Source organism: Crotalus tigris, unplaced genomic scaffold (genome assembly GCF_016545835.1).
Source record: "Crotalus tigris isolate CLP2741 ecotype Arizona unplaced genomic scaffold, ASM1654583v1 scf7180000021196.354758, whole genome shotgun sequence".
Classification (NCBI taxonomy): domain Eukaryota; kingdom Metazoa; phylum Chordata; class Lepidosauria; order Squamata; family Viperidae; genus Crotalus; species Crotalus tigris.
Genome location: NW_024098392.1, coordinates 3,800 through 65,512, shown reverse-complemented (window position 1 = coordinate 65,512; position 61,713 = coordinate 3,800). Strand labels below are relative to the sequence as shown.

Here is a 61,713-nt window from a genome sequence, read left to right as displayed (position 1 = left end):
CCCTTTACTTTTTTCACCACTGAATTTCATTTTGTTAGATAGTGCCCACTGTTCAAGTCTGTCCAGATCCTCCTGTATCAGCCTGTCTTCTGGAGTATTGGCTATTCCTGCCAGCTTGGTGTTGTCCATCTATCCCCTTTTCCAGATCATTGATGAAGATGTTGAACAGCACTGGGCCCACAACAGAGCCCTGGGGCACCCCACTACACACTTCGCTCCATGTAGATGCGGTGACCACCGGGATGATGCAACTATTGTCATGTGTGAAAAACGGTTGTAAGTCGCTTCAGTGCTGTTGTAACTTTGGAAGGTCAGTAAATGAACTGTTGTAAGTCAAGGACGTTAATTTTTCTAATCTGGTTCTCCATCGGGCAGAGAACATCCTTCTGCAAGGTAAGGAAGGAAATAAATGTGGCAAAGGTTTCATGTGCGTGGGTTGCTTCTTTTTTTAGTAAAGACTAAGTGGTGTCTGGGTGTGTAAAAGCCCTACCTCTCCTTACACAATTCTCTCTACAGAGTGCACGGAATGGCCTTTCACCCATCACCGCTGGACGTCTTCGGATTGGGAAACCAGGAAACCTGGAACATTCCCTCGTGGCAGAAAGACACACCGGATGGAAAAATATCGGCTTCAGCGTTTCTGCCGTCCCCCTAATAAGGCAGGCTCTCAAACCAGCATTCAAATATTTTAAATTATTTAAGGATTCTGACCATATGGCGGGAAGAAGCATTGGAAAAACGGGAGAGCCGACTCTGCAAAAGACTCTAACCCAGGAATGGCTCCTTAAATGGGTGACGCATCCCAGCAGGGCATAAGAGTCTGGTCTAGTGGTTAAGGGGCTGGTCTAGAAATTGGGACACAGAGTTTTAGTCCTGCCTTAGGCATGGAAGCCTGCTGGGTGACTTTGTCCAGTCACCAGAAGGTGAGTTCTAGTCCTGCCTTAGGAGATATGAAAGCCAATTGGGAGACTTTGAGCTAGTCCTTCTGTCTCCCAGCTTATCCCACCTCACAGGGTCGTTGTTATCTGGGGGGGGGAAAGGAAGAAGGAATATTACACATGTTGCCACTTTGTATTACTTATAAACTAATAAAGCTGGGTTAAAAAACAATCTCATAAACCCACGCAGAGGGGTGCAGCGTGCTTTCCAATGCTCCATTGGCGTCTTTCCCAAAAGGAGAAGGTGCACCAGAAGGAAGATGGGTCCCTTCCAACTTCTCTTGAACATTTCTGCTGCTTTTGGGTGAGGTGGCTGAGACGTAACAGAGAAGCAAGAATTTATGACCCAGCCCTACACACTGAACGGGTCTAGAGTGCCAAAAGGGGCTGAGTTTCCTCCAGATTTCCACATTAATTACTGTAATTCCACCCAGCACCGTGTTCCTCCTGGGCCGGCAGAGGCCACAGACTTTGCCCCTTTCTCCCACAACCAGCACCACAACGTTCGGCCAGCATCTTCAGTCCGAAGAGGGTGGAACGGGCTCGGCTGCTAGGATGAAGATTGAATTCGCTCCTCTCCACATCCCGTGGGAGAGACGGCTTCAGACGGCTTCCGTGCTTCAATGGTTCTTCTGTTTTTTTTGCATGGGTAAAAAAAAAAGATGGTTATTCCTAATTAAGGGGACGTTTTGAAGGATATGGAGGTCACTGGGGGGGGGGAGGAAGGGAGAGGGCTGTCTTTTAAGGCAGAGGTCCCCAACCTTTTGGGCACCAGGGACCGGTTCCATGGAGAGAGGTTTTTCCATGGAAAGGTTGTATGGTTTTGTGTGCTGCTTGTATCCCGCGGATGGGGCTTTGCTTGTTTGTGCGGACCTGTTGGTCGCATGCCATGGCCTGGTACCGGTCCATGGATTGGGGGTTGGGGACCCCTGTTTTAAAGGGTTGCCAGAAAAATCTCCACCGGTGGCTGCATTGCGCATCAAAACCGAGGGGTACATTTTGCAGAAATAAGACTCTGAGATGGACAGGGATCTGTTTTGCAAGCTCCTTCAGGCAGGGATTTGCCTTTCTTTTTTGTTGGCCTCGACTTACAACAATTCATTTAGCGACCAACGTCACAAGGGCACTGGAAAAAAGTGTCATGACTGTTTTTTCAAGCTGATAAGCGTCGCAGCACTCCCACGGTCAGCTGATCAAAATTCAGACACTTGGCAACTGGTTCATATTTATGACGGTCGCAGCCTCCGGGGGGGGGGTGTCACGTGATCCCCTTTTGCGATCTTCTGACAAGCAAAGTCAATTTGGGAAGCTGGATTCACTTAACAACCATGTTACTAACTTAACTGCAGTAGTTCATTTGTGGCAAGAAAGGAATAAAACAGGGCAAAATTCACTTCATAGCACTCTCACTTAACGACAGGAATTTTGAGTTCAATTGGGTTCGTAAGCCAAGGACTACCTTTATAACATATCCTGGATGAAACAATCAAGGAGAGAAGCAATTTGGAACTAAGGAGAAATTTCCTGACAGTGAGAACAATTAATCAGCGGAATGACTTTTCTCTGGAAATTTGCCCCTTCATGACTTGCAGACTTCAACTCCCAGAACTCCTCAGCCAACATGGGGGAACTATGGCCTTTTTATGACTCGGGGACTTCAACTCCCACAATTCCTGAGCCAGCTTGGGGAACTATGATCCCTTCATGCCTCGTGGACTAACTCCCAGAACTCCTCAGCCAACATGGGGGAACTATGGCCCCTTCCTGACTTGTGGACTTCAACTTCATCTTAAACAATCCTAAAGCAACACCTCCTCCCTCCCCCTTACTCTAATGGCAAGTTGGAACGAAGAGGCCTGTAGCTGCCAAAGTTTCATTCTTGACACACAGCTAAGGGGAAATCCTGTCCTTGGGAAAGTCATGCCCTTGTCACCTCATGTCTGGACTACTGCAACGCGCTCTACATGGGGCTACCCTTGAAAAGTATTCGGAGACTACAGTTGGTCCAGAATGCAGCCGCGCGAGTGATAGTGGGTGCTCCTCGATACACCCACGTTACACCTATCCTCCGTGAGCTGCACTGGTTGCCTATTGGTCTCCGCGTCCAATTCAAGGTGTTGGTTATTACCTTTAAAGCTCTATATTGCTCAGGGCCAGGCTATTTGCGAGACCGCCTACTACCTCATAGTTCCCTTCGTCCGGTTAGATCCCACAGGCTGGGCCTCCTTCAGGTCCCATCGGCCAAGCAGTGCCATTTGGCAGGGCCGCGGAGAAGGGCCTTCTCTGTGATGGCGCCCACGTCTTGGAACCAGCTCCCCCCCCCCGGAGATTAGGACTGCTTCCACCCTGTTGGTTTTCCATAAGCTGCTTAAGACCTGGCTTTTCCGGCAGGTCTGGGGTTTATAAAACCTGACCCCTGGATGACTGTTATTGTACTGTTTGTTTTGTTATGTTTAATGGTGTTTTTATTGTTAGCCGCCCAGAGTCCTCCGGGAGTGGGGCGGCTTATAAATTTTAAAAATGAAAATAAAAAAAAAATAAAAAAATAAAGTGTACAAATTTCTCTTCCAGGAACACCGTGGAGAATTTTGATAGGTTACCATGCTGCTTTTATTTTGAAATAGAGCACTGAAATATTTTTCCATCGGAAAATGAACAGGGATCAGTTTGGAAGCGTAGATCAAGTGGGCACTTCTTGTCCCCAAATCTCTGCTATCTGTTGTGGAGGGATTTTCTCCGTCCTCCAGGTCATCACTGTCCCAAAGGTGCTTTTTCAAGAGGCAGCTGGACTTTCTTGTTTTTCCTGTGAAGACGTTTCACTTCTCCTCCAAGAAGCTTCTTCAGCTCTGACTGGATGGTGGGGAATGGAAGGATTTATACACCTTGAAGAAAAACTGGTCATTTGCATCCTTTTTTAGAGAGTCGTTGAGGCCACTTGGAGGTTTATCTGTGTCCTCAGGGTCACCTGAGTGGTGCAAATGAGTGGGGAGCCTTCTTGGAACTGCTGAAAGGACTGTGTTGTAGACTGGAGAGAGATAGAATCCCACCACTGGTTCCCCTGTTCAAGCAGGGGGCTGGACTAGAAGACCTCCAAGGTCCCTTCCAGCTCTGTTATTCCCGATTAGGGAACCGAACGTGTTAACATGAAAGACCCCTAACAATCCTCCTTTTTCCTCCTCCAGCTCAGTGCTCCATTGCCCTCTTCATCCTCCTCCTCTTCACACGCTTCTGGCTAATGAGCGCCCTCTATGCTGTCTGGTGGGCGTTCGACTGGGACACCCCGAGCAAAGGTGGGCGGAGCTCCCACCGGGTGCAGAATTCGGTCGTCTGGCGATACGCGAAAGATTATTTCCCGATCTCGGTACGTGTCCCCCTAGAGGGAAGGAGTATAATGGCATGGGAGGAAGACCTTGGGAGACGGGGACGAAGAGATGCTGCTTAGGGAACGAGAGGATAAGAGGCAGCAGAGCCTCCAGCTGCATAATGGGTGGAGAAAGAGGCTGTCAAGGAGATGACGGGAGATTTATACAAGCAGTCCTTGACTTACAACCATTCAGTTAGTGACTGTTTGAGGTTACAACGGGCCTGAAAAAAGTGACTGATGAGTGCTTTTCACAAAGGCTGCAGCATCCCTGAGCTGATCAGATTGAAATTCAGATGCTTGGCAACTGGCATGTACTTAGGACGGTTGCAGCGTTTCCTTTTGCAACCTTCTGACAAGCAACGTCCATGGGGAAGCCAGATTCACTTAACAACCACGTTACTAAATTAACAGCTGCAGGGATTCACCTAATCTCTGTGGCAAGAAAGGTCACAAAATGGGGTAAAACTCACTGAATTACTGTCATTTAACGGATAAATGATGATTGTATTTTAGGATTACGATCATGATTTATCGCTTGTTGCTTACATGTGCACTGAGAGATGATGCAGCAGAGACAAATTCCTTGTGTTTCCCATCACACTTGGCCGATAAAGAATTCTCTTCTCTTCTCTTCTTTTCTCTTCCCCTTCTCCTTCTCCTTCTCCTCCTCCATCTCCTCTTCCCTTCCCTTCGCTCCCATGCCATGCCATGCCATTTCATTCTTTCCCATTATTCTGCATTCTATTCAATTCTGCTCCGTTCTGTTCTGTTCCAACACTGGAAGTTTTAAGAAAAGACTGGACAGCCATTTGTCTGAAAGGGTATAGGGTTTCCTGCCTGAGCAGGGGGTTGGACTAGATGACCTCCAAGGTCCCTTCCAGCTCTATTATTCTATTCTATTCTATTCTATTCTATTCTATTCTATTCTATTCTATTCTATTCCCATCACCATCCTCATATATTCTATTCTATTCTATTCTATTCTATTCTATTCTATTCTATTCTATTCTATTCTATTCTATTCTATTCCCATCACCATCCTCATATATTCTATTCTATTCTATTCTATTCTATTCTATTCTATTCTATTCTATTCTATTCCCATCACCATCCTCATATATTCTATTCTATTCTATTCTATTCTATTCTATTCTATTCTATTCTATTCTATTCTATTCTATTCCCATCACCATCCTCATATATTCTATTCTATTCTATTCTATTCTATTCTATTCTATTCTATTCTATTCTATTCTATTCTATTCTTATTCTTATTCTTATTCTTGCTTAGCAGTGGAAATTTTGGGCTCAACTGTGGTGTATCACAATTTCATGTAGATATTTCCTCAGCCCTCCTTCTGACCCCCACAATATACAGGCCTCTGATGGGAGGTAGGCTGGTTGCAATGTTTTTTCCCTGCAGTCCTAACTATCTGACCGAGTCTGTACCTGCCCGGTTTGACTGTTGTACCAAACTGGGCATACGGTATCTATGGAGATTCTCAGTCATCCAGGTCATAGTTATCCCAAAGATGGTTTTTTTTTCATGAGGCAAGTGGACTTTCTTGTTTTTCTTTGACGACAGAGCTGAAGAAGCTTCTTGGATGAGAAGCAAAACATCTTCAAAGAAAAACTAATCAGTCAAATGGCCTTGTGGGGGGGGGGGGAAAGAATCTTTTGGACAGATGATAATTTTATGTCAAGACATTGATATAAAATTTGCCAAATTTCCCTTCTGTGGGAGTCATGCATCCTGGATTTTGGACACATTATGTCACTTAGCCTATTTGGAGTATCTTGGTTCAGAAACAGTAGCCCATTTCGCCCCAGTTGCAGGTTACATAGACAGACAAGCAGGATGTTTTTAGTCGTATATAGATGCAGAAGATGCATTAAATCATCTTTTCCACACAAAGTAACAGAGTCCTTAAATCCGTGCCCAACAGATAAGATAAATAAGCCACAAGAGATTGGTCTCTAAATAGATGAAACTCTACCCTTAAATCAGGGGCCCTTTTATGACTTGTGGACTTCAACTCCCAGAATTCCTCAGCCAGCATGGGGGAACTATGGCCCCTTCATGACTGGTGGACTTCAACTCCCAGAATTCCTCAGTCAGCATGGGGGAATTATGGCCCCTTCATGACTTGGGGACTTTAACTCCCAGAATTCCTCAGTCAGCATGGGGGAATTATGGCCCCTTCATGACTTGTGGACTTCAACTCCCAGAATTGCTGGGTCAGCATAGGGGAACTATGACCCCTTCATCACTTGTGGACTTCAGCTCCCAGAATTCCTCAGCCAGCATTCCTGGCTGAGGAATTCTGGGAGTTGAAGTCCATAAGTCATAAAAGGGCCAAGTTAGAAGACCCCTGCCATAAAAAAAGCACTGGTTGGTGATACCAGCCCTGATCTCAATTGGCTATCCAGGATTTGCCGGAGTCTCCCCTTAATGCAGGCGATGTTGCTGCAGAAAAAGTTTCTGATAGCACGTTGAGCCGCGTGTTGAATTGTGTGCTCACAGGATGGCCGGAAACGTGTCCTGGCCCTAACTTCCAGAGTTTCTGGAAAAGGAAGCATGAGTTATCCACCTTTAAGGGTTTATTTTATGGGGCAGCAGGGTAGTCATCCTGACTTCACTGAGGACTAGAGTCCTTGATTCTCTGCATGAAGGACATCCAGGCATAGTCCGGATGAAGGCGCTCGTGCGTAGTTACCTCTGGTGGCTTGGGCTCGATAAAGAATTGAGGCCCAGGTCCACAGGTGCCTCATTTGCCAGCAGTCAAGGCCAGAAATGCCACATGCTCCTGTGCATAGATGGGAGACCCCACAAGCCCCTCAGTCGAGGATCCATATTGATTTTGCTGACCCCTTTCAGGGGCAACTCTTCCTCATTGTTGTGGACAGTCACTCCAAGTTGCTACAGGTCGTTCCAGTGTCCACTCTGACTACTGCCAGGACCATCCAGGTTCTGCACAGCACCTTTGCAACACATGGGCTCCCAGATGTCATAGTCTCAGACAATGGGGCTCAATTTACTTCTGCAGAATTTCAGTCCTTTTTAAGGGCAAATATGATTAGACATGCCACTTCAGCTCCCTTCCACCCAGCCTCTAACGGCCAAGCGGAACGCATGGTCAGACCCACCAAGGAATGCTTGAAGAGGATCACCCATGGCACCACAGGCTGGCTTTCCTACTCTGCCAACGCACAGCACCCTTCACTTCTACTGGCAAGAGCCCAGCTGAATTAAGAGGGGGGCGCCGTCTGATCACAAAGCTGGATCGCCTACATCCAGACAGGGTTGCTTCACAAGTGCCGCAGCCTAAGACACCGAGGCACTTGGTTTGGGCACACAACTATGGACTAGGGAGAATGTGGGTGGTAGCTGTGGTTTGCAAGGTGTCAGGGCCGCTCTCATACAAAGTGGCCCTGGAAGATGGTTGTGTGCTCCAGAGGCACATTGACCGGCTGCGTTGGAGGTTACCACGCCACTTTTCCGCTCCTGACTCTGCTCTGGGGAGGGGGTGGAGGAGGAACACGATTGCAATAATAATAATAATAGTAGTAAAGTTGGAAGGGACCTTGGAGGTCATCTAGTCCAACCCCCTGCTCGGGCAGGAAACCCTACACCATTTCGGACAAGTGGCTGTCCAGTCTCTTCTTAAAAACTTCCAGTGTTGGAGCATTTACTGCTTCTGGAGGCAAGCTGTTCCACTGATTAATTGTTCTCACTGTCAGGAAGTTTCTCCTTAGTTCTAGGTTGCTTCTCTCCTTGATTAGTTTCCACCCGTTGCTTCTTGTCCTGCCTTCAGGTGCTTTGGAAAATAGCTTAATTCCCTCTTCTTTATGGCAGCCCCTGAGATATTGGAACACTGCTATCATGTCCCCCCTTGTCCTTCTCTTCGTTAAACTAGACAGACCCAATTCCAGCAACCGTTCCTTATATGTTTTAGCCTCCAGTCCCCTAATCATCTTTATTGCTCTTCTCTGTACTCTTTCTAGAGTCTCAACATCTTTTTTACATCGTGGTGACCAAAACTGGATGCAGTATTCCAAGTGTGGCACCTGAGTATTCCAAGATTGTGCACCTGAGTCTGTCAGTGAAAGCGGGACATTGCGATCGCTGAACAGGGGCTTTGCCAACGAGGCTGCTCCTAACTCAGGCACTGCGCCCACGGGACATGGCTCTCAATGGGCTTTTCACGCCGCTCCTGCTTCAGGCATTGCGCCCACGGGACATTGTTCTCCATCGGCTTTTCACGCTGCTCCTGCTTTAGGCATTGCACCCATGGGACATTGCTCTCAATGGGCTTTTCACGTTGCTCCTGCTTCAGGCATTGCGCCCACGGGACATTGCTCTCCATCGGCTTTTCACGCCCATCCGGTGGATTCTACTCCACCACCGCAGGACTCTGGCTCAAGCTTACCGGAATAGGCCAGCCACAGGGCAATGGACAAAGGCTCGGGTCTACCGGAACAGGCCAGCCTGCTATTGTGCCTTTTGAATGTGTGTGATCTTTGAACCACAAACAATGCTTTGTAGTGTCAAAGAACCAGGGGGGAGGGGTGTAATGTATTGAGTTAAATTTATGAAGCAGGTAGCTGGAATCTGTGCAGGAACGGTTAGCAGACCACGTGACCTGCTAGCTAGACTTGCTGTCTACAAGGCTGATTATTATGCATTTGAGCGGGAGAATGCTGTACTCTCATTGGCTGACATCGCCCAGAGCTGAATATATAAATAGGGGTGGAGTAACACTTGTCAGTTTTTTTTTTACTTCAATAAAGAAGTACTTGTTTCTATCGCTGCCTCTTCAATGCTGAACCAAGCAGAAAGCAGAACAGTTATGTCCTGTGTTGGATTTTTGGGTGAGGAGTTGCTGGTTCTAGGGGTCTTTTTCTAATCCCATAAGCTCCAAGCTTCCTAGCTCCGATCTTTCTGAAAGGATTATCAAATCTGCATTTCTACAGAGCTGGTTTCTGCTTGGGGCAGAGAGACTGGGGGCGGGGGGGGGAGTTGTTTCTGCCTACGATTTTCTCCGTTATTCCTTTGGGGAAGTATAATATTCTGCCTTTTTAATATTCCCCAAAATATTTCTTTCTCTGGGTGACTTTGGGCCTCTCTCTCTTTCCCTCCCTCCCTCCCTCCCTCCCTCCCTCTCCTTCCCTCCCTCTCCCTCCCTCCCTCCCTTCCTCCCTCCTTCCCTTCCTTCCTCCTTCCCTCCATCCCTCTCCCTCTCTCTCCCTCCCTCCTTCTCTCTCTCCATCCCTCTCTCTCTTCCTCCCTACCTCCTTCCCTCCCTCCCTCTCTCTCCCTCCCTCTCTCTTTCTGCCTCCCTCCCTCTCTCTCCCCCCCTCTCTCTTTCGCTCTCAGGGTGCTGTTGGGGGGAAAATAGAAGGAGGAAAGTGGGGTTGGATATGTTCACCACCTTGGACTTGGATTGGATTGGATTGGATTGAGCTGAATCTTTTATTTGGCCAAGTGTGATTAGACACACAAGGAAATTGTCTCCGGTGCAGAAGCGCTCAGTGTACATGCAAAGCAACATAATCCTTATCGTCATCATAACACCAGTAAAAGTGGGCGGGAGTAATTAATCCTGGATATAAATAAAATAAATAAATAAGAAATGGACAAGTATGCTAAATGCCTTTGATCTTCCAGCTGGTGAAGACGGCCGATTTGGATCCATCCAAGAACTATGTCTTCGGCTGTCATCCTCACGGCATCTTGCCGGCTGGTAGCTTCATTAATTTCTGCACCGAAGCCACCGGCTTTTCCAAACACTTCCCAGGCCTGAAGCCTCACCCGACGATGTTGAGTATGTTGTTTCGAGCCCCTTTTTTCCGGGATTACGTGATGAGTTTAGGTAAGCCGACTTGGAAGGGATTTCTGATTCATTGGGAAACTTTTGGAAGAGCAAAATCAATCAGTCAATCAGAATAGAGCTGGAAGGGACCTTGGAGGTCTTCTAGTCCAGCCCCCTGCTCAAGCAAGAGACCCTATATCAGGGGTAGGTAACCTTGGGTCTTTTATGACTCGTGGACTTCAACTCCCAGAATTCCTCAGCCAGCCATGTTGGGATTTGAAGTCCACAAGTCATAAAAGAGCCAAGGTTGCCTACTCCTGCCCTATACCATTTCAGACAAATGACTGTCCATTCTTTAAAATCTCCAGTGATGAAGCACCTACAATTTCTGGAGGCAACTCGTTCCACTGGTTGATTGTTCTAACTATCAGGAAGTTTCTCCTTAATTCCAGGTTGCTTCTCTCCTTGATTAGTTTCCATCCGTTGCTTTTTGTCTTGTCTTCTGGTGCTTTGGAAAATAAATTGATCCTCTCCTCCTTGTAGCAGCCCCTCAAATACTGGAATGCTGCTATCATGCCCCCCCCAGTCCTTCTTTCCTCTAGACCAGGGGTAACCAACCCAAAACACTCAAAGAGCCACGTGGACCTGTTTCCCACCGAAAACAAAACACTGGGAGACGCAAAACCCTTTTGATATCTAAAATGAAGATAATGCAGCGTTATTTTCATTTTAGATGTCCAAAGGGTCTCTCTCTGTGTGTGTCTCTGTCTCTCTCTCCCTCCCTCCCTCTCTCACTTTCTGCCCTTGGTCTGCTAGTCCTCTTCCCCCCTCTCCCTCCCCCTCTCTCTCCCTCTCTCCAATCTTCTGCTCACGTGGCAAGCTGGCTTCAAGCTGTTCTCCAACAAGCTCAGGGGTAGGCAACCTTGGCTCTTTTATGACTCATGGACTTCAACTCCCAGAATTCCTGAGTCAGCATAGGTGGGCTAGCTAGCTCTCTCCTGCCCTTCCTGCTTCCTGCTTCCTGCTTCCTGCTTCCTGCAGAGATGCAGCCAAGGCAGGAGCCCCGCCCAGTAAGCTCTTTTTTTTCAACACACACACACACACACATGGGGGGGGGAAGCGTAAGTGCCTCTCTCTGTCTCTGTCTCTCTCTATAAATGGCAGAGGAGGCTGGGAGCTGCAGGGGAAGGCTCAAAAAGCCACATGCAGCTCTGGAGCCGCAGGTTGCCGACCTGTGCCCTAGACTGGCCATACCCAAGTCCTGCATCTGTTCTTCATATGTTTTTGTATCCAGGCCTTTAGGTGATCGTCCACTAGAACTTCAAGGACTCCGAGCTTCTTGAAAGCTTTTTCCCTTTTAGGGAATGCTGGAGATCCTTTGGGAATTTGGCCAGATTTTGCTCTGGCGGAAAGGTGGGAAAAAGTCTTCTTGGAGAAAATTGGATTTCATCCCATTTACAGATTGTCCTTGACTCCTTATGATTCATTTAGTGACTGTTCAAAGATACAACAGCACTGAAAAAAGGGACTTAAGACCTGCTTTTTACACAGCATTTCCGTGGGTCACGTGATCAAAATTCGGACACTTGGAAACTGACTCTTATTTACGACGGTTGCAGTGTCCCAGGGTCATGTGATCCCCTTTTGCAACCTCTTGCAGCCAAGCCAAGTCAAAGGGGGAAGCCAAATTGGAGCACTTTAGAACTGCAGTGATTCGCTTAACAAATGTGGCAAAAATGGGGCTCAGTTGAGGTCGTAAGTTGATGACTCTCTGTATTGGTGACCTGAATGGACAAGAAGGAGGAAATTGTGTGTCTTCTCTCCAGAAGTTGCGGGTGCTCCAATACTGGAGGTTTTCAAGAAGAGACTGGACAGTCATTTGTCTGAAATAGTAGGGTCCCCCGCTTGAGCAGGGGGCTGGACTAGAAGACCTCCAAGGTGCCTTCCAGCTCTGTTATTCCCTGTTAAGGCTATTTAGTGTGTGTGTGTTTGTGTGTGTGTGTGTTGTATGGGGCTTTAATGTTCTTCTTTTTCCTGCTTTGCTTCACCCAGGTTTAATTCCCTCGGACAAGGAATCTGTTTCCTATGTCTTGAGGAAAAAGGAAGGTGGGAATATTGTAATCCTATCTGTGGGAGGGGCTAAGGAAGCCCTACACGCCCATCCCGGAGCTTACACCCTGGTGTTAGAGAACCGCAAGGGCTTCGTTCGGCTGGCCATAGAGAACAGGTAAGTAGGAACAGTTTCTGGCGGGTCCTGATCTTCTTGTACAATGTACATCACATGCAGTAGTGGGATTCACCTGGTTTGCACTACTTCGGCAGAACCGGTCGCTAATTTTTTGTTGCCCAGGCCCAAAATGGACTTCCGGAAGCGGCATCCACACAGAGAACTGGCTGTTCACCTATTTGAATCCCACCACTGATCACATGAAGTATTACCATGTTTCCCTTCAATATTCAAAGCTTGAGAAAGAGTGCTCAAATCCATTATTTGCAGCCATCCAGCCTTCCTCGGTTACCTCAACCTGATTGATTCCATCTCTCCTTCTGGTTCCTCTCGGTTCCTAGCACACCGCTCGTCCCCGTGTTCTCTTTCGGAGAGAATGAACTGTATGATCAGATCAAAAACCCCAAAGGATCCTGGGTGAGGTGGACACAAGACCATTTGCAGAAGATCATGGGATTCTCCCTGCCTCTCTTCTATGCCAGAGGGATCTTCCAGTACACCTTTGGGTTTCTTCCATACCGGAAGCCAATCTTTACCGTGGGTAAGTCCATGTTTCTTCTGTGGCATCCAGAAATGAGAGGGAAGTAAAACAAGGAAGGCGAGTTGGCAAAGAAAGAAAGCTAGAATAAGGCTGAAGAAAATTGGGGTTTTGACTTATCAGTGAGAATTAAAATAGAACATACTCAAATAGACAAGATGTGTACTTTGAATACTAGATTTTGTCATGAGCTGAGATAAATAAAGCTTTGGTCATTTAAAATTTGGAAGTATAAATATTAAAATTTAAATTTGAACATTGGTTTGCTTATAAAGGTTGAATATAAAAGTAATTAAGATATATGTAAGCTAAAACTCTGTTGATAAATGTAATAAAAATGTTTTTACTTAGCTGCTATAGTAAAAATTACTAGCTTAAATATGAGATAGTAGACACCAAGAGAAAAAGAGAGGAAGTATTTAATGTTGACATAAGAGAAATTTTGATTACTAAATTTAAAACATTTGGAAATTAATAGAAAATAAGAATGTTATACTGTATTATTAATTAGTTGATGTAAGATGGTGAGAAATAAAATATATTCAAATGGATAAGACGTGTATCCTGAACATTAGCTTTTGGGATGAATTGGGATAAAGGGAACTGTGGTTATTTAAAACTTGGAAAGTATAAACATTAAATGCTAAATTTAAATATTAATGGGAAACTAAAAATTGGGAAAAACTAATTAGGACATTGATAGTCTATAAAGATTGAATGTTAAAATAACTAGGATAGGTATAAACTAAAAATTATTGATAAATGTAAGAAAGTTATTTTTATTTACTTGATATAATAAGAATTGTATTAGTTTAAATATGAGACAGTAAACACAAAGGGAAAAAGAGAGGAAATATTTAATGTAATAGTTTGAGACGTGTACTAAAGATATTTGTGTGTTATTGAATTATCGATTAATTCAGCCGCCATGTTGCTTTTTAAATATTTAAATGCAAAACTAGAAAATCAATAAAACTTAAAAAAAAAAAAAACAAAGGATCTGCTGGATGCATTCTTCCTTCTTTGAGGATTGTTTGAGGTTTCCTCTTATTAGCCTTCCAAGAGAGGAAACACAACCGGATATGCTAATGCAACGTTACAGAAAGTCCTCGACTTATGACAATTGGGCCCGACATTTCTGTCGCTGGGACATTTGTTCAGTGAGTGTTAGCCCATTTTACAACATTTCTTACCACCCTCTTTAAGTGGATCACTGCAATTGTTAAGTTAAATCTCACGGTTGTTAAGTGGATCTGGCTTCCCCCTTGACTCTGCGTGTCAAAAGGTTGCAAAAAAAGGGATCACGTGTCATCCCGGGACGCTGCAACTGTTGTAAGTACATGCCAGTTGCCAAGCCTCTGAACGTGGACCATGTGACCGTGTGGAGGCTGCAACGGTCATACGTGTGAAAATTGGTCTAAGTCTCTTTTTTCAGTGCCATTGTAACTTTGAATGGTCACTAAACGAACTGTTGCAAGTCAAGGACTATGTGTAGTGCATTTTAAACAATGTCTATAAATTGCCTAAAGTCACCTTTGGTGAAATGGGTGGCACACAAGTTTAAATAAAATAAAATAATAAAATGAAGTAATAAAATAAAATAAAGTCAAGTCAAATAAAATAAAGAATAGAGTAGAATAGAATAGAATAAAATAAAATCAAGTCAAATAAAGGAATAGAATAGAATAATAATAGAATAATAATATAATACAATAGAATAGAATAATAATAGAATAGAATAGATAAATTAAATTAAATTAAATTAAATTATTAAACTATTATTTCTCCTGTTTGATCCCTCCAGTGGGAAAACCCATTCAGGTGGAGAAGAAACACAATCCCAGCCAAGATGAAGTTGATGAGCTCCATAAGAGATACCTGGAGGCGCTCTGCATACTGTTTGAGGAGCATAAATTGAAGTACAACGTGTCAGAAGACACGCATCTCTCTTTCGTATGAGACACGAAAAACCACAAACTTTGACACTGGCGACAAAGATCTGAAAACATCGAAGCCGCAAGAGACAAGCAAATCTTCCATGGAGATATATTCCTTTTGGGGCCAATGGACAAATCGTTGGAAAAAATAAAACCTCACAGGTTGAAACGAGGGTCTTTGGCGCTCTCTGAGCTTGGTGGTTTTCTTGCAAATATTTCATTACCCAACTAGGGAACATCGTCAGTGCCAATAGTGGGTGGGGCTGATGATATTACCTAGTTTGGTAATGAAACATCTGGAAGAAAACCACTAAGCTTTCAAAGCACCAAGCAATCCACAATTTAAGCTTGAGCTATAGATATTCTCGTCTATCAGTTACCAAATTATCTCAATGCACACATAACAACACTAGACCCAGCATGAGTAACAAGGTTATTGTAACCAGAGCTGATAAGGATTTGGTGTGCTGGAGAACGGGAGGGGAAGCCCATGCTTCAAACTAATTGGGGAATGTGATTTATGATGGCTAATTGGAGGAGGGAATTGTGCTTGGATACTATGCACTCAGGGGAGGGGAATTTAGGTTTTGGCTTCAATTATGTTAGTGCCGATGCAATGCTATTCAAAATAAAGATTTGTTAAGGTAAACTATGCCTCGAAGTTTTTGAAGAGTTTCATCTGTCGGAACCATGACAAAAAGATGGTGGAATCAATGGAATTGGCAGAGATGGGGAAAATTGGTAGTTTTGGTTTTATGAGGGTGAGCAATGTGGCCCCTTTACGACCTGTGGACTTCAACTCCCAGAATTCCCGAGCCAGCCAGGAAATTCTGGCTCAGGAATTCTGGGAGTTGAAGTCTACAGGTCGTAAAGGGGCTAGAGTTGACCCACCCCTGGATTAGAGAAAAGATTCATTTTAATGCTGATTGGACTTTCTGCGTGAAACAGGGGGGGAAATGAAATTACGAAATATGCATTTGATGATTAGATAGAATAGAAAACAAAAATGAAAGCTATGTTGTAAATTTAGATTAAATTTACGTATGTGTTTTGGAAAAAAAGTTGGATTTTTGGGGGGGGTATATTTCTGTATAGTTCTGCACTTTTGTCTTTGTAATCTCTTTCGTTCTTTGCTCCCCCACCCGCTTTTCTCTCTTAATTATTGGTTCCTGTTAATTTTTATCTCGCTCATTTAAAACAGGGGTCTTCAAACTTGGCCCTTTTATAACTTGTGGACTTCAACTCCCAGAATTCCTCAGCCAGTGTGCCTCAAGATGTATGGACTTCAGGTCCCAGAATTCCATGTGGTATCGCTTCAAGAATATTGGGAGTTGAAGTCCACATATCTTCAAGTTACCAGGTTGAAAAACACCGGTCTAATTGTTTGAAGATCATGGCTTCTACCTTTGTAATATTTGATTACAGGATCAATAATTTGGATTATTAATTAATTTAATTTAGAATATTGCAGACTTTTAAAATGAATGAACTAGTTATGTGGTAACCGCTAAAGGAAGCAAGGTTATTATCCATTGATAGGATTAAGTGAATGGTCCTAACTTAATGAATATTGATTCCCAAGGTCCCTTTTTTTCTCCTGCCTTGCGTGAAGAAGGAAATTTGGCTGGAAACACGATTCCATCTTTCTATAGAAGGGGTCGACCTATTTTTCCACAGCACCTGAAGGCAGGACAAGAAGCAACGAATGAAAACCCATCAAGGAGAGAAGCAATCTGGAACTCAGGAGAAATTTCCTGACAGGGAGAAGAATTAACCGGAAGAGATTGGACAATTACATCATCATCATCATCATCATCATCATTATCATCATCATCGAAGAAAGAGACCGAGGGACTAATTCTGGCTGCACAAGACCAAGCCTTAAGGACAAATGCATACAAAGTCAAAATTGAGAAGACAGCAACAGACAGTAAGTGCCGCCTATGCAAAGAAGCTGAAGAAACAGTGGACCACTTGGTAAGCTGTTGCAAGAAGATCGCACAGACTGACTACAAGCAGCGGCATGACAAAGTAGCAACAATAGTGCATTGCAAGATCTGCAAGAAATATCATTTGCTTGTAAGCAAGAACTGATGGGATCATAAAATAGAGAAAGTGATAGAAAATGATAAAATTAAACTGCTCTGGGACTTCAGAATTCAAACAGACAAGCACCTGCAGCATAACACCCCGGACTTAACAATTGTCGATAAGAAAGACAAAAAAGTCTGGATAGTGGACGTGGCAGTGCCTGGAGACAGCAGAATAGACAAGAAAGAACTGGAGAAGATAACAAAATACAAAGACCTACAAATAGAAATAGAAAGAGTGTGGCAAAGGCAAACAAGAGTAGTTCCAATAGTAATAGGCAACTTGGGTGCAATTCCAAAACAACTGGAGCACCACCGGAACACCATTGGCATTGACAAATTCGCCATTAGTCAATTGCAAAAGGCAGCCTTACTAGGAACTGCTTCCATCCTGCGACGATATCTGCAATAACATCAAACATCCACATCTGCCTATCCCAGGTCCTAGGTAAGGACTTGATAGGTAGACAAAATGCCAAATCCAGTCTGAACATCTGGCTGACTGTGCGATGACCCATTATAATAATAAAGTTGGAAGGGACATTGGAGGTCATCTAGTCCAACCCCTGCTCAGACAGGAAACCCTATAACAGTGGTGGTGAACCTTTTAGAGACCGAGTGCCCCAAAACTTTTTGGGCAGTTGCAACATTACTGCTGGCTCATCTTTAAGTGATTGTCCACTAGGACTCCTAGATCCCTCTCACAGTTCCTACTGTAGAGCAAGGTATCTCCTATACTATACCCCTGCACATTTGGTTTATGTTACCTAAATGTAGAACCTTACTTTTTTCACCATTGATATTTCATTTTGTTAGATAGCGCCCAGTGTTCAAGTCTGTCCAGATCCTCCTGTATCCTAAGCCTGTCTTCTGGAGTGTTGGCTATTCCGGCCAGCTTCGTGTCGTCTGCAAATTTGATCCGTTCCCCATCTATCCCCTCGTCCAGATCGTTGATGAAGATGTTGAAGAGCACTGGGCCCAGAACAGAGCCCTGGGGCACCTCACTACACACTTCCCTCCATGTAGATGCGGTGACCACGGGGATGATGCAACTATTGTCATGTGTGAAAAACGGTCATAAGTCGCTTCGGTGCTGTTGTAACTTTGGATGGTCAGTAAACGAACTGCTGTAAGTCAAGGACATTAATTTTTCTAGTCTGGTTCTCCATCGGGCAGAGAACATCCTTCTGCAAGGTAAGGAAGGAAATAAACGTGGCAAAGGTTTCATGTGGGTGGCTTTTTTTTTTTAGTTAGGACTAAGTGGTGTCTGGGTGTGTAAAAGCCCTGCCTCTCCTTGCACAATTCTGCAGAGTGCAAGTAATGGCCTTTCACCCATCACTGCTGGATGTCTTCAGATTGGGAAATCAGGCAATCTGGAACATTCTCTCGTGGAAGAAAGATACGCCAGATGGAAAAAATCGGCTTCAGAGTTTCTGCCGTCCCCCTAATAAGGCAGGCTCTCAAACCAGCATTCAAATATTTTAAATTATTTGAGGATTCTGACCATACGGCGGGAAGAAGCATTGGAAAAACGGGAGAGCCAGCACAGCAGAAGACTCTAACCCAGAAATGGCTCCTTAAATGGGTGACGGATCCCAGCAGGCCATAGTGGTTAATGGGCTGGTCTAGTGGTTAAGGGGCTGGTCTAGAAACTGGGAGTCAGGGAGTTCTAGTCCTGACTTAGGAATGAAAGCTGGCTGGGTGACTTTGGCCAGTCACCAGGAGAAGGTGAGGTCTAGTCCTGCCTGAGGAGATATGAAAGCCAATTGGGAGACTTTGAGCTAGTCCTTCTATCTCCCAGCCTATCCCACCTCACAGGATTGTTGTTATCGGGGGGGGGGGGAGAAAGAAGGAATATTATGCATGTTTGCCACTTTGTATTACATATAAACTAATAAAGGTGGGTTAAAAAACAATCTCATAAACCCACGAAGAGGGGTGCAGCATGCTTTCCAATGCTCCATTGGCTCTTTCCCAAGAGGAGGAGGTGCACCAGAAGGAAGATGGGTCCCTTCCAACTTCTCTTGAACGTTTCTACTGCTTTTGGGTGAGGTGGCTGAGACGTAACAGAGAAGCAAGAATTTATGACCCAGCCCTACACACTGAACCGGTCCAGAGTGCCAAAAGGGGCCGGGTTTCCTACAGATTTCCACATTAATTATTGTAATTACACCCAGCACCGTGTTCCTCCTGGGCGGGCAGAGGCTACAGACTTTTCCCCTTCCTCCCACAACCAGCACCACAACGTTGGGTCAGCGTCTTCAGTCCGAAGAGGGTGGAAACGGGCTCGGCTGCTAGGATGAAGATTGAATTTGCTCCTCTCCACATCCCGTGGGAGAGACGGCTTCAGACGGCTTCCGTGCTTCAATGGCTCATCAGTTTTTTGTGCATGGGTAAAAAAAAAAAGGTTATTCCTAATTAAGGGGACGTTTTGAAGGATATGGATGTTGCTGGGGGGGGGGGGAAGGAAGGGAGGGGGCTGTCTTTTAAGGCAGAGGTCCCCAACCTTTTGAGCACCAGGGACCAGTTCCATGGAGAGAGGTTTTTCCGTGGACCGGAGGGTGTGTGTTCTTGTGTGCTGCCTACATTCCACATATGGGGCTTTGCTTGTTTGTGCGGACCTGTTGCTGGAATGCCACGGTCTGGTACCGGAACACGGACCGGGGATTAGGGACCCCTGTTTTAAGGGGTTGCCAGGAAAATCTCCACCGGTGGCTGCATTGCGCATCAAAACAGAGAACATTTTGCAGAAATAAGACTCTGAGATGGACAGGGATCCGTTTTGCAAGCTCCTTCAGGCAGGGATCTACCTTTCTTTTTTGTTGGCCTCGACTTACAACAATTCATTTAGTGACCAACGTCACAAGGGCACTGGAAAAAGTGTCTTATGACTATTTTTTCAAGCTGACAACCGTCGCAGCAGTCCCACGGTCAGCTGATCAAAATTCGGACGTTTGGCAACTGGTTCATATTTATGATGGTCGCAGCATCCTGGGGGAATCACGTGATCCCCTTTTGTGACCTTCTGACAAGCAAAGTCAATTTGGGAAGCCGGATTCACTATACAACCATGTGGCTCTCCTTGATTAGTTTCCTGGATGAAACTAATCAAGGAGGGAAGCAATCTGGAACTAACGAGAAATTTCCTGACAGTGAGAACAATTATTCACCAGAATGACTTTTCTCCATAAATCGTAGGTGGTCCATCCCTGGAAGTTTTGAAGGAGGGATTGGACAGTGTTTCTCTGGAATGGGATAAGGTCTCCTGCCTGAGTAGGGGGTAGGACTAGAAGACCTCCAAGGTCCCTTCCAACTCTCTGTTATTCTGTATTCTAAATTGAATCATGGGAGGCAAGAAAAAAAAATCTGCATTTCTACTCACCACCAGCACTTATTTGATTTACCAAAAGAGAAATTCTGCGCAAAAGTTTTTTTCAGGGGCTAGGACAGAGGTAGGCAACCTTGGCTCTTTTATGACATGTGGACTTCAACTCCCAGAATTCCTCAGCCAGTATGAGGGAACTATGGCCCCTTCATGACTCGTGGACTTTAACTCCCAGAATTCCTCAGCCAGCATGGGGGAACTATGGCTCCTTTATGACTCGTGGACTTCAACTCCCAGAATTCCTCAGCCAGCGTGGCTCAGCTTGGAAACCTCCCCCTTTCCCCTCAGGATGGCTGGCTCAGGAATTCTGGGAGTTGAAGTCCACGAGCCATAAAAGAGCCAAGGTTGCCTACCCCTGGACTGGACAGTCACTTGTCTGAAATAGAATAGGGCAGTGATGGCAAACCTTTTAGAGACCAAGTGCCAAAAACTGGCCCCGCCCCACTCCATCCCCTGCTGTGCCCCACTCCACCTCTGCCCCACCCAATTCTCCCACTGCCCTGCCCCCACTCCGCCCCACCCTGCCTGCCTGCAAGGCCACTCACCGCCTCCAGGGCCCGTTGCAAATCGCCCAGGCAGCCCAGCAGTGCCATTGCAGCCATGCCCTCTGCCCGCGCCCCGCAACATCAACTGTGCATGTTGGGGCGTGAGGGCAGAGTCTTGTATACACTGCCTGGCTGCCATGTCCTTGGCTGCAACTCTCCTCCAAGGGGATTCCTGGTGAGGAGGGGATCATGGAGGGAGGCAAGGCGGGGCAACGGAACGTGTGCCCACAGACAGGGCTCCGAATGCCGCCTCTGGCGCCTGTGCCATAGGTTCGCCACCGCTGGAATAGGGAGCAGGGGGCTGGACTAGAAGACCTCCAAGGTCCCTTCCAGCTCTGTTATTCCTGATTAGGGAAACGAACGCGTTAACGTGAAAGACCCCTAACAATTCTCCCTTTTCTTCCTCCAGCTCAGTGCTCCATTGCCCTCTTCATCCTCCTCCTCTTCACACGCTTCTGGCTGATCAGCGCCCTCTATGCTGTCTGGTGGGCGTTCGACTGGGACACCCCGAGCAAAGGTGGGCGGCGCTCCCACCGGGTGCGGAATTCGGTCGTCTGGCGATACGTGAAAGATTATTTCCCGATCACGGTACGTGTCCCCCTAGAGGGAAGGAGTATAATGGCATGGGAGAAAGACCTTGGGAGACGGGGACGAAGAGATGCTGCTTAGGGAACGAGCGGATAAGAGGCAGCAGAGCCTCCAGCTGCATAACGGGTGGAGAAAGAGGCTGTCAAGGGGATGACGGGAGATTTATACAAACCATCCTTGACTTACAACCATTCAGTTAGTGACCGTTTGAGGTTACAGCGGACCTGAAAAAAGTGATTTTGGGGTAAAAAATCAATGGGGTAAAACTCAATCACTGTCATTTAACGGATAAATGATGATTGTATTTTATGATTATGATCATGATTTATCGCTTGTTGCTTGCATGTGCACTGAGAGATGATGCAGCAGAGACAAATTCCTTGTGTTTCCCATCACACTTGGCCAATAAAAAATTCTCTTCTCCTCTCCTCTCCTCTCCTCTCCTCCTCCTCCTCCTCCTCCTCCTCCTCCTCCTCCTCCTCCTCCTCCTCCTCCTCCTCCTCCTCCTCCTCCTCCTCCTCCTCTTCCCTTCCCTTCGCTCCCATGCCATGCCATGCCATTCCATTCTTTCCCATTATTCTGTATTCTATTCTATTCTCTTCTGTTCTGTTCAGCCATTTGTCTGAAATGGTACAGGGTTTTCTGCCTGAGCAGGGGGTTGGACTAGATGACCTCCAAGGTCCCTTCCAGCTCTATTACTCTATTCTATTCTGTTCTGTTGTGTTATGTTCTGTTGTGTTCCGTTCTGTTCTGTTCTGTTCTACTCTGTTCCGTTCCATTCTGTTCTATTTCTATTCCATTCAGTAGTGGGATTCAAATATGTGAACAACTGGTTCTCTGTGTAGATGCCACTTCTGGAACTCCATTCTGGGCCTGGGCAACAAAAAATTAGCTACGGTTCTGCCAAAGTGGTGTGAACTGGCTGAATCCCCCCACTGATTCCATTCCATATTTTCTTTTCTTTTCTATTCTGTTCTGTTCTATTCTGTTCTGTTCTGTTCTATCCCATCCCATCCCATCCCATCCCACCTTCTATTCTATTCTATTCTATTCTATTCTATTCTATTCTATTCTATTCTATTCCATTCTATTCTATTCTATTCTTAGCAATGGAAATTTTGGGCTCAATTGTGGTGTATCACAATTTCATGTAGATATTTCCTCAGCCCTCCTTCTGACCCCCACAATATACAGGCCTCTGATGGGAGGTAGGCTGGTTGCAATGTTTTTTTTCCTGCAGTCCTATCTATCTGACGGAGTCTGTGCCTGCCTGGTTTGACTGTTGTACCAAACTGTACCAATCTATGGAGATTCTCAGTCATCCAGGTCATAGTTATCCCAAAGATGTTTTATTTTTTTTCATGAGGCAAGTGGACTTTCTTGTTTTTCTTTGACGACAAAGCTGAAGAAGCTTCTTGGATGAGTAGCGAAACGTCTTCAAAGAAAAACCAGTATGTCGAATGGCCTTGTGGAAAAAAAAAAAGAATCTTTCAGACAGATGATAATTTTACGTCAAGACATTGATATAAAATTTGCCAAATTGAAGAGGATCACCCATGGCACCACAGGCTGGCAGATTTCCTACTCTGCCAATGCACAGCGCCCTGCACTTCTACTGGAGATGGGGGCGCCGTCTGATCACAAAGCTGGATTGCCTACATCCAGACAGGGTTGCTTCACAAGTGCCGCAGCCTAAGAAACCGAGGCACTTGCAAGTGAGTAATCCGGTTTGGGCACGCAACTATGGACCAGGGGCACTGTGGGTGGTAGCTGTGGTTTGCAAGGTGTCAGAGCCGCTCTCATACAAAGTGGCCCTGGAAGATGGTCGTGTGCTCTGCAGGCACATTGACCGGCTGCATTAGATGTTACCACGCCACTTTTCCACTCCTGACTCTGCTCTGGGGAGGGGGTGGAGGAGGAACACGATTGCGATTGTGCATCTGAGTCTGTCAGTGAAAGCGGGACATTGCGATCGCTGAACAGGGGCTTTGCCAACGAGGCTGCTCCTAACTCAGGCACTGCGCCCACGGGACATGGCTCTCAATGGGCTTTTCACGCTGCTCCTGCTTCAGGCATTGCGCCCACGGGACATTGTTCTCCATCGGCTTTTCACGCCGATCCGGTGGATTCTAATCCACCACCGCAGGACTCTGGCTCAGGCTTACCGGAATAGGCCAGCCACAAGGCAATGGACAAAGGCTCGGGTCTACCGGAACAGGCCAGCCTGCTATTGTGCCTTTTGAATGTGTGTGATCTTTGAACCACAAACAATGCTTTGTAGTGTCAAAGAACCAGGGGGGAGGGGTGTAATGTATTGAGTTAAATTTATGAAGCAGGTGGCTGGAATCTGTGCAGGAACGGTTAGCAGACCACGTGGCCTGCTAGCTAGACTTGCTGTCTACAAGGCTGATTATTATGCATTTGAACCGGAGAATGCTGTACTCTCATTGGCTGATATCGCCCAGAGCTGAATATATAAATAGGGGTGGAGTAAAGCTTGTCAGTTTTTTTTTTTTACCAATAAAGAAGTACTTGTTTCTATTTCTGCCTCTTCAATGCTGAACCAAGCAGAAAACAGAACAGTTATGTCCTGTGTTGGATTTTTGGGTGAGGAGTTGCTGGTTCTAGGGGTCTTTTTCTAATCCCATAAGCTCCAAGCTTCCTAGCTCCGATCTTTCTGAAAGGATTATCAAATCTGCATTTCTACAGAGCTGGTTTCTGCTTGGGGCAGAGAGACTGGGGGCGGGGGGGGGAGTTGTTTCTGCCTAAGATTTTCTCCGTTATTCCTTTGGGGAAGTATAATATTCTGCCTTTTTAATATTCCCCAAAATATTTCTTTCTCTGGGTGACTTTGGGCCTCTCTCTCTTTCCCTCCCTCCCTCCCTCCCTCCCTCCCTCTCCTTCCCTCCCTCTCCCTCCCTCCCTCTCTTCCTCCCTCCTTCCCTTCCTTCCTCCTTCCCTCCATCCCTCTCCCTCTCTCTCCCTCCCTCCTTCTCTCTCTCCATCCCTCTCTCTCTTCCTCCCTACCTCCTTCCCTCCCTCCCTCTCTCTCCCTCCCTCTCTCTTTCTGCCTCCCTCCCTCTCTCTCCCTCCCTCTCTCTCCCCCCCCTCTCTTTCGCTCTCAGGGTGCTGTTGGGGGGAAAATAGAAGGAGGAAAGTGGGGTTGGATATGTTCACCACCTTGGAATTGGATTGGATTTGAATTGAGCTGAATCCTTTATTTGGCCATGTGTGATTAGACACACAAGGAAATTGTCCCCAGTGCAGAAGCACTCAGTGTACATGCAAAGCAACAGATTCCTTATCATCATAACACCAGTAAAAGGGGGGGAGTAATTAATTCTGGATATAAATAAAATAAATAAATAAGAATGGACAAGTATGCTAAATGCCTTTGGTCTTCCAGCTGGTGAAGACGGCAGATTTGGATCCATCCAAGAACTACATCTTCGGCTGTCATCCTCATGGCGTCATGTCGATTGGCGGCATCATTAATTTCACCACGGAAGCCACCGGCTTTTCCAAACATTTCCCAGGCCTGAAGCCTCACCTGATGACGTTGAGTGTGCTTTTCCGAGCCCCCTTTTTCCGGGATTACGTGATGAGTTTAGGTAAGCCGACTTGGAAGGGATTTCTGATTCATTGGGAAACTTTTGGAAGAGCAAAATCAATCAGTCAATCAGAATAGAGCTGGAAGGGACCTTGGAGGTCTTCTAGTCCAGCCCCCTGCTCAAGCAGGAGACCCTATATCAGGGGTAGGCAACCTTGGGTCTTTTATGACTCGTAGACTTCAACTCCCAGAATTCCTGAGCCAGCCATGTTGGCTCAGGAATTCTGGGAGCTGAAGTCCACAAGTCATAACAGAGCCAAGGTTGCCTACCCCTGGCCTATACCTTTTCAGACAAATGGCTGTCCAGTCCATTCTTAAAAACTTCCAGTGATGAAGCACCCACAATTTCTGTAGGCACCTCGTTCCACTGGTTGATTGTTCTCACTGTCAGGAAGTTTCTCCTTAATTCCAGGTTGCTTCTCTCCTTGATTAGTTTCCATCCGTTGCTTTTTGTCTTGTCTTCTGGTGCTTTAGAAAATAAATTGATCCTCTCCTCCTTGTAGCAGCCCCTCAAATACTGGAATGCTGCTATCATGCCCCCCCCCCCAGTCCTTTTCTCTAGACCAGGGGTAGGCAACCCAAAACACTCAAAGAGCCACTTGGACCTGTTTTCCACCAAAAACAAAACACTGGGAGCCGCAAAACCCTTTTGATATCTAAAATGAAGATAACACTGCATATATCCTTTTTTTACCTTTAATATATATATTTTAAAGGTAAAAAAAGGATATATGCAGTGTTATCTTCATTTTAGATGTCAAAAGGGTCTCTCTCTCTGTCTCTCCTTCCCTCCCTCCCTCTTTCTTTCTGCCCTTGGTCTGCCAGACCTCTTCCCTCTCTCTCCCTCTCCTTCTCTCTCTCTCTTCCCCCCTCTCTCCAATCTGCTGCTCACCTGGCAAGTTGGCTTCAAGCTGTTCTCCAATAAGCTCAGGGGTAGGCAACCTCGGCTTTTTTATGGAGTTCAACTCCCAGAATTCCTGAGTCAGCATAGCTGGGCTAGCTAGCTCTCTCCTGCCCTTCCTGCCTCCTGCTTCCTGCAGAGATGCAGCCAAAGCAGGAGCCCCACCCAGTAAGCTCTCTTTTTTCAAGAGAGAGAGAGAGAGAGAGAGAGAGAGAGAGAGAGAGAGAGAGAGAGAGAGAGAGAGAGAGAGAGAGAGAGAGAGAGAGAGAGAGGGTGGGGAAGTGTAAGTGCCTCTCTCTGTCTCTGTGTCTCTCTGCAAATGGCAGAGGAGGCTGGGAGCCACAGGGGAAGGCTCAAAAAGCAGCATGCGGCTCCGGAGCTGCAGGTTGCCGACCTGTGCCCTAGACTGGCCATATCCATCTTGAAAGCTTTTTCCCTTTTAGGGAATGCTGGAGATCCTGTGGGAATTTGGCCAGATTTTGCTCTGGCGGAAAGGTGGGGAAAAGTCTTCTTGGAGAAAATTGGATTTCATCCCATTTACAGATTGTCCTTGACTCCTTACGATTCATTTCGTGACTGTTCAAAGATACAACAGCACTGAAAAAAGGGACTTAGGTCCGCTTTTTACACTTACGACCCTCGCAGCATCTCCATGGGTCATGTGATCAAAATTTGGACGCTTAGCAACTGACTCCTATATACGACGGTTGCAGTGTCCCAGGGTCATGTGATCCCTTTTGCAACCTCTTGCAGCCAAGCCAAATCAAAGGGAGAAGCCAAATTGGAGCACTTTAGAACTGCAGTGATTCGCTTAACAAATGTGGCAAAAATGGGGCTCAGTTGAGGTCGTAAGTTGATGACTCTCTGTATTGGTGACCTGAATGGACAAGAAGGAGGAAATTGTATGTCTTCCCTCCAGAAGTTGCGGGTGCTCCAACACTGGAGGTTTTCAAGAAGAGACTGGACAGCCATTTGTCTGAAATAGTAGGGTCCCCCGCTTGAGCAGGGGGCTGGACTAGAAGACCTCCAAGGTCCCTTCCAGCAATGTTATTCCCTGTTAAGGCTATTTAATGTGTGTGTGTGTGTGTGTGTGTGTGTGTTGTACGGGGCTTTAATGTTCTTCTTTTTCCTGCTTTGCGTCACCCAGGTGTAATTCCCTCGTCCAAGGAATCTGCTTCCTATGTCTTGAGGAAGAAGGAAGGTGGGAATATCATAATCATATCTGTGGGAGGGGCTAAGGAAGCCCTAGATGCCCATCCCGGAACTTACACCCTGGTGTTACAGAACCGCAAGGGCTTCGTTCGGCTGGCCATAGAGAACGGGTAAGTAGGAACAGTTTCTGGCGGGTCCTGATCTTCTTGTACAATGTACATCACATGCAGTGGTGGGATTCAGGTGGTTCACACTACTTCGGCAGAAGCAGTCGCTATTTTTTTGTTACCCAGGCCCAAAATGGACTTCCGGAAGTGGCATCCACACAGAGAACTCGTTGTTCACCTATTTGAATCCCACCACTGATCACATGAAGTATTACCGTTTTTCCCTTCCCTATGCAAAGCTTGAGAAAGAGTGCTCAAATCCATTATTTGCAGCCACCCAGCCTTCCTTGGTTATCTCAACCTGTTTGGTTCCATCTCTCCTTCTGGTTCCTCTCGGTTCCTAGCACGCCGCTCGTCCCCGTGTTCTCTTTTGGAGAGAATGAGCTGTATGATCAGGTCGAAAACCCCAAAGGATCCTGGGTGAGGTGGGCACAAGACTGTTTGCAGAAGATCATGGGATTCTCCCTGCCTCTCTTCTACGCCAGAGGGATCTTCCAGTACACCTTTGGGTTTGTTCCATATCGGAAGCCAATCTTCATCGTGGGTAAGTCCGTGTTTCTTCCGTGGCATCCAGAAATGAGAGGCAGGTAAAACAAGGAGGGCGAGTTGGCAAAGAAAGAAAGCTACAATAAGGCTGAAGAAAATTGGGGTTTTGACTTATTAGTGAGAATTAAAATAGAACACACTCAAATAGACAAGATGTGTACTTTGAATACTAGATTTTGTCATGAGCTGAGATAAATAAAGCTTTGGTCATTTAAAATTTGGAAGTATAAATATTAAAAGTTAAATTTGAATATTGGTTTGCTTATGAAGGTTGAATATAAAAGTAATTAAGATATATGTAAGCTAAAACTCTGTTGATAAATGTAATAAAAATGTTTTTACTTAGCTGCTATAGTAAAAATTACTAGCTTAAATATGAGATAGTAGAAACCAAAAGAAAAAGAGAGGAAGTATTTAATGTTGACATAAGAGAAATTTTGATTACTAAATTTAAGACATTTGGAAATTAATAGAAAATAAGAATGTTATATTGTATTATTAATTAGTTGATGTAAGATGGTGAGAAATAAAATATATTGAAATGGATAAGACGTGTATCCTGAACATTAGCTTTTGGGTTGAATTGGGATAAAGCAGCGGTTCTCAATCTTCGTGTGACGGCGACCCCTGTCACACAGACGTGCCGCGCATGCGCGGCCCCCATGCGTGGCGCCCCATGCACGGCGTGCATGCATGGCGGCGCCCCCATGAGCGGCGTGTGTGCGCGGCGGCGCCCCCATGTGTGGCGCGCGTGCGCGGCGGTGCCCCCTTGTGCGGCACCGCCCCCTGGGTGGAAAATGGCGGATCGCGTTGTTTCGCGACCCCCGTAAAATGGTCGATCGACCCCAAATGGGGTCGCGACCCATAGGTTGAGAACCGCTGGGATAAAGGGAACTGTGGTTATTTAAAACTTGGAAAGTATAAATGTTAAATGTTAAATTTAAATATTAATGGGAAACTAAAAATTGGGAAAAACTAATTAGGACATTGATAGTCTATAAAGATTGAATGTTAAAATAACTAAGATAGGTATAAACTAAAATTATTGATAAATGTAAGAAAGTTATTTTTATTTACTTGATATAATAAGAATTGCATTAGTTTAAACATGAGACAGTAAACACAAAGGGGAAAAGAGAGGAAATATTTAATGTAATAGTTTGAGACGTGTACTAAAGATATTTGTGTGTTATTGAATTATCGATTAATTCAGCCGCCATGTTGCTTTTTAAATATTTAAATGCAAAACTAGAAAATCAATAAAACTTTAAAAAAAACAAAAAAACGAAGGATCTGCTGGACGCATTCTTCCTTCTTTGAGGATTGTTTGAGGTTTCCTCTTATTAGCCTTCCAAGAGAGGAAACACAACCGGATATGCTAAGGCAACGTTACAGAAAGTCCTCGACTTATGACAATTGGGCCCGACATTTCTGTGGCTGGGACATTTGTTCAGTGAGCGTTGGCCCATTTTACAACATTTCTTACCACTCTCTTTAAGTGGATCACTGCAATTGTTAAGTTAAATCTCATGGTTGTTAAGTGGATCTGGCTTCCCCTTTGACTCTGCGTGTCAGAAGGTCGCAAAAAAAGGGATCACGTGTCATCCCGGGACGCTGCAACTGTCGTAAGTACATGCCAGTTGCCAAGCCTCTGAACGTGGACCAGGTGACTGTGGGGAGGCTGCAACAGTCATAAGTGTGAAAAATGGTCCTAAGTCCCTTTTTTTAGTGCCAAAGAACTATCTATAGTGCATCTTAAACAATATCTATAAATTGCCTATGGTCGCCTTTGGTGAAATGGGTGGCACACAAGTTTAAATAAAATAAAATAATAAAATGAAGTAATAAAATAAAGTAAAGTTAGTCAAGTATAATAAAATAAAGAATAGAGTAGAATAGAATAGAATAATAATAGAATAATAATAGAATAGAATAGATAAATTAAATTAAATTAAATTATTAAATTATTATTTCTCCCGTTTGATCCCTCCAGTGGGAAAACCCATTCAGGTGGGGAAGAAGCACAATCCCAGCCAAGATGAAGTTGACGAGCTCCATAAGAGATACCTGGAGGCGCTCTGCAAGCTGTTTGAGGAGCATAAATTGAAGTACAACGTGCCAGAAGACACGCATCTCTCTTTCGTATGAGTTTGCCAGTGAAACGTCTGGAAGAAAACCACTAAGCTTTGAAAGCACCAAGCAACCCACAATTTAACCCTGAGCTATAGATATTCTCGTCCATCAGTTACCAATGCATACATAACAACACTGGACCCAGCATGAGTAACAAGGTTATTGTAACCAGAGCTGATAAGGATTTGGTGTGCTGGAGAACGGGAGGGGAAGCCCGTGTTGTTGTTGTTAATTGTGAAGTCGTGTCCGACCCATCGCGACCCCATGGACAATGTTCTTCCAGGTCCTCTACCATCTTCTGGAGTCCATTTAAGTTCACACCTACTGCTTCAGTGACTCCATCCAGCCATCTCATTCTCTGTCGTCCCCTTCTTCTATTGCCCTCAATCTTTCTCAGCATTAGGCCCTTCTCCAGTGAGTCCTTCCTTCTCATTTGGTGGCCAAAGTATTTGAGTTTCAACTTCAGGATCTGGCCTTCTAAAGAGCAGTCGGGGTTGATCTCTTCTAGGACTGACCGGTTTGAACGCCTTGCAGTCCAAGGGACTCGCAGGAGTCTTCTCCAGCACCATAGTTCAAAGGCCTCAATTCTTTTGCGCTCAGCCTTTCTTATGGTCCAACTTTCACAGCCATACATTGCAACTGGGAAAACCATGGCCTGGACTATACGCACTTTTGTTGGCAGGGTGATGTCTCTGCTTTTTAGTATGCTGTCTAGATTTGCCATAGCTTTCCTCCCCAGGAGCAAGCGTCTTTTAATTTCTTGGCTGCAGTCCCCATCTGAGGTGATCTTGGAGCCCAGAAAAATAAAATCTGTCACTACCTCCATTTCTTCCCCATCTATTTGCCAGGAATTGAGAGGGCCGGATGCCATGATTTTGGTTTTCTTAATGTTGAGTTTCAAGCCAACTTTTGCACTCTCCTTCTTCACCTGCATCAAGAGGCTCTTTAGTTCCTCTTCACTTTCTGCCATTAGAGTGGTATCATCTGCATATCTTAGGTTGTTGATATTTCTCCCGGCAATCTTAATTCCAACTTTTGATTCATCTAGCCCTGCCTTTCTCATGATGTGCTCTGCATATAAGTTAAATAGGCAGGGCGACAGTATACAGCCTTGCCGGACTCCTTTTCCAATTTTGAACCAATCAGTGGTTCCGTGTCCAGTTCTCACTGTTGCTTCTTGACCTGCATATAGGTTTCTCAAGAGACAAATGAGATGGTCTGGTACTCCCATCTCTTTAAGAACTTGCCACAATTTGTTGTGATCCACACAATCAAAGGCTTTTGCATAGTCAATGAAGCAGAAGTAGATGTTTTTCTGGAACTCCCTAGCTTTCTCCATGATCCAGCGTATGTTGGCAATTTGATCTCTAGTTCCTCTGCCTCTTCGAAATCCTGCCTGTACTTCTGGTAGTTCTCGATCCACATACTGCTGGAGTCTAGCTTGTAGGATTTTAAGCATAACTTTACTAGCATGTGAAATGAGTGCAATGGTGCGATAGTTTGAACATTCTTTGGCATTGCCTTTCTTTGGAATTGGAATGTAAACTGACCTTTTCCAATCCTGTGGCCACTGTTGAGTTTTCCAAATTTGCTGGCAAATTGAGTGTAGCACTTTTACTGCATCGTCTTTTAAGATTTTGAATAGCTCAGCTGGAATACTGTCACCTCCACTAGCTTTGTTGTTGCTCAGATTTTCTAAGGCCCATTTCACTTCACATTCTAGGATGTCTGGTTCGAGGTCAGTGACCATCTCATTGTGGTTATCTGGGATGTTAAGCTCATTCTTGTATAGTTCTTCTGTGTAGTTTTGCCATCTCTTCTTAATCTCTTCTGCCTCTGTTAGGTCTCTGCCATTTTGGTCCTTTATCATGCCCATCTTTGCATGAAATGTTCCCTTCATATCTCCAATTTTCTTGAAGAGATCTCTGGTCCTCCCTATTCTGTTGTTTTCTTCTATTTCTTTGCACTGTTCATTTAAGAAGGCATTCTTATCTCTTCTAGCTACTCTCTGGAATTCTGCATTCAATTGGGTGTATCTTTTTCTTTCTCCCTTGCCTTTCGCTTCCCTTCTTTCCTCAGCTATTTGCAAAGCTTCCTCAGACAGCCATTTTGCTTTCTTGCATTTCTTTTTCTTTGGGATGGTTTTAGTTGCTACCTCTTGTACAATGTTGCGAACTTCCATCCATAGTTCTTCAGGCACTCTGTCTATCAGATCTAATTCCTTAAATCTATTTGTCACCTCTACTGTATATTCATCAGGAATATGATTTAGTTCATACCTGAGTGGCCTAGTGCTTTTCCCTACTTTTTTCAATTTAAGCCTAAATTTTGCAACGAGAAGCTCATGATCTGAGCCACAGTCAGCTCCTGGTCTTGTTTTTACTGACTGTATAGAGCTTCTCCATCTTTGGCTGCAGAGCACATAGTCAATCTGATTTCTATGTTGACCGTCTGGTGATGTCCATGTGTAGAGCTGTCTCTTGGGTTGTTGGAAAAGAGTGTTTGTTATGACCATCGTATTCTCTTGACAAAATTCTATTAGCCTGTGCCCTGCTTCATTTTGTACTCCAAGGCCAAACTTGCCTGTTATTCCGGTTATCTTTTGGCTTCCTACCTTAGCATTCCAATCCCCCATGATGATAAGGACATCATTTTTTGGTGTTAATTCTATAAGGTGCTGTAGGGCTTCATAAAACTGGTCAATTTCATCCTCTTCAGCACCAGTGGTTGGGGCATAGATTTGGACTATTGTGATATTGAATGGTTTGCCTTGGATTCGAATTGAGATCATTCTGTCATTTTGGGGATTGTATCCCAGTATTGCTTTTCCTATTCTTTTATTGACTATGAAGGCTACTCCATTTCTTCTGAGGGATTCTTGCCCACAGTAGTATACCTGATGGTCATCTGAGTTAAATTCACCCATTCCTGTCCATTTTAGTTCGCTGATTCCTAAGATGTCGATGTTCAGTCTTGTCATCTCTTTTTTGACTACGTCTAGCTTGCCTTGATTCATGGATCTTACATTCCAGGTTCCTATGGAGAAAAAATCTTTACAGCATCGGACTTTCCTTTCACCACCAGATATATCCACAGCTGAGCGTCCTTTCGGCTTTGGCCCAGTCGCTTCATTCTTTCTGGCGCTACTAGTACTAGCCCTCTGCTCTTCCCCAGTAGCATATTGGACACCTTCCGACCTGAGGGGCTCATCTTCCAGCGTCATGTCTTTTTGCCTTTTAGTACTGCCATCTTTTCATGGCAAAGATACTGGAGTGGTTTGCCATTTCCTTCTCCAGTGGATCACATTTTGTCAGAACTCTCTGCTGTAACCTGTCCGTCTTGGGTGGCCCTGCACGGCATAGCTTATAGCTTCATTGAGTTACGCAAGCCCCTTCGCCAGGACAAGGCAGTAATCCATAAAGGGCCGGGCTTCAAGCTAATTGGGGAATGTGATTTATGACAGCTAATTGGAGGAGGGAATTGTGCTTGGATACTATGTGTTCAGGGGAGGGGAATTTACTTTTTGGCTTGATTATGTTAATGCCAATGCTATGCTCTTCAAAATAAAGATTCTTTAAGGTAAACAATGTCTCGAAGTTCTTTGAAGAGTTTTATCTGTCGGAACCATGACAAAAGGATGGTGGAAGTAATGGAACTGGCAGAGATGGGAAAAATTGGTAGCTTTGGTTTTATCAGGGTGAGCAATGTGGCCCCTTTACGATCTGTGGACTTCAACTCCCAGAATTCCCGAGCCAGCCAGGAAATTCTGGCTCAGGAATTCTGGGAGATGAAGTCCATAGGTCGTAAAGGGGCTATAATTCACCCACCCCTGGATTAGAAGAAAGATTCATTTTAATGCTGATTGGAATCCCCTTTTGGACTTTCTGCGTGAAACGGAAAAAAATGAAATTACGAAATATGCATTTGATGATTAGATAGAATAGAAAACAAAAATGAAAGCTATGTTGTAAATTTAGATCAAGAGGTTCATGGAAGTTGATACTTATGTGTTGTGGAAAAAAAGTTGGATTTTTTGGGGGGGGTATATTTCTGTTTAGTTCTGCACTTTTGGCTTTGTAACCTCTTTCATTCTTTGCTTCCCCCCCTTTTCTATCTTAATTATTGGTTCCTGTTAATTTTTATCTCACTCGTTTAAAACAGAGGTCTTCAAACTTGGCCCTTTAATGACTTGTGGACTTCAACTCCCAGAATTCCTCAGCCAGGGTGCCTCAAGATGTATGGACTTCAGCTCCCAGAATTCCATGTGGTATCGCTTCAAGAATTCTAAGAGTTAAAGTCCACACATCTTCAAGTTACTAAGGTTGAAAAACAATGATCTAATTGTTTGAAGAGCATGGCTTCTACCTTTGTAATATTTGATTATAGGATCAATAATTTGGATTATTAATTAATTAAATTTAATTTAGAATATTGGAGACTTTTAAAATGAATGAACTAGTTATGTGGTAACCGTTAAAAGAAGCAAGGTTATTTATTATCCATTGATAGGATTAAGTGAATGGTCCTAACTTAATGAGTACTGATTCCCAAGGTCCCTTTTTTTCTCCCTCCTTGCATGAAGAAGGGAAATTTGGCTGGAAACACGATTCCATCTTTCTATAGAAGGGGTCAACCTATTTTTCCAAAGCACCAGAAGGCCGGACAAGAAGCAACGGATGGAAACTCATCAAGGAGAGAAGCTACCTGGAACTCAGGAGAAATTTCCTGACAGGGAGAAGAATTAACCAGTAGAGATTGGACAATTACATAATAATAATAATAGTAAAGTTGGAAGGGACCTTGGAGGTCATCTAGTCCAACCCCCTGCTCAGGCAGGAAACCCTACACCATTTCGGAGAAATGGCTGTCCAGTCTCTTCTTAAAAACTTCCAGTGTTGGAGCATTTACTGCTTCTGGAGGCAGGCTGTTCCACTGATTAATTGTTCTCACTGTCAGGAAGTTTCTCCTTAGTTCTAGGTTGCTTCTCTCCTTGATTAGTTTCCACCCGTTGCTTCTTGTCCTGCCTTCAGGTGCTTTGGAAAATAGCTTAATTCCCTCTTCTTTATGGCAGCCCCTGAGATATTGGAATACTGCTATCATGTCCCCCCTTGTCCTTCTCTTCGTTAAACTAGACATACCCAATTCTAGCAACCGTTCCTTATATGTTTTAGCCTCCAGTCCCCTAATCATCTTTGTTGCTCTTCTCTGTACTCTTTCTAGAGTCTCAACATCTTTTTTACATCGTGGTGACCAAAACTGGATGCTGTATTCCAAGTGTGGCCTTAACAAGGCATTGTAAAGTGGTATTAACACTTTACGTGATCTTGATTCTATCCCTCTGTTAATGCAGCCTAGCACTGTGTTGACCTTTTTGGCAGCTGCGGCACACTGCTGGCTCATATTTAAGTGATTGTCCACTAGGACTCCGAGGTCCCTCTCACAGTTGCTACTGTTGAGCAAGTTACTCCCTACATTACCTGCACATTTGGTTTTTCTTGCCTAAATGTAGAACCTTACTTTTTTCACCATTGAATTTCATTTTGTTGGATAGCGCCCAGTGTTCAAGTCTGTCCAGATCCTCCTGTATCCTAAGCCTGTCTTCTGGAGTGTTGGCTATTCCTGCCAGCTTGGTGTCGTCTGCAAATTTGATGATTTCCCCATCTATCCCCTCGTCCAGATCGTTGATGAAGATATTGAAGAGCACTGGGCCCACAACAGAGCCCTGGGGCACCCCACTACACACTTTCCTCCATGTAGATGCAGTGACCATGGGGATGATGCAACTATTGTCATGCGTGAAAAACGGTCATAAGTCGCTTCAGTGCCGTTGTAAGTTTGGACGGTCAGTAAACGAACTGTTGTAAGTCAAGGACATTAATTTTTCTAATCTGGTTCTCCATCGGGCAGAGAACATCCTTCTGCAAGGTAAGGAAGGAAATAAACGTGGCAAAGGTTTCATGTGGGTGGCTTTTTTTTTTTTAGTTAGGACTAAGTGGTGTCTGGGTGTGTAAAAGCCCTGCCTCTCCTTGCACAATTCTCTCTCTGCAGAGTGCAAGGAATGGCCTTTCACCCATCACTGCTGGATGTCTTCGGATTGGGAAACATTCTGGAACATTCCCTCGTGGCAGAAAGACACGCCGGATGGAAAAATATCGGCTTCAGAGTTTCTGCCATCCCCCTAATAAGGCAGGCTCTCAAACCAGCATTCAAATATTTTAAATTATTTGAGGATTCTGACCATACGGTGGGAAGAAGCATTGGAAAAATGGGAGAGCCAGCACAACAGAAGACTCTAACCCAGGATTGGCTCCTTAAATGGGTGACGCATCCCAGTAGGCCATAGTGGTTAATGGGCTGGTCTAGTGGTTGGGGCTGGTCTAGTGGTTAAGGGGCTGGTCTAGAAATTGGGAGTCAGGGAGTTCTAGTCCTGCCTTATGCATGGAAGCCTGCTGGGTGACTTCAGCCAGGAACCAGGAGAAAGTGAGTTCTAGTTCTGCCTAGGAGATATGAAAGCCAATTGGGAGACTTTGAGCTAGTCCTGCTATCTCCCAGCCTATCCCACCTCACAGGGTCGTTGTTATCGGGGGGGGGGAAGGAAGAAGGAATATTATACATGTTGCCACTTTGTATTACTTATAAACTAATAAAGCTGGGTTAAAAAACAATCTCATAAACCCATGAAGAGGGGTGCAGCGTGCTTTCCAATGCTCCATTGGCGTCTTTCCCAAGAGGAGAAGGTGCACCAGAAGGAAGATGGGTCCCTTCCAACTTCTCTTGAACGTTTCTGCTGCTTTTGGGTGAGGTGGCTGAGATGTAACAGAGAAGCAAGAATTTATGACCCAGCCCTACACACTGAACTGGTCCAGAGTGCCAAAAGGGGCTGAGTTTCCTCCAGATTTCCACATTAATTACTGTAATTGCACCCAGCACCGTGTTCCTCCTGGGCCGGCAGAGGCCACAGACTTTGCCCCTTTCTCCCGCAACCAGCACCACAACGTTGGGTCAGCGTCTTCAGTCCGAAGAGGGTGGAAATGGGCTCGGCTGCTAGGATGAAGATTGAATTCGCTCCTCTCCACATCCCGTGGGAGAGACGGCTTCAGACGGCTTCCGTGCGTCAATGGTTCTTCTGTTTTTTTTGCATGGGTAAAAAAAAAAAAAGGTTATTCCTAATTAAGGGGACGTTTTGAAGGATATGGAGGTCGCTGGGGGGGAGGAAGGGAGGGGGCTGTCTTTTAAGGCAGAGGCCCCCAACCTTTTTTCATGGACCGGAGGATGTGTGGTTTTGTGTGCTGCTTGCATCCCGCGGATGAGGCTTTGCTTGTTTGTGCGGACCTGTTGCTGGCATGCCACGGTCCAATACCGGAACACGGATCGGGGGTTGGGGACCCCTGTTTTAAGGGGTTGCCAGGAAAATCTCCACCGGTGGTTGCATTGTGCATCAAAACCGAGGGATACATTTTGCAGAAATAAGACTCTGAGATGGATAGAGATCCGTTTTGCGAGTTCCTTCAGGCAGGGATCTGCCTTTCTTTTTTGTTGGCCTCGACTTACAACAATTCATTTAGTGACCAACGTCACAAGGGCACTGGAAAAAAAGTGCCATGACTGACAAGCGTTGCAGCAGTCTCCCGGTCAGGTGATCAAAATTCAGACGCTTGGCAACTGGTTCATATTTATGACGGTCGCAGCGTCCTGGGGGTGTGTCACATGATCCCCTTTTGCGACATTCTGACAAGCAAAGTCAATTTGGGAAGCTGGATTCACTGAACAACCATGTTACTAACTTAACTGCAGTGGTTCATTTGTGGCAAGAAAGGAGTAAAACAGGGCAAAATTCACTTTATAGCACTCTCACTTAGCGACAGGAATTTTGAGTTCAATAGGGGTCGTAAGCCACGGAATACTTTTATAACATATCCTGGATGAAACTAATCAAGGAGAGAAGCAATTTGGAACTAAGGAGAAATTTCCTGACAGTGAGAACAATTAATCAGCGGAATGACTTTTCTCTGGAAATTTGCCCCTTCATGACTTGCAGACTTCAACTCCCAGAATTCCTCAGCCAACATGGGGGAACTATGGCCCTTTTATGACTCGGGGACTTCAACTCCCAGAATTCCTGAGCCAGCTTGGGGAACTATGGTCCCTTCATGCCTCGTGGACTAACTCCCAGAACTCCTCAGCCAACATGGGGGAACTATGGCCCTTTCCTGACTTGTGGACTTCAATTTCATCTTAAACAATCCTAAAGCAACACCTCCTCCCTCCCCCTTACTCTAATGGCAAGTTGGAACGAAGAGGCCTGTAGCTGCCAAAGTTTCATTCTTGACACATAGCTAAGGGGAAATCCTGTCCTTGGGAAAGTCATGCCCTTGTCACCTCATGTCTGGACTATTGCAACGTGCTCTACATGGGGCTACCCTTGAAAAGTATTCGGAGACTACAATTGGTCCAGAATGCAGCCGCGCGAGTGATAGTGGGTGCTCCTCGATACACCCATGTTACACCTATCCTCTGTGAGCTGCACTGGTTGCCTATTGGTCTCCGCATCCAATTCAAGGTGTTGGTTATTACCTTTAAAGCTCTATATTGCTCAGGGCCAGGCTATTTGCAAGACCGCCTACTACCTCATAGTTCCCTTCGTCCGGTTAGATCCCACAGGCTGGGCCTCCTTCAGGTCCCGTCGGCCAAGCAGTGCCATTTGGCGGGGCCGCGGAGGAGGGCCTTCTCTGTGATGGCACCCACGTCTTGGAACCAGCTCCCCCCGGAGATTAGGACCGCTCCCACCCTGTTGGTTTTCCATAAGCTGCTTAAGACCTGGCTTTTCCGGCAGGCCTGGGGTTTATAAAACCTTACCCCTGGATGACTGTTATTGTACTGTTTGTTTTGTTATGTTTAATGGTGTTTTTATTGTTAGCCGCCCAGAGTCCTCCGGGAGTGGGGCAGCTTATAAATTTTAAAAATGACAATAAAAAAAAAAAGTGTACAAATTTCTCTTCCAGGAATACCATGGAGAATTTTGATAGGTTACCATGCTGCTTTTATTTTGAAATAGAGCACTGAAATATTTTTCCATCGGAAAATGAACAGGGATCAGTTTGGAAGGGTAGATCAAGTGGGCGCTTCTTGTCCCCAAATCTCTGCTATCTGTTGTGGAGGGAGATTCTCTCCTCCAGGTCATCACTGTCCCAAAGGTGCTTTTTCAAGAGGCAACTGGACTTTCTTGTTTTTCCTGTGAAGACGTTTCACTTCTTCTCCAAGAAGCTTCTTCAGTTCTGACTGGATGGTGGGGAATGGAAGGATTTATACTCCTTGCAGAAAAACTGGTCATTTGCATCCTTTTTAGAGAGTCGTTGAGGCCACTTGGAGGTTTATCTGTGTCTTCAGGGTCACCTGAGTGGTGCAAATGGGTGTGGAGCCTTCTTGGAGCTGCTGAAAGGACTGTGCTATAGACTGGAGAGAGATAGAATCCCACCACTGGTTCCCCTGTTCAAGCAGGGGGCTGGACTAGAAGACCTCCAAGGTCCCTTCCAGCTCTGTTATTCCAGATTAGGGAACCGAACGTGTTAACGTGAAAGACCCCTAACAATTCTCCCTTTTCTTCCTCCAGCTCAGTGCTCCATTGCCCTCTTCATCCTCCTCCTCTTCACACGCTTCTGGCTGATCAGCGCCCTCTATGCTGTCTGGTGGGCGTTCGACTGGGACACCCCGCGCAAAGATGGGCGGAGCTCCCACCGGGTGCGGAATTCGGTCATCTGGCGATACGCGAAAGATTATTTCCCGATCTCGGTACGTGTCCCCCTAGAGGGAAGGAGTATAATGGCATGGGAGAAACACCTTGGGAGACAGGGACGAAGAGATGCTGCTTAGGGAACGAGCGGATAAGAGGCAGCAGAGCCTCCAGCTGCATAACGGGTGGAGAAAGAGGCTGTCAAGGAGATGACGGGAGTTTTATACAAGCCGTCCTTGACTTACAACCATTCAGTTAGTGACCGTTTGAGGTTACAAGGGGCCTGAAAAAAGTGACTGATGAGTGCTTTTCACAGAGGTTGCAGCATCCCCGAGCTGATCTGATTTAAATTCAGATGCTTGGCAACTGGCATGTACTTAGGACGGTTGCAGCGTTTCCTTTTGCAACCTTCTGGCAAGCAACGTCCATGGGGAAGCCAGATTCACTTAACAACCATGTTACTAAATTAACAGCTGCAGTGATTCACCTGACCACTGTGGCAAGAAAGGTCACAAAATGGGATAAAACTCACTGAATTACTGTCATTTAACGGATAAATGATGATTGTATTTTAGGATTACGATCATGATTTATCGCTTGTTGCTTGCATGTGCACTGAGAGATGATGCAGCAGAGACAAATTCCTTGTGTGTCCCATCACACTTGGCCAATAAAGAATTCTCTTCTCTTCTCTTCTTTTCTCTTCCCCTTCTCCTTCTCCTTCTCCTCCTCCATCTCCTCTTCCCTTCCCTTCGCTCCCATGCCATGCCATGCCATTTCATTCTTTCCCATTATTCTGCATTCTATTCAATTCTGCTCCGTTCTGTTCTGTTCCAACACTGGAAGTTTTAAGAAAAGACTGGACAGCCATTTGTCTGAAAGGGTATAGGGTTTCCTGCCTGAGCAGGGGGTTGGACTAGATGACCTCCAAGGTCCCTTCCAGCTCTATTATTCTATTCTATTCTATTCTATTCTATTCTATTCTATTCTATTCTATTCTATTCTATTCTATTCCCATCACCATCCTCATATATTCTATTCTATTCTATTCTATTCTATTCTATTCTATTCTATTCTATTCTATTCTATTCTATTCATTCCTATTCTATTCTATTCTATTCCTATTCTATTCTATTCTATTCTATTCTATTCTATTCTATTCCCATATTCTATTCTATTCTATTCTATTCTATTCTATTCTATTCTATTCTATTCTATTCTATTCTATTCTATTCTATTCCCATCACCATCCTCATATATTCTATTCTATTCTATTCTATTCTATTCTATTCTATTCTATTCCCATCACCATCTCTATTCTATATTCTATTCTATTCTATTCTATTCTATTCTATTCTATTCTATTCTATTCTATTCTATTCTATTCTATTCTATTCCCATCACCATCCTCATATATTCTATTCTATTCTATTCTATTCTATTCTATTCTATTCTATTCTATTCTATTCTATTCTATTCTTATTCTTATTCTTATTCTTGCTTAGCAGTGGAAATTTTGGGCTCAACTGTGGTGTATCACAATTTCATGTAGATATTTCCTCAGCCCTCCTTCTGACCCCCACAATATACAGGCCTCTGATGGGAGGTAGGCTGGTTGCAATGTTTTTTTCCTGCAGTCCTAACTATCTGACCAAGTCTGTGCCTGCCCGGTTTGACTATTGTACAAAACTGGGCATACGGCATCTATGGAGATTCTCAATCATCCAGGTCATAGTTATCCCAAAGATGTTTTATTTTTTTTCATGAGGCAAGTGGACTTTCTTGTTTTTCTTTGACGACAGAGCTGAAGAAGCTTCTTGGATGAGAAGCAAAACGTCTTCAAAGAAAAACTAATCAGTCAAATGGCCTTGTGGGGGGGGGGAAAGAATCTTTTGGACAGATGATAATTTTATGTCAAGACATTGATATAAAATTTGCCAAATTTCCCTTCTGTGGGAGTCATGAATCCTGGATTTTGGACACATTATGTCACTTAGCCTATTTGGAGTACCTTGGTTCAGAAACAGTAGCCCATTTCGCCCCAGTTGCAGGTTACATAGACAGACAAGCAGGATGTTTTTAGTCGTATATAGATGCAGAAGATGCATTAAACCATCTTTTCCACACAAAGTAACAGAGTCATTAAATCAGTGCCCAACAGATAAGATAAATAAGCCACAAGAGATTGGTCTCTAAATAGATGAAACTCTACTCTTAAATCGGGGCCCTTTTATGACTTGTGGACTTCAACTCCCAGAATTCCTCAGCCAGCATGGGGGAACTATGGCCCCTTCATGACTGGTGGACTTCAACTCCCAGAATTCCTCAGTCAGCATGGGGGAACTATGGCCCCTTCATGACTGGTGGACTTCAACTCCCAGAATTCCTCAGCCAGCATGGGGGAACTATGGCCCCTTTATGACTGGTGGACTTCAACTCCCAGAATTCCTCAGTCAGCATGGGGGAATTATGGCCCCTTCATGACTTGGGGACTTCAACTCCTAGAATTCCTCAGTCAGCATGGGGGAATTATGGCCACTTCATGACTTGGGGACTTCAACTCCCAGAATTCCTCAGTCAGCATGGGGGAACTATGGCCCCTTCATGACTGGTGGACATCAACTCCCAGAATTCCTCAGTCAGCATGGGGGAATTATGGCCCCTTCATGACTGGTGGACTTCAACTCCCAGAATTCCTCAGCCAGCATGGGGGAACTATGGCCCCTTCATGACTTGGGGACTTCAACTCCCAGAATTCCTCAGTCAGCATGGGGGAATTATGGCCCCTTCATGACTTGGGGACTTCAACTCCCAGAATTCCTGGGTCAGCATAGGGGAACTATGACCCCTTCATCACTTGTGGACTTCAGCTCCCAGAATTCCTCAGCCAGGAATGCTGGCTGAGGAATTCTGGGAGTTGAAGTCCATAAGTCATAAAAGGGCCAAGTTAGAAGACCCCTGCCATTAAAAAAAAGCACTAGTTGGTGATACCAGCCCTGATCTCAATTGGCTATCCAGGATTTGCCGGAGTCTCCCCTTAATGCAGGCGATGTTGCTGCAGAAAAAGTTTCTGATAGCACGTTGAGCCGCGTGTTGAATTGTGTGCTCACAGGATGGCCGGAAACGTGTCCTGGCCCTAACTTCCAGAGTTTCTGGAAAAGGAAGCATGAGTTATCCACCTTTAAGGGTTTATTTTATGGGGCAGCAGGGTAGTCATCCTGACTTCACTGAGGACTAGAGTCCTTGATTCTCTGCATGAAGGACATCCGGGCATAGTCCAGATGAAGGCGCTCGTGCGTAGCTACCTCTGGTGGCTTGGGCTCGATAAAGAATTGAGGCCCAGGTCCACAGGTGCCTCATTTGCCAGCAGTCAAGGCCAGAAATGCCACATGCTCCTGTGCATAGATGGGGGACCCCACAAGCCCCTTAGTCGAGGATCCATATTGATTTTGCTGACCCCTTTCAGGGGCAACTCTTCCTCATTGTTGTGGACAGTCACTCCAAGTTGCTACAGGTCGTTCCAGTGTCCACTCTGACTACTGCCCGGACCATCCAGGTTCTGCACAGCACCTTTGCAACACATGGGCTCCCAGATGTCATAGTCTCAGACAATGGGGCTCAATTTACTTCTGCAGAATTTCAGTCCTTTTTAAGGGCAAATATGATTAGACATGCCACTTCAGCTCCCTTCCACCCAGCCTCTAACGGCCAAGCGGAACGCATGGTCAGACCCACCAAGGAATCCTTGAAGAGGATCACCCATGGCACCACAGGCTGGCAAATTTCCTACTCTGCCAACGCACAGCACCCTTCACTTCTACCGGCAAGAGCCCAGCTGAATTAAGAGGGGGGCGCCGTCTGATCACAAAGCTGGATCGCCTACATCCAGACAGGGTTGCTTCACAAGTGCCGCAGCCTAAGACACCGAGGCACTTGGTTTGGGCACACAACTATGGACTAGGGACACTGTGGGTGGTAGCTGTGGTTTGCAAGGTGTCAGGGCCGCTCTCATACAAAGTGGCCCTGGAAGATGGTCGTGTGCTCCGGAGGCACATTGACCGGCTGCGTTGGAGGTCACCACGCCACTTTTCCGCTCCTGACTCTGCTCTGAGTGGGTGGAGGAGGAACACGATTGCGATTGTGCACCTGAGTCTGTCAGTGAAAGCGGGACATTGCGATCGCTGAACAGGGGCTTTGCCAACGAGGCTGCTCCTAACTCAGGCACTGCGCCCACGGGACATTGCTCTCAATGGGCTTTTCATGCCGCTCCTGCTTCAGGCATTGCGCCCACGGGACATTGTTCTCCAATGGCTTTTCACGCTGCTCCTGCTTTAGGCATTGCACCCACGGGACATTGCTCTCAATGGGCTTTTCACGCTGCTCCTGCTTCAGGCATTGCGCCCACGGGACATTGTTCTCCAATGGCTTTTCACGCTGCTCCTGCTTTAGGCATTGCACCCACGGGACATTGCTCTCAATGGGCTTTTCACGCTGCTCCTGCTTCAGGCATTGCGCCCACGGGACATTGTTCTCCATCGGCTTTTCACGCCGATCCGGTGGATTCTAATCCACCACCGCAGGACTCTGGCTCAGGCTTACCGGAATAGGCCAGCCACAAGGCAATGGACAAAGGCTCGGGTCTACCGGAACAGGCCAGCCTGCTATTGTGCCTTTTGAATGTGTGTGATCTTTGAACCACAAACAATGCTTTGTAGTGTCAAAGAACCAGGGGGGAGAGGTGTAATGTATTGAGTTAAATTTATGAAGCAGGTGGCTGGAATCTGTGCAGGAACGGTTAGCAGACCACGTGGCCTGCTAGCTAGACTTGCTGTCTACAAGGCTGATTATTATGCATTTGAGCGGGAGAATACTGTACTCTCATTGGCTGACATCGCCCAGAGCTGAATATATAAATAGGGGTGGAGTAACACTTGTCAGTTGTTTTTTTTTACTTCAATAAAGAAGTATTTGTTTCTATCGCTGCCTCTTCAAAGCTGAACCAAGCAGAAAACAGAACAGTTATGTCCTGTGTTGGATTTTTGGGTGAGGAGTTGCTGGTTCTAAGGGTCTTTTTCTAATCCCATAAGCTCCAAGATTTCTGGCTCCGATCTTTCTGAAAGGATTATCAAATCTGCATTTCTACAGAGCTGGTTTCTGCTTGGGGCAGAGAGACTGGGGGCGGGGGGGGAGTTGTTTCTGCCTACGATTTTCTCCGTTATTCCTTTGGGGAAGTATAATATTCTGCCTTTTTAATATTCCCCAAAATATTTCTTTCTCTGGGTGACTTTGGGCCTCTCTCTCTTTCCCTCCCTCCCTCCCTCTCCTTCCCTCCCTCTCCCTCCCTCCCTCCCTTCCTCCCTCCTTCCCTTCCTTCCTCCTTCCCTCCATCCCTCTCCCTCTCTCTCCCTCCCTCCCTCTCTCTCTCCATCCCTCTCTCTTTCTCTTCCTCCCTACCTCCTTCCCTCCCTTCCTCTCTCTCCCTCCCTCTCTCTTTCTGCCTCCCTCCCTCCCTCTCCCTCTCTCCCTCTCTCTCTCCCTCCCTCCCTCCCTCTCTCTCCCTCCCTCTCTCCCTCTCTCTCCCCCCCTCTCTCTTTCTCTCTCAGGGTGCTGTTGGGGGGAAAATAGAAGGAGGAAGGTGGGGTTGGATATGTTCACCACCTTGGACTTGGATTGGATTGGATTGAGCTGAATCCTTTATTTGGCCAAGTGTGATTAGACACACAAGGAAATTGTCTCTGGTGCAGAAGCGTTCAGTGTACATGCAAAGCAACAGAATCCTTATCGTCATCATAACACCAGTAAAAGTGGGCGGGAGTAATTAATCCTGGATATAAAAAAAATAAATAAATAAGAAATGGACAAGTATCCTAAATGCCTTTGGTCTTCCAGCTGGTGAAGACGGCCGATTTGGATCCATCCAAGAACTACGTCTTCGGCTGTCATCCTCACGGCATCTTGCCGGCTGGTGGCTTCATTAATTTCTGCACCGAAGCCACCGGCTTTTCCAAACACTTCCCAGGCCTGAAGCCTCACCCGACGATGTTGAGTATGTTGTTTCGAGCCCCCTTTTTCCGGGATTACGTGATGAGTTTAGGTAAGCCGACTTGGAAGGGATTTCTGATTCATCGGGAAACTTTTGGAAGAGCAAAATCAATCAGTCAATCAGAATAGAGCTGGAAGGGACCTTGGAGGTCTTCTAGTCCAGCCCCCTGCTCAAGCAAGAGACCCTATATCAGGGGTAGGTAACCTTGGGTCTTTTATGACTCGTGGACTTCAACTCCCAGAATTCCTCAGCCAGCCATGTTGGGATTTGAAGTCCACAAGTCATAAAAGAGCCAAGGTTGCCTACTCCTGCCCTATACCATTTCAGACAAATGACTGTCCATTCTTTAAAATCTCCAGTGATGAAGCACCTACAATTTCTGGAGGCAACTCGTTCCACTGGTTGATTGTTCTAACTATCAGGAAGTTTCTCCTTAATTCCAGGTTGCTTCTCTCCTTGATTAGTTTCCATCCGTTGCTTTTTGTCTTGTCTTCTGGTGCTTTGGAAAATAAATTGATCCTCTCCTCCTTGTAGCAGCCCCTCAAATACTGGAATGCTGCTATCATGCCCTCCCCCAGTCCTTCTTTCCTCTAGACCAGCGTTTCTCAATGTTTGTGTGACGGCGACCCCCGTCACACAAACGCTATGCGCATGCGCGACGCAGCGCACATGTGCGGCGCCGCCCCCGGAGGGGACAAAATGACGGATCGCTGCCTTTGGCGACCCCCGAAAAGTGGTCGATCGACCCCAAATGGGGTCGCGACCCATAGGTTGAGAACCGCTCCTCTAGACCAGGGGTAACCAACCCAAAACACTCAAAGAGCCACGTGGACCTGTTTCCCACCGAAAACAAAACACTGGGAGACGCAAAACCCTTTTGATATCTAAAATGAAGATAACCCTGAATATATCCTTTTTTTACCTTTAATATATATATATATATATATATATATATATATATATATATATATATATATATATATATATAAGATTAAAAAAAGGATATATGCAGCGTTATCTTCATTTTAGATGTCCAAAGGGTCTCTCTCTCTCTCTGTCTCTCTCTCCCTCTCTCCCTCTCTCTCTTTCTGCCCTTGGTCTGTTAGTCCTCTTCCCCCCTCTCTCTCCCCCCCTCTCTCCCTCTCTCCAATCTTCTGCTCACGTGGCAAGCTGGCTTCAAGCTGTTCTCCAACAAGCTCAGGGGTAGGCAACCTTGGCTCTTTTATGACTCATGGACTTCAACTCCCAGAATTCCTGAGTCAGCATAGGTGGGCTGGCTAGCTCTCTCCTGCCCTTCCTGCTTCCTGCTTCCTGCAGAGATGCAGCCAAGGCAGAAGCCCCGCCCAGTAAGCTCTTTTTTTTCAACACACACACACACACACGGGGGGGAGCGTAAGTGCCTCTCTCTGTCTCTGTCTCTCTCTGTAAATGACAGAGGAGGCTGGGAGCTGCAGGGGAAGGCTCAAAAAGCCGCATGCAGCTCTGGAGCCGCAGGTTGCCGACCTGTGCCCTAGACTGGCCATACCCAAGTCCTGCATCCGTTCTTCATATGTTTTTGTATCCAGGCTTTTAGGTGATCGTCCACTAGGACTTCAAGGACTCCGAGCTTCTTGAAAGCTTTTTCCCTTTTAGGGAATGCTGGAGATCCTTTGGGAATTTGGCCAGATTTTGCTCTGGCGGAAAGGTGGGAAAAAGTCTTCTTGGAGAAAATTGGATTTCATCCCATTTATAGATTGTCCTTGACTCCTTATGATTCATTTAGTGACTGTTCAAAGATACAACAGTACTGAAAAAAGGGACTTAAGACCTGCTTTTTACACAGCATTTCCGTGGGTCATGTGATCAAAATTCGGACACTTGGCAACTGACTCCTATTTACGATGGTTGCAGTGTCCCAGGGTCATGTGATCCCCTTTTGCAACCTCTTGCAGCCAAGCCAAGTCAAAGGGGGAAGCCAAATCGGAGCACTTTAGAACTGCAGTGATTCGCTTAACAAATGTGGCAAAAATGGGGCTCAGTTGAGGTCGTAAGTTGATGACTCTCTGTATTGGTGACCTGGATGGACAAGAAGGAGGAAATTGTGTGTCTTCCCTCCAGAAGCTGCGGGCGCTCCAACACGGGAAGTTTTCAAGAAGAGACTGGACAGCCATTTGTCTGAAATAGTAGGGTCTCCCGCTTGAGCAGGGGGCTGGACTAGAAGACCTCCAAGGTGCCTTCCAGCTCTGTTATTCCCTGTTAAGGCTATTTAGTGTGTGTGTGTTTGTGTGTGTGTGTGTTGTATGGGGCTTTAATGTTCTTCTTTTTCCTGCTTTGCTTCACCCAGGTTTAATTCCCTCGGACAAGGAATCTGTTTCCTATGTCTTGCGGAAAAAGGAAGGTGGGAATATTGTAATCCTATCTGTGGGAGGGGCCAAGGAAGCCCTACACGCCCATCCTGGAGCTTACACCCTGGTGTTAGATAACCGCAAGGGCTTCGTTCGGCTGGCCATAGAGAACGGGTAAGTAGGAACAGTTTCTGGCGGGTCCTGATCTTCTTGTACAATGTACATCACATGCAGTGGTGGGATTCAGCTGGATTGCACTACTTCGGCAGAACCGGTCGCTAATTTTTTGTTGCCCAGGCCCAAAATGGACTTCCGGAAGCGGCATCCACACAGAGAACTGGTTGTTCACCTATTTGAATCCCACCACTGATCACATGAAGTATTACCGTGTTTCCCTTCAATATGCAAAGCTTGAGAAAGAGTGCTCAAATCCATTATTTGCAGCCATCCAGCCTTCCTCGGTTACCTCAACCTGATTGATTCCATCTCTCCTTCTGGTTCCTCTCGGTTCCTAGCACACCGCTCGTCCCCGTGTTCTCTTTCGGAGAGAATGAACTGTATGATCAGATCAAAAACCCCACAGGATCCTGGGTGAGGTGGATACAAGACCGCTTGCAGAAGATCATGGGATTCTCCCTGCCTCTCTTCTACGCCAGAGGGATCTTCCAGTACACCTTTGGGTTTCTTCCATACAGGAAGCCAATCTTTACCGTGGGTAAGTCCATGTTTCTTCCGTGGCATCCAGAAATGAGAGGGAAGTAAAACAAGGAAGGCGAATTGGCAAAGAAAGAAAGCTAGAATAAGGCTGAAGAAAATTGCGGTTTTGATTTATTAGTGAGAATTAAAATAGAACACACTCAAATAGAAAAGATGTGTACTTTGAATACTAGATTTTGTCATGAGCTGAGATAAATAAAGCTTTGGTCATTTAAAATTTGGAAGTATAAATATTAAAATTTGAATTTGAATATTGGTTTGCTTATAAAGATTGAATATAAAAGTAATTAAGATATATGTAAGCTAAAACTCTGTTGATAAATGTAATAAATATGTTATTACTTAGCTGCTATAATAAAAATTACTAGCTTAAATATGAGATAGTAGACACCAAGAGAAAAAGAGAGGAAGTATTTAATGTTGACATAAGAGAAATTTTGATTACTAAATTTAAAACATTTGGAAATTAATAGAAAATAAGAATGTTATACTGTATTATTAATTAGTTGATGTAAGATGGTGAGAAATAAAATATATTCAAATGGATAATACGTGTATCCTGAACATTAGCTTTTGGGATGAATTGGGATAAAGGGAACTGTGATTATTTAAAACTTGGAAAGTATAAACATTAAATGTTAAATTTAAATATTAATGGGAAACTAAAAATTGGGAAAAACTAATTAGGACATTGATAGTCTATAAAGATTGAACATTAAAATAACTAGGATGGGTATAAACTAAAAATTATTGATAAATGTAAGAAAGTTATTTTAATTTACTTGATATAATAAGAATTGTATTAGTTTAAACATGAGACAGTAAACACAAAGGGAAAAAGAGAGGAAATATTTAATGTAATAGTTTGAGACGCGTACTAAATATATTTGTGTGTTATTGAATTATCGATTAATTCAGCCGCCATGTTGCTTTTTAAATATTTAAATGGAAAACTAAAAAATCAATAAAACTTAAAAAAAAAAACCCGAAGGATCTGCTGGACGCATTCTTCCTTCTTTGAGGATTGTTTGAGGTTTCCTCTTATTAGCCTTCCAAGAGAGGAAACACAACCGGATATGCTAAGGCAACGTTACAGAAAGTCCTCGACTTATGACAATTGGGCCCGACATTTCTGTTGCTGGGACATTTGTTCAGTGAGCGTTGGCCCATTTTACAACATTTCTTACCACCCTCTTTAAGTGGATCACTGCAATTGTTAAGTTAAATCCCACGGTTGTTAAGTGGATCTGGCTTCCCCCTTGACTCTGTGTGTCAGAAGATTGCTAAAAAAGGGATCACGTGTCATCCCGGGACGCTGCAACTGTCGTAAGTACATGCCAGTTACCAAGCCTCTGAATGTGGACCAGGTGACCGTGGGGAGGCTGCAACGGTCATAAGTGTGAAAAATGGTCCTAAGTCCCTTTTTTTAGTGCCGTTGTTAACTTTGAACGGTCACTAAACAAACTGTGTTTAGGCAGGACTATCTGTAGTGCATTTTGAACAATATCTGTAAATTGCCCTATAACCGCTTTTGGTTAAATGGGTGGCATGCAAGTTTAAATAAAATAAAATAATAAAATGAAGTAATAAAATAAAATAAAGTAAGTCAAGTCAAATAAAATAAAGAATAGAGTAGAATAGAATAGAATAAAATAAAATCAAGTCAAATAAAGGAATAGAATAGAATAATAATAGAATACAATAGAATAGAATAATAATATAATAGAATAGATTAAATTAAATTAAATTATTAAACTATTATTTCTCCTATTTGATCCCTCCAGTGGGAAAACCCATTCAGGTGGAGAAGAAACACAATCCCAGCCAAGATGAAGTTGATGATCTCCATAAGAGATACCTGGAGGGGCTCTCCAAGCTGTTTGAGGAGCATAAATTGAAGTACAATGTGCCAGAAGACACACATCTCTCTTTCATATGAGACACGAAAAACCACAAACTTTGGCACTGGCGATAAAGAACAGAAAACATCGAAGCCACAAGGGACAAGCGACTCTTCCATGGAGATATATTCCTTTTGGGGCCAATCGACAAATCGTTGGAAAAAATAAAACCTCACAGGTTGAAACGAGGGTCTTTGGTGCTCTCTGAGCTTGGTGGTTTTCTTGCAAATATTTCATTACCCAACTAGGGAACATCATCAGTGCCAATAGAGGGTGGGGCTGATGATATTACCTAGTTTGGTAATGAAACATCTGGAAGAAAACCACTAAGCTTTGAAAGCATCAAGCAACCCACAATTTAAGCCTGAGCTATAGATATTCTCGTCTATCAGTTACCAATGCACACATAACAACACTGGACCCAGCATGAGTAACAAGGTTATTGTAACCAGAGCTGATAAGAATTTGGTGTGCTGGAGAATGGGAGGGGAAGCTCGTGCTTCAAGCTAATTGGGGAATGTGATTTATGACGGCTAATTGGAGGAGGGAATTGTGCTTGGATACTATGCGCTCAGGGGAGGGGAATTTAGGTTTTGGCTTCGATTATTTTAGCGCCGATGCTATGCTATTCAACATAAAGATTCTTTAAGGTAAACAATGTCTTGAAGTTCTTTGAAGAGTTTTATCTGTCGGAACCATGACAAAAGGATGGTGGAATCAATGGAATTGGCAGAGATGGGGAAAATTGGTAGTTTTGGTTTTATCAGGGTGAGCAATGTGGCCCCTTTACGATCTGTGGACTTCAACTCCCAGAATTCCTGAGCCAGCCAGGAAATTCTGGCTCAGGAATTCTGGGAGTTGATGTCCACAGGTCGTAAAGGGGCTATAGTTGACCCACCCCTGGATTAGAGAAAAGATTCATTTTAATGCTGATTGGAATCCCCTTTTGTACTTTCTGCGTGAAACAGAAAAAAATGAAATTACGAAATATGCATTCAATGATTAGATAGAATAGAAAACAAAAATGAAAGCTATGTTGTAAATTTAGATTAAGAGGTTCATGGAAGCTGATACTTATGTGTTATGGAAAAAAAGTTGGATTTTTTTGGGGGGGGGCATATTTCTGTTTAGTTCTGCACTTTTGGCTTTGTAACCTCTTTCATTCTTTGCTTCCCCCCCTTTTCTATCTTAATTATTGGTTCCTGTTAATTTTTATCTCACTCGTTTAAAGCAGGGGTCTTCAAACTTGGCCCTTTTATGACTTGTGGACTTCAACTCCCAGAATTCGTCAGCCAGGGTGCCTCAAGATGTATGGACTTCAGCTCCCAGAATTCCATTTGGTATCGCTTCAAGAATTCTGAGAGTTAAAGTCCACACATTTTCAAGTTACTAAGGTTGAAAAACAATGATCTAATTGTTTGAAGAGCATGTCTTCTACCTTTGTAATATTTGATTGCAGGATCAATAATTTGACTTATTAATTAATTTAATTTAATTTAGAATATTGGAGACTTTTAAAATGAATGAACTAGTTATGTGGTAACCGCTAAAGGAAGCAAGGTTATTATCCATTGATAGGATTAAGTGAATGGTCCTAACTTAATGAATACTTTTCTCCCTCCTTGCGTGAAGAAGGGAAATTTGGCTGGAAACACGATTCCATCTTTCTATAGAAGGGGTCAACCTATTTTTCCACAGCACCTGAAGGCCGGACAAGAAGCAACGGATGGAAACTCATCAAGGAGAGAAGCAACCTGGAACTCAGGAGAAATTTCCTGACAGGGAGAAGAATTAACCAGAAGAGATTGGACAATTACATAATAATAATAATAGTAAAGTTGGAAGGGATCTTGGAGGTCATCTAATCCAACCCCCTGCTCAGGCAGGGAACCCTACACCATTTCGGAGAAATGGCTGTCCAGTCTCTTCTTAAAAACTTCCAGTGTTGGAGCATTTACTGCTTCTGGAGGCAGGTGGTTCCACTGGTTAATTGTTCTCACTGTCAGGAAGTTTCTCCTTAGTTCTAGGTTGCTTCTCTCCTTGATTAGTTTCCACCCGTTGCTTCTTGTCCTGCCTTCAGGTGCTTTGGAAAATAGCTTGATTCCCTCTTCTTTATGGCAGCCCTTGAGATATTGGAATACTGCTATCATGTCCCCCCTTGTCCTTCTCTTCGTTAAACTAGACATACCCAATTCTAGCAACCGTTCCTTATATGTTTTAGCCTCCAGTCCCCTAATCATCTTTGTTGCTCTTCTCTGCCCTCTTTCTAGAGTCTCAACATCTTTTTTACATCGTGGTAACCAAAACTGGATGCTGTATTCCAAATGTGGCCTTAACAAGGCATTGTAAAGTGGTATTAACACTTTACGTGATCTTGATTCTATCCCTCTGTTAATGCAGCCTAGCACTGTGTTGGCTTTTTTGGCAGCTGCGGCACACTGCTGGCTCATATTTAAGTGATTGTCCACTAGGACTCCGAGGTCCCTCTCACAGTTGCTACTGTTGAGCAAGTTACTCCCTACATTACCTGCACATTTGGTTTTTCTTGCCTAAATGTAGAACCTTACTTTTTTCACCATTGAATTTCATTTTGTTGGATAGCGCCCAGTGTTCAAGTCTGTCCAGATCCTCCTGTATCCTAAGCCTGTCTTCTGGAGTGTTGGCTATTCCTGCCAGCTTGGTGTCGTCTGCAAATTTGATGATTTCCCCATCTATCCCCTCGTCCAGATCGTTGATGAAGATATTGAAGAGCACTGGGCCCACAACAGAGCCCTGGGGCACCCCACTACACACTTTCCTCCATGTAGATGCAGTGACCACGGGGATGATGCAACTATTGTCATGCGTGAAAAATGGTCATAAGTCGCTTCAGTGCCGTTGTAAGTTTGGACGGTCAGTAAACGAACTGTTGTAAGTCAAGGACATTAATTTTTCTAATCTGGTTCTCCATCGGGCAGAGAACATCCTTCTGCAAGGTAAGGAAGGAAATAAACGTGGCAAAGGTTTCATGTGGGTGGCTTTTTTTTTTTTAGTTAGGACTAAGTGGTGTCTGGGTGTGTAAAAGCCCTGCCTCTCCTTGCACAATTCTCTCTCTGCAGAGTGCAAGGAATGGCCTTTCACCCATCACTGCTGGATGTCTTCGGATTGGGAAACATTCTGGAACATTCCCTCGTGGCAGAAAGACACGCCGGATGGAAAAATATCGGCTTCAGAGTTTCTGCCATCCCCCTAATAAGGCAGGCTCTCAAACCAGCATTCAAATATTTTAAATTATTTGAGGATTCTGACCATACGGTGGGAAGAAGCATTGGAAAAATGGGAGAGCCAGCACAACAGAAGACTCTAACCCAGGATTGGCTCCTTAAATGGGTGACGCATCCCAGTAGGCCATAGTGGTTAATGGGCTGGTCTAGTGGTTGGGGCTGGTCTAGTGGTTAAGGGGCTGGTCTAGAAATTGGGAGTCAGGGAGTTCTAGTCCTGCCTTATGCATGGAAGCCTGCTGGGTGACTTCAGCCAGGAACCAGGAGAAAGTGAGTTCTAGTTCTGCCTAGGAGATATGAAAGCCAATTGGGAGACTTTGAGCTAGTCCTGCTATCTCCCAGCCTATCCCACCTCACAGGGTCGTTGTTATCGGGGGGGGAAGGAAGAAGGAATATTATACATGTTGCCACTTTGTATTACTTATAAACTAATAAAGCTGGGTTAAAAAACAATCTCATAAACCCATGAAGAGGGGTGCAGCGTGCTTTCCAATGCTCTATTGGCGTCTTTCCCAAGAGGAGAAGGTGCACCAGAAGGAAGATGGGTCCCTTCCAACTTCTCTTGAACGTTTCTGCTGCTTTTGGGTGAGGTGGCTGAGATGTAACAGAGAAGCAAGAATTTATGACCCAGCCCTACACACTGAACTGGTCCAGAGTGCCAAAAGGGGCTGAGTTTCCTCCAGATTTCCACATTAATTACTGTAATTGCACCCAGTACCGTGTTCCTCCTGGGCCGGCAGAGGCCACAGACTTTGCCCCTTTCTCCCGCAACCAGCACCACAACGTTGGGTCAGCGTCTTCAGTCCGAAGAGGGTGGAAATGGGCTCGGCTGCTAGGATGAAGATTGAATTCGCTCCTCTCCACATCCCGTGGGAGAGACGGCTTCAGACGGCTTCCGTGCTTCAATGGTTCTTCTGTTTTTTTTGCATGGGTAAAAAAAAAAAGGTTATTCCTAATTAAGGGGACGTTTTGAAGGATATGGAGGTCGCTGGGGGGGGAGGAAGGGAGGGGGCTGTCTTTTAAGGCAGAGGCCCCCAACCTTTTGGGCACCAGGGACTGGTTCCATGGAGAGAGGTTTTTTCATGGACCGGAGGATGTGTGGTTTTGTGTGCTGCCTGCATCCCGCGGATGGGGCTTTGCTTGTTTGTGCGGACCTGTTGCTGGCATGCCGCGGTCCAATACCGGAACACGGATCGGGGGTTGGGGACCCCTGTTTTAAGGGGTTGCCAGGAAAATCTCCACCGGTGGTTGCATTGTGCATCAAAACCGAGGGATACATTTTGCAGAAATAAGACTCTGAGATGGATAGAGATCCGTTTTGCAAGTTCCTTCAGGCAGGGATCTGCCTTTCTTTTTTGTTGGCCTCGACTTACAACAATTCATTTAGTGACCAACGTCACAAGGGTACTGGAAAAAAAGTGTCATGACTGACAAGCGTTGCAGCAGTCTCCCGGTCAGGTGATCAAAATTCAGACGCTTGGCAACTGGTTCATATTTATGATGGTCGCAGCGTCCTGGGGGAGGGGTGTCACGTGATCCCCTTTTGCGATCTTCTGACAAGCAAAGTCAATTTGGGAAGCTGGATTCACTTAACAACCATGTTACTAATTTAACTGCAGTAGTTCATTTGTGGCAAGAAAGGAATAAAACAGGGCAAAATTCACTTCATAGCACTCTCACTTAGCAACAGGAATTTTGAGTTCAATTGGGTTCGTAAGCCAAGGACTACCTTTATAACATATCCTGGATGAAACAATCAAGGAGAGAAGCAATTTGGAACTAAGGAGAAATTTCCTGACAGTGAGAACAATTAATCAGTGGAGTGACTTTTCTCTGGAAATTGGCCCCTTCATGACTTGTGGACTTCAACTCCCAGAATTCCTGAGCCAGCATGAGGGAACTATGGCCCCTTCATGACTTGTGGACTTCAACTCCCAGAATTCCTCAGCCAACATGGGGGAACTAGGCCCCTTCATGACTTTTGGACTTCAACTCCCAGAATTCCTGAGCCAGCGTGGCTCAACTTGGAAACTCTCCTTTGCCCTCAGCATGGCTGACTCAGGAATTCTGGGAGTTGAAGTCCACGAGTCATAAAAGAGCCAAGATTGCCTACCCCTGGACTGGACAGTCACTTGTCTGAAATGGAATAGGGCAGTGATGGCGAAACGTTTAGAGACCAAGTGCCCAAAAACTGGCCCCACCCCGCTCCACCCCATGCCCTGCCCCGCCCCACTCCACCCTCTGCCCCGCTCCCACTCCGCCGCACCCTGCCTGCCTGCAGGGCCTCTCACCGCCTCCAGGGCCTGCTGCAAATTGCCCAGGCAGCCCAGCAGCGCCATGGCAGCCATGCCCTCTGTCCACGCCCCGCAACATCAACTGTGCATGTTGGGGTGCGAGGGCAGAGTCTTGTCTATGCTGTCTGGCTGCCATGTCCTTGGCTGCGCTGCTCTGCGTGGGCCACGCTCGGGGGGCAACTCTCCTCCATTGTCAGAATCCAATTATATTTCATCTTTAATTATCAAACATAGAAACTCCCAATTCTGCCTTCTCTGGATTCTGCCATAAGAGGGAGAAAAGGGGGAGAGCAAAGGGGCTTTATGGCCCTCACTTCCTTCAGCACACTTCAAAGGACTGAATGTGTGTTTATTGTGGCCTCTAAGCTTTAACATATCAAAGAAGAGTAATTGCCTTTCATGTAGTTATCTGAAGTCTCCATCCAGACGGAAGAAGAAAGGGGATGGAATTGTGATACTTGAAACTATCACTGGAAGGGGGGTTGATTGGGTGGGACTACTGGGGAACCCCTTAAAACCTTGAATGGGAGAGCTTGAACCCCAAGTCCTGTCTAGCATGCCTGCAACCATTTTCTCTTAATAAAGGATTCCTGTTGGAAGAGCTATTCCAAGAGTTCTGTCTTCTTAAGATGCAAAGTGGGGTGGGTCCTTACATTAGACAGGACTTGCAAAATTAATCCACCTGGAAGGTAGACCCTTGCCGGGGGATTTTGCAAAAATTTACCATGTCAGACAACGAAGCAAGAGAGGGAGAAAACTCCCTGGAAAGAGAGCCGCTGACCCAGTTGGAACCTTGCCAGATGTTGGGATCCGAGAGGCCAGATTTCTCAGAAGAAGAAGTGGTGGAGACACAGGACCACAAGCCTCGCTGGTCGATGGGCGTTGGAAAGAAAAGCGAGTGGGGAAAGGAATCAAGAAAAGTGACCCTGAGACGGGGGACCAAGCAACCAGAATGGAAGAAGGAGATGGAGAAATCCCTGCACGCAAGTGAAGAGGGAGGAAGCTGTATGCCGTACTCAGACTGGATCCTAGAGAGAGCTATTGACCTGATGAAGAGAACTCTCAGCTCCCTAGGAGAGGAGATTCCTGAGCCCTACGCCCGCCCCAGTTCCTGGAGCCACAAAGGGAGAGACACCGAGGGGGACGTGGAACCTGCAACCCCAGGGACATTTACTGATCCAGGAGCTCCCACCCCCTACCGGACCACAGATGGAAATCTGGACGGAAGACACTACCACCCACAATGGAGGCACCGATCCATTCCAAGACGTCCACCGTTGGAGGTGAAATTCAAAGGGGAGCCAACACGCTTGGGGTTTTTCCTAACCCAAGTCCTCAGCTACATGGAGGAATATGGGCAGGACATCCCCAGCGACAAAGCCCGCATCCGGATCGTGCAATCTGCCCTGGATGGACCAGCTGCAGATTGGGTGGTGAACCTGCATGACTCCAATGCCCCAGAACTCAGTAACTTCAACCGTTTCATGTCCTCGTTGAGAAGACGGTTTGAAGACCCCCTGGCTGATCGCAAAGCCCGTGAAAGAATAACAACGATGAGGCAGGGCAAACGCCCAGTGGCTGAGTATACACAAGAATTCCGAGCCATTGCCAGCAAACTGAATTGGCCAGAAGACATCCTCCTTGGCCGTTTCAAAGATGGACTAAACTATGATCTATATGATGCTTGCCTGCCCCGAGGAGACCCACATCGACTTGAGGAATGGTACGTCTTGGCAGAGGAAGCAGAGATCGACATATTGAAGAGGCATCGCCGAGGAAAACAATGGAGCCGCCCCCCGCCTGAGCTGACACACCAACCGGTGAAATCATCGGATACAGCCAAGAAGCAGATGGGGTGTTTCAAGTGCGGAAGAGAAGGGCATCGAGCTGTAGAATGCCGCTCAAAGGCCCCCCAGCACAACCCAGACAGATCCCCAATCAACAAACCCAGAGGGTATTCAGCTAAGCCAAAAGAAACAGCCATGAAAATGATGGAAATTGCAGAAAACCCCACCTCTGCTCACCAAGGGGAAAGAACTCCAGCCTACACCACAGGGACGGTGGATGCCTCAGATGACAGCTCGGAAGGCGAACCCCTGGTAAGTGGACGCATCACACCCATCTTCAAAACAGTGACTATATTAATCCCCCCCATGCCCGAAGCTGTGAAGGTGAAAGCCTTAATAGACTCTGGCTGCACCCGCTGCCTCATTAGCCCAACACTAGTGGGGAATCTGGGCATCCCATCCAGGAGACTGGAACAACCAATCTCATTTGGCCAGCTAGATGGATCCATAGCAGGGGGGGTGCCAGCTACCCTAGCCACTCTGCCAATACATCTCTCCCTGGGCAACCATGAAGAGGACTTAACGTTTGTGGTGACCCCAGGTATGGAATGCCCAATGATTCTAGGGATGGAATGGTTGAAAAAATGGAACCCCTGGGTAAATTGGAGGACGACAGAAATCAAATTCCCGAAGGGGGACCCTATGGACTTAAAACCCCAAGAGAGGCTACCAGAATCAAGAATAGAAAAAGCATCCATAGGAGAGGAAAAAAGATTAACAGAAATACCAGAGGAATATAGGGACCTTGCTGAAGTCTTCAGTGAGGAGAGGGCGAATGAGCTTCCCCCCCACCGACCCACAGACTGTACCATTGAATTCAAGCCTGGGGCAAAACTCCCGAAGCCCAGATTATACTCCATGAGCCCAAAGGAGAAGGAGGAAATGGAAAGATTTATAAAAAAAAACCTGGAGAGAGGTTTCATTGAACCAGCTAAGCCTAAAGTGGCTGCCCCGGTCCTTTTTAGAGAGAAGAAGGATGGCTCTTTACGTTTATGCGTGGATTATAGGGCCCTGAATACAATCAGTGAAAGCAACCTATACCCGCTGCCCCTCATGAAAGACATGCTGTCACACCTATCGAAAGGGAAAATTTTTTCTAAACTAGACTTAAGGGAAGCTTACTATCGCGTGAGAATCAAGGAAGGGGACGAATGGAAGACTGCATTTAACTGCCCCATGGGGTGCTATCAATTCAAAGTCTTGCCATTTGGATTACAAGGGGGCCCTGCAGTCTTTATGCAATTAATCAATGACGTTCTAAGGGAGCACCTGTTTAAGGGGGTCCTTGTTTACTTGGACGACATTCTTATCTTTACCGAAACAAAAGAAGAACACGTCAAACTTGTCAGAGCGGTTTTAAAGAAGCTGCGAGCCGCTCACCTATATGCCAAACTCTCAAAATGCGAATTCCACCAGGAAAGGATAGACTACCTAGGCTATCGCATATCCCCACAGGGCATTGAAATGGACCCAGAGAAGGTCAGAGCAGTATTAGAATGGGCACCACCCCGCACAAGAAAGCAACTACAAAGTTTCCTGGGCTTTGCAAATTTTTACCGCCAATTCATCCCCTCATTTGCACAGATAGCCTTGCCCCTCACCAACTTACTAAAAACGAAGGGAACATCCTCAGTAAAACCTAGCCAGCCACTAACATGGACAATGGAGTGCCAAGCAGCGTTTGAGAGACTAAAGAGACTTTTTTCTGCCGAACCAGTACTAAGGCACCCAGATATGGACAAGCCCTTCATAATACAGGCAGATGCAAGTGATGTGGCAGTGGGGGCTGTGCTATTACAAGAAAATGATGATGCAGTATTGCAACCCTGTGCATATACATCTAAGAAACTCACGGAAACAGAACAGCGCTGGCCCGTATGGGAGAAGGAGGCTTATGGGATACGTTGGGCATTACTCACGTGGCGACAGTTCCTGGAAGGCAACAAAATCCCCTTCCAGGTATGGACTGATCACAAAAATTTAGAAGCCCTGAAAACTTCCAGGAAACTCAATCCCAAACAAGCCCGCTGGTCCCAGCATTTTCACCAATTCCAATTTAAGCTCAAACATTTACCAGGAAGAAAGAACTTCCTGGCAGATGCACTATCTCGCATGCCCCAATATAACAGCGCACGAACCACAGACTCTAGACCAATAATGGCAGAATCACAACTGGCAGCGCCAGTAACCACAAGAACCCAAGCCAAAATAAAACCACAACTGGACAGCCAAACTGGGATTGAATTCAGAAAAAGTTTGGAAACAGATGATTGGTTCCAGAAAAACAAACATGTGTGCACAATGAGAGACGGATTGCCTTGGGTAGGGGAAAAGTTATATATACCAACAACTCAAAGACTAACTTTCATGCAACTTTGCCATGACACAAAATCAGCAGGGCATTTTGGATTTGTAAAAACTTTACACTTAATTAAACGGCAATTTTGGTGGCCATCAATAAAAAAGGACATAGAAAGTTATGTTGCCAGCTGCCCAACCTGTGCATCAGCAAAGAGGTTGCAAGGGAAATCGCCAGGGCTGTTACAACCAGTGGCAAGTCCCTCAGCCCCCTGGAGGGAAATAGCCATGGATTTTATAGTGGAATTGCCTGAAAGCAATGGGAATACTGTTATCTGGACAGTCACGGACCTATTTTCCAAACAGGTGCACTTTATCCCTTGCCAAAAAATTCCCACTGCAAAGGCCTTAGCAAAACTTTTTATCCAGCACATTTACAGATTGCACGGGGCACCCCAACGCATCATCTCTGATAGGGGAGTGCAATTTACGTCTACATTTTGGAAGGAATTTTTATCCCTCTTAGGGACCACTCAGGGACTGACATCTAGCCATCACCCTCAGACAGATGGACAAGCGGAACGCTGCCAGTCGGTACTTGAGCAATATTTGAGATGTTTTTTAAATTTCCAACAGAGTGATTGGACGGACTTACTTCCTTTTGCAGAAGTTGCCTACAATAATGCAGTCCACTCCAGCACAGGCTACACTCCTTTTCAAATAGCCAACGGCCAAAGTTTCAACCCTATGCCAGAGTTAACCCCAAAAGAACCAACGATCCCTTCACTGAAAGAATGGATGGAAACCTACAAAACACCTGGCCAATAGTCAGAAAATCACTAGATGAAGCTAGGCGGGCATACAAAGCACAAGCCGATAAAAAAAGGGTTGAGCCTACACCATTCATTATAGGAGAAATGGTGTACTTATCTACAAAATACCTAAAGTCCCTACAGCCCTGTAAAAAACTTGGACCAAAATATATAGGACCTTTTCCAATTAAAAGGATCATAAATCCAGTAACAGTAGAATTAGAATTACCCAAAAACCTCAGGCAAATACACCCAATTTTTCATTGCAGCTTGCTGAAAAGAGAGCATCAGTCACCTCTACGGCCAAAAATCCCCCCCCCACCACCTCCAATCATGGTGGAGGGGGAACAACACTTCGAAATAAAAGAGATCCTTGACTCTAGGAGATATCGTGGAACAACTCAGTACCTAGTTGCCTGGAAACACCTCCCTGCCTCACAAAATGAGTGGGTCCATAAACGTCACGTCAGAGCCCCGAAGCTATTGAAGAAGTTTCACACAGAGTATCCTAACAAGCCTAACTAAATTTTTTACTTGTGTTTTCTTTCAGGTG

The 61,713-nt window shown here is 45.4% G+C and overlaps 3 protein-coding genes across 3 annotated transcripts; all 3 read left to right on the top strand.

Annotated features, from left to right (window-relative positions):
* Positions 1 to 1,483: 1,483 nt before the first annotated feature.
* Positions 1,484 to 14,839, top strand: LOC120320171 (2-acylglycerol O-acyltransferase 2-A-like). The gene is made up of 6 exons (XM_039369688.1): positions 1,484 to 1,587; positions 4,121 to 4,299; positions 9,971 to 10,175; positions 12,168 to 12,342; positions 12,684 to 12,883; positions 14,685 to 14,839. Exons 1-6 carry the CDS (start codon positions 1,494 to 1,496, stop codon positions 14,837 to 14,839), a joined length of 1,008 nt encoding a protein of 335 aa, XP_039225622.1. The 5' UTR covers positions 1,484 to 1,493.
* A 4,367-nt stretch (positions 14,840 to 19,206) lies between these two features.
* Positions 19,207 to 30,145, top strand: LOC120320170 (2-acylglycerol O-acyltransferase 2-A-like). The gene is made up of 6 exons (XM_039369687.1): positions 19,207 to 19,300; positions 21,247 to 21,425; positions 24,832 to 25,036; positions 27,084 to 27,258; positions 27,600 to 27,799; positions 29,795 to 30,145. Exons 1-6 carry the CDS (start codon positions 19,207 to 19,209, stop codon positions 29,947 to 29,949), a joined length of 1,008 nt encoding a protein of 335 aa, XP_039225621.1. The 3' UTR covers positions 29,950 to 30,145.
* A 6,838-nt stretch (positions 30,146 to 36,983) lies between these two features.
* On the top strand, positions 36,984 to 50,687 carry LOC120320163 (2-acylglycerol O-acyltransferase 2-A-like). The gene is made up of 6 exons (XM_039369678.1): positions 36,984 to 37,077; positions 39,545 to 39,723; positions 45,554 to 45,758; positions 48,031 to 48,205; positions 48,547 to 48,746; positions 50,533 to 50,687. Exons 1-6 carry the CDS (start codon positions 36,984 to 36,986, stop codon positions 50,685 to 50,687), a joined length of 1,008 nt encoding a protein of 335 aa, XP_039225612.1.
* The last annotated feature ends 11,026 nt before the right edge of the window (positions 50,688 to 61,713 follow it).

Bases quoted from the DNA above. Each gene is read 5' to 3' on its own strand.
- LOC120320170 (XM_039369687.1), top strand. From the start codon at position 19,207: ATGAAGATTGAATTTGCTCCTCTCCACATCCCGTGGGAGAGACGGCTT. The intron at 25,037-27,083 runs GTAAGCCGACTT...TGCGTCACCCAG, and splicing joins GGATTACGTGATGAGTTTAG to GTGTAATTCCCTCGTCCAAG. The intron at 27,259-27,599 runs GTAAGTAGGAAC...CTCGGTTCCTAG, and splicing joins CGGCTGGCCATAGAGAACGG to CACGCCGCTCGTCCCCGTGT.
- LOC120320163 (XM_039369678.1), top strand. From the start codon at position 36,984: ATGAAGATTGAATTCGCTCCTCTCCACATCCCGTGGGAGAGACGGCTT. The intron at 45,759-48,030 runs GTAAGCCGACTT...TGCTTCACCCAG, and splicing joins GGATTACGTGATGAGTTTAG to GTTTAATTCCCTCGGACAAG. The intron at 48,747-50,532 runs GTAAGTCCATGT...TGATCCCTCCAG, and splicing joins GAAGCCAATCTTTACCGTGG to TGGGAAAACCCATTCAGGTG.
- LOC120320171 (XM_039369688.1), top strand. From the start codon at position 1,494: ATGAAGATTGAATTCGCTCCTCTCCACATCCCGTGGGAGAGACGGCTT. The intron at 1,588-4,120 runs GTAAAAAAAAAA...TTCCTCCTCCAG, and splicing joins CTTCTGTTTTTTTTGCATGG to CTCAGTGCTCCATTGCCCTC. The intron at 4,300-9,970 runs GTACGTGTCCCC...TTGATCTTCCAG, and splicing joins AAGATTATTTCCCGATCTCG to CTGGTGAAGACGGCCGATTT.